Source organism: Sinohyriopsis cumingii, unplaced genomic scaffold (genome assembly GCF_028554795.1).
Source record: "Sinohyriopsis cumingii isolate HCF-2022 unplaced genomic scaffold, ASM2855479v2 utg003732l, whole genome shotgun sequence".
NCBI classification, from domain to species: domain Eukaryota; kingdom Metazoa; phylum Mollusca; class Bivalvia; order Unionida; family Unionidae; genus Sinohyriopsis; species Sinohyriopsis cumingii.
This window is the reverse complement of record NW_028316578.1, coordinates 104153-176241: the sequence shown is the minus strand read 5'-3', so window position 1 is coordinate 176241 and position 72089 is coordinate 104153. Positions and strand designations below refer to the sequence as shown.

Here is a 72089-nt window from a genome sequence, read left to right as displayed (position 1 = left end):
TGCAATATTATCAGCCTATTACAAACCCAGTTTGAAGTGAGACAGAAATGTGACTCGGATTGAATCTTGAAAAGGTAAATAAAAGTCAGACGGAAACTTGCCGAAAACATGGAAGTCAGACGATATTTTTGAATAGTAAATGGAAATCAGACGAAGTCTTGGTAAAGTATGTTTAGGTAGATTTCTGAACACAAGGGAATTCGACTGCTGTATTCCGAATTCAATACCAAGGTATTGTTATATTTATCCGAAAAGTCACAAACGGGTCTAGAACTGGACTATGCCAAGCGAAGTTCGGACAAGTGGCACATTGTTTCAGATTGTTCAAGACAGACTGAGCGTGTTGCCGAGCGGATTTATTTTAATCGAAACACTTTGGCGCAGAAACACTATCCATATTTTAAAGATACAAATGATTTCCTGGAAAAAACTGACCAAACTTACAGCCTCTTAAAACTGTATACTTGGAGAAAGAAAAGTGTGCAACGGCCATAAATTACCATTTTTGTACGTTAGGTGTATTGAGGATAGTTTCCTCGTTTGGACCCATGTGGAGGAAAAATAGTTTCCTGACTGGATAAAACAACCAACATTCATCAATTAAAATTAAAACGAAAAAGAAATGGAATAAGGAGTAGATTTCCTAAATTTGACATTATACAACAGAATAAACTTGCAAACGGGAATAATCGGGACATTAGGATATATTTAAAGGAGATTCATCAATTGTTACGTTAAATACCTTTCCTGTAAGGCATGGGTTCAGGAGCATTGTTAATTCCAAACACATATTTCCCACACGATTTTGCAACATCAACAAGATTTAATGACGCTTGTTCGATGTATTTCGAGAAATAAGTTGAAAAATCAAGCAAGTGGTTAAACAGAGACCTGAAGTTTTAAGAAGAATAAATATTCTCAACAAAACAAAACTAACAATTTCGTTTTTTGTTAGTTATATTCGACGTTCTTAGTTTTTCTCCTTTATATTCCATACAACTTTACAAAACAAAAAATAACAATTACGATCTATGTTGGTTTCAGTCCACGTTCTTTTTTTCTTTTACATTCCTTAAAAGCTTGCAAAACAAATGTAACAAGTACGTTCTTTGTTGGTTAAAGTCGATCTTCTTTTTTTCTTTCTTACATTCTTTACAAGCTTACAAATTAAAACTAACAATTATGTTCTTTTTTGGTTTCAATCGACGTTCCGCATCTGCAAGATGACTTATTGTTGTTACAGCTCTGTGAAGATAACAATTCCAAAATGTTGCACCGTATAATTGTAAATATAACTTTATCAAGCATATTTATTCTTAATAGGGTTGTCAACTTTTGAAAGCTGAGGCTGATTGAAGTCCTGAAGATTGATCTCTGAAAGGTAAAGAAATGCAAGACAGGTTGATCATCTAGCCATCTACAACTACAAATATAACTTCCCAACATATGTCACATACACAACGAGAAAACACCGATATTATTTTCACCGAAAGCATAACTTAGGAAGAAAATTATAATATATTCAATTGAATTCGAATCGCAATTATGCGACTATTTATTTCAATTGAAACCTTTAAAGGGAGGAAATCACTGGCCGCACATGGTGTCTGAAGCCATACACTGCATTATACTCCTCATCAAGAGCAGAAGATTTCTTCCAGGACATGGTGATTATCACAATTTTTGCACGATCAGTTGCGTTCAAAACATTTAAAAGAACGGAAACATGGTACTTATTGGAAATGTAACACGTGCAGTTACATACAAAGCCAGTGAATGAACAGGAGCCGTGGTGATGCATAGTTATAGCAGAAACAGTTGCATTTGAAAATCCGAGAAACAGAATAAACTCTCTAGCCGAAGATGTTACCTACTTATGATATTGATCAAGTGGTAGTCAGTATTTATCACCTTCAGACACACACAATAAGAGAACGGGAGTAAAATGAAATTTGTTGATTTTGAAATAAGGACAGACCAAGTTTCATGAAAATGTCTTACAATTTTAGAGCGAACTAACTGAAGACATTTTATTCTTAATTCTTACTGATTATATGGACAGACATACATTCGCAGAGTAAATGTGAATTTTTTTGAACATCAAAGTTTTCCTAATTTGACTTACTTGTTCATCTTTGAACTGCAACGATAAAACACTTAATTGACCATATGCCTTTTGTATGGTTTCGCTTTCTAATGAACCGAACACTTGATTGAAAATTCAGGCGTGAATATGCTTTGGCGCATCATCTTAAATTAGTATCATATACTTTCTTTAAAACATAATCTGGACACTAGAATAGTTTTAAAGGAGATTCATCAATTGTTACGTAAAATACTTTTCCAATAAGTCGTACGTTCAGGAGCATTGTCAAATTCCCAATACATATCTCCCACACGATTTGTAACAATCAACAACATTTAATGACGTTTGCTTGTTGCTTTTCGTGAAATAGGTTAGAAAATCAAGAAAGTGGGTAAACTGAGACTTGATGTTTTAAGAATAATAAAGATTCTCAACAAGAAAAATCACAACCTACCAATTACGTTCTTTGCTGATCCCCGGTCGAGTCATACCAAAGACTTACAAAATGCTACTAACAGCTGCCTCGCTTCACGCTCAGCATTAAGAGGTTAGTGTTAGGACTGGTCCGCCTGGTGTCAGGATAATATGACTGGGTTGGACATCATGCTACATGTCTGCGGCATGATGCCCCAGTACTAGACATAACTATAATCTGTCGCACTGCGGACATCGTAGCGATATGACTGATAGATTATTAAAGCTACGTTAAAAATCCAAATCACACACACACACACACACACACACACGCAGACGCACACATGTTCTTTGCTGGTTTTAATCGACGTTCTTATTTTTTCTTCTTTCCATTCCTTACAACCTTACACAACAAAAGATAACAATTACGTTATTTGTTAGTTTCAATCGATGTTCAGCATATGAATCAAAGTTTGCAAGAGAATATTTGTGTGAATATTTGTGTGATTTGCAACAACAATTTCCTGATGCGTTTCAAAGTTACACTTTGAATAGAGCTTACAAAGGAAATGAAAATATAAGGAGCATTTTGGGCGAGATCCAGTCTTCCGAGTATCGACAAGCCTGGTTTTTAAAAGTGTAAATCGAATGGTAGTAAGTGGTGAATGTTTCTAATTAATTCAGACCTAGCAATTAACGTTAAAACAAAATCAAAATTGTAAAGTTAAAAATATAGTTCATATGATGCGTAAACCATGTTTTATGTGATGTATTGTTTAAACTGTATAAAGAGAATGCAGAGGAAACCAAAAGGCATTTAATTTATTTACTTTTAATGAACATTCTGCGGGACCATTATGGTACATAGATTCATTCGCATCTATCTGTCTGTCTCTATGTATAACTGTATGTCTGCTTCAATCTCAATCCATTGTAAACCTGTCTGCCTGTTTGTCTGCCTATATGTCTATTGTATTGCCTGTTCAAGTATTTTGAATCTCTTGATGGGTATTTTCCATCGTTGGAATGATGAAATATATATCTATATATCAATCTATCGATTGACCGATAGCTTTATTCCGTCTATATATCTTGATGGGCATGCTCCTTTTTGAGAATGAGTACATTTCATACACAACTAGTAAAGTTTCAAAATCTTAGTCTTTCGTCATCATTAAACTATTCAATTTGCTTCAGAACAAGAAGACAGAATAACTTCAAATTACTTTTGTTTTTACATTCATCGCCAGGCTTTCTTCTCCAGTTACTTGTCGACATTATGTCCAAATAATGAAGATAATGACCCAAATATAAGTCCTTCCTCCAAGGACAAAAAAAAAACTGTCGCAAATGACCAAAGGAAAAACTGATTTTAATGAATTTTAATCATTATTGCATAGGATAAGAAGGAACTTAGTGTCACTATAAAGTGTTTTTTATTTCTCTTAGTTTTCTCTGACGATGGTGTTTTCTGACATATGTAATTGTGGTTAAGATTAGTCTTTCTTGTATACATAAACTGGTTCTCTAAATTCAAGAATGAAACTATGCAATCAAAACTGGCAGAAGTTAAATAATTATTAGCATACATTTTGATAAGGATGTCTAAAACAAACTTTTTCTGTATGGGTGTGGAGGTTAACTTTGTTCAGAGGAAGATAAGAGTGCAATGAAAAACTATGCTAATCCACTGGTCCATACAGTAGTTATATTTGTTCAAGAATTTCAGTACATCCTCTGAAGCTGAAGTCGTAAATGGGGTTCTGGGAAGTTAACTTCCAATTAATTGTACTTGACTAACTATATGAAAACCTATTTCAAGTTTTGGAGAAATGACAATTCACCAGCGTTTCCGAAATGAATCCGTCAAAAGTATTGCATTTACACGAATAATTGAAAATGAAATATTTCACTCATGGCTGTCCCGAGAGATTGCTTCAACCATTTACCAGGATACTACAAAATAAGTATTAACTTTCATTTCCAAAATGGTGGGCTCGTCCGGGATTTGAACCCGGGACCTCTCGCACCCAAAGCGAGAATCATACCCCTAGACCAACGAGCCTCACATGGGAAATAATCGTGCCATTATCCGCCTTTATATTTGTCCTGCATACGAGCCGCTACCTTATCGACAGCTTGATATCAGTGCGCTGCTGTTACTCAGATCCTTGCACATGAAAAGATTATATCATAGATGAAACGTACATATTTCATTTCCTTGTGTACATTTCATGCACAAATAGTATTGTTTCGAAATATCAGTCTTTTGATATCATTTACTATACAGTTTGCTTCAAAGCTAATCTCCCAAATCTATGAGACATACACATATAAGTCCTTCTTCCAAGGAGAAAAAACTGTCGCAAATGACCCATGATCAAACTAAATTTAATGAATTTTAATAATCTTTGCATCATTTAAGACCAGATGATAGGAAGGAACTTAATGTTCTTATAAAGTGTTTTCTTTTTCTCTCTTAGTTTTCTCTGAAGAGGGTGTTTTGTAATATATGTAATTTATGGATGACATTATTCATTGTTGTATACACAGACTGGTTCTCTAAATTCAAGACCGAAACTATGCAATCAAGCTGATTGTTGTTGTGGGTAACAAATGAAAAGTAATTAGTTGACTTTGTTTAGACTAACATGCTTTAAGATAAAGTCGATTTCCGATGACGAAGACATATTTAGAATTAAAATGATATTTTATTTGCATGCTTCTAAATGAAATCCAACTCATCTGAATTTTACTGTTGATAATAATCAAGAGTTTCAGATCTACATAATATTAATTGCTGCCGATAGACCCTTGGACAATTCGTTGATCAAACAGCATTCTCCATTCGCCGGCGTCCCCGTTTGACACTTGCATTATGCATAAAGATGAATGCATGCTGATGTATGTCGATGGAAGCCAAATTTGCCATTCTAGTCGACGGTCATACCATTAATTTGACAGTTGATTTTCACAACAACAAAAAAGATAATTCCAGTAGGTGGATTAGGCAAGGTTCGTTTTAGGTTCTCTCTAAGCAGCACATTCATCTTTCGTTAAAGATATGATAGGAAATCTGTACAAATATTATGAATTCGTCCATCAATATTTTGCTTAAAAACCAATTCCGGATAGACTTTGTTCTATTTACAACCTCCTTGAAAACGAATACCGTTTTCTACTAAAATGCATCTTGTGGATAGATGTGAGATGAAATTCAAGCAGACAAGACCTTTGAAGAGACTAGCAAGTGAGAAATCATGTGGCTGTCTCCAATTTAGAAAGTGCTTCAATCCAAGTAATCTACGCCGTTTCAGAATCAAATAAAGAGATGTGTTGTGTCGGTTTATTCTAACAGCATGCATTGTAACCCCATAGGCAGTCAATCAATAAATCAACGCCTACTGAATTAGATGACACAGACATGTAAATGACATTAGGCAGTTAAGGTAAAGACACGGTGGGGAGATAGGCCCTTACGAAGCAAGGGAATAATGTGCATCGGTGGTTCAGTGGTAGAATGCTCGCCTGCCACGCGGGCGGCCCGGGTTCGATTCCCGGCCGATGCAAATTTTTTTTATATAGTTTTAGAATGTTTGCATAATCCAATATTTGTAATAACTCTTTTTGCCCTAGTCTAATTTTCGCTCACTTTTGTGTTTTATGCCAACTCCACAACTGAAATCGGAACAGTCCTTGAATCAGAAGCTTGGATGTCTCACACTGAGTGTCCCTCGCTTCCCGGAAAAAAACATGGATGTTGGTGCAAAACAGCTTTCCATTACAGTGGGACAGATCCTTATCTTGTCTATAAGGAGTTTCTAATTGGAACTGTAGGAAGAGCGTAATAACCTTCATTTTTCAGTCAGAGGTTAATCTTTAAATCCGGATGACGATGCCTATCGCCCTTAATTATTTTAACACAAGAACATTTCAGTGTACTGAACGTGTTATTATCATTTACTTTATGACACTAGAATACTCTTTTAGAGATGTCTTCAATTTATTTCAACATTTATGTCTGTCTGTAAACCTCGTTTCACGTTTGACCTTCTCCAGCCAACTTTGACTCGAATTTCATTGAACTGATTTCAAATCCAGACTGAAAGGAATGATACTAAGTTCCCATTCACAATGTTTTTGTGTTATTTACAGATTACTGTATCAAACGATCATTGACCTCTCTCTCTCCCTCTCTCTCTCTCCCTCGCACTCTCTCTCTCTCTCTCTCTTTCTCTCTCTCTCTCTCGTTCGTTATCACACAAGAGTTCAAAGTTTATGCCTGGACAATGTCATATGTGGGAAAGTCATCATTGGAGATGTAAATGTTTAGATGATCAACCTGTCATGGGTTTCATTACATTTCAGAGGACAACAAATAGAACTATAATCAGCCTGCAATTTCAAAACTCTACAACGTCATTAAGAATAAATGTACGACATACTGTTATATCTACAATTACACCGTTTGAAAGATAAACTATATCCTCATGCGCAAACATGCACGCACGCAAACATACATATATGTGTAAACAACATACAATCATTTTTTTTAAAAAGGCAAACTGTTATCTATACTGTATTTCTACTGTGTGATTGAAGTTTCTCCTTAATTGCGGGTAGGAGATTGGGCCTATCTGAATAATGTCTTTTTTATCAATAACATATTGAAGGCTTATTGTGTATATGGTTGTAGATTATAAAGTAAGATTATTAATTTTGTATGAAAACATCTTTATTTGGATTTGAGCTCAGATCATTAGTTTTTCCTCAGGAAATCCTGGTGTACCAGATATTTGGCATGTTCTTTACTAAACCTTTAGTATTATACATGATCTTGCTGCCAGCGTTGAATATTATAGTAAACGAAACAAATATATTTGCAGTAGATGCATTAGGCAAAGTTGATTGCAGGTTTTATCTAAGCAATACACCAAACTTTAGGATAGGAAAACTGTACCAATAGTGCGAATTGCGTCCATTAATGTCTTGCTTACAAACTAATTCAGGAGGGATTTTATTTGATTCACAACCTCCTTAGAAATGAACACCATTTCTCTACTTGCATGTGTCTTGTAGAAAGATCTAAGAGCCATATATATACAGACGCTGGCGGCCTTCATTTGATTGCAAGTCGATGAAAGGGTACTTTTACGTTCAGAATGTGTGCATGGTCCTAAATTGTACTAGCGTTTCTCGCTGTAACCTAATTGTCGCTCACTTATGTTTTGTATGCCAACGCCACAACTTAAAGTCTTCCATCAGGAGATGGGGTTTCTCACACAGAATGTCCCTCGTTTGATAGATGCCCCGTGAATCCAAAATCAAAAGCAATTATTTTGTCATTGAGGATGTATTAAACTGCATGCCATAGCATTCATAGAACTGTATGCCTGAGAATGTGCAGAAATGCATTTCTGTCTATCGAAACAAAAGCACACCTGATGTTTCTATCCAGAACTCAAACCTGAGTAAATCATAAAATAGGGAGTTGCAAAATTAATGCTAAAACAGTTCTCTGGCAATCAAGAAGTCTAGTAAAAGTAATGCCACCAATGTCTTTCATCAGTACATTTTGGAATTAGAGCTACAACGAAATGATTTTGCAATATTATCAGCCTATTACAAACCCAGTTTGAAGTGAGACAGAAATGTGACTCGGATTGAATCTTGAAAAGGTAAATAAAAGTCAGACGGAAACTTGCCGAAAACATGGAAGTCAGACGATATTTTTGAATAGTAAATGGAAATCAGACGAAGTCTTGGTAAAGTATGTTTAGGTAGATTTCTGAACACAAGGGAATTCGACTGCTGTATTCCGAATTCAATACCAAGGTATTGTTATATTTATCCGAAAAGTCACAAACGGGTCTAGAACTGGACTATGCCAAGCGAAGTTCGGACAAGTGGCACATTGTTTCAGATTGTTCAAGACAGACTGAGCGTGTTGCCGAGCGGATTTATTTTAATCGAAACACTTTGGCGCAGAAACACTATCCATATTTTAAAGATACAAATGATTTCCTGGAAAAAACTGACCAAACTTACAGCCTCTTAAAACTGTATACTTGGAGAAAGAAAAGTGTGCAACGGCCATAAATTACCATTTTTGTACGTTAGGTGTATTGAGGATAGTTTCCTCGTTTGGACCCATGTGGAGGAAAAATAGTTTCCTGACTGGATAAAACAACCAACATTCATCAATTAAAATTAAAACGAAAAAGAAATGGAATAAGGAGTAGATTTCCTAAATTTGACATTATACAACAGAATAAACTTGCAAACGGGAATAATCGGGACATTAGGATATATTTAAAGGAGATTCATCAATTGTTACGTTAAATACCTTTCCTGTAAGGCATGGGTTCAGGAGCATTGTTAATTCCAAACACATATTTCCCACACGATTTTGCAACATCAACAAGATTTAATGACGCTTGTTCGATGTATTTCGAGAAATAAGTTGAAAAATCAAGCAAGTGGTTAAACAGAGACCTGAAGTTTTAAGAAGAATAAATATTCTCAACAAAACAAAACTAACAATTTCGTTTTTTGTTAGTTATATTCGACGTTCTTAGTTTTTCTCCTTTATATTCCATACAACTTTACAAAACAAAAAATAACAATTACGATCTATGTTGGTTTCAGTCCACGTTCTTTTTTTCTTTTACATTCCTTAAAAGCTTGCAAAACAAATGTAACAAGTACGTTCTTTGTTGGTTAAAGTCGATCTTCTTTTTTTCTTTCTTACATTCTTTACAAGCTTACAAATTAAAACTAACAATTATGTTCTTTTTTGGTTTCAATCGACGTTCCGCATCTGCAAGATGACTTATTGTTGTTACAGCTCTGTGAAGATAACAATTCCAAAATGTTGCACCGTATAATTGTAAATATAACTTTATCAAGCATATTTATTCTTAATAGGGTTGTCAACTTTTGAAAGCTGAGGCTGATTGAAGTCCTGAAGATTGATCTCTGAAAGGTAAAGAAATGCAAGACAGGTTGATCATCTAGCCATCTACAACTACAAATATAACTTCCCAACATATGTCACATACACAACGAGAAAACACCGATATTATTTTCACCGAAAGCATAACTTAGGAAGAAAATTATAATATATTCAATTGAATTCGAATCGCAATTATGCGACTATTTATTTCAATTGAAACCTTTAAAGGGAGGAAATCACTGGCCGCACATGGTGTCTGAAGCCATACACTGCATTATACTCCTCATCAAGAGCAGAAGATTTCTTCCAGGACATGGTGATTATCACAATTTTTGCACGATCAGTTGCGTTCAAAACATTTAAAAGAACGGAAACATGGTACTTATTGGAAATGTAACACGTGCAGTTACATACAAAGCCAGTGAATGAACAGGAGCCGTGGTGATGCATAGTTATAGCAGAAACAGTTGCATTTGAAAATCCGAGAAACAGAATAAACTCTCTAGCCGAAGATGTTACCTACTTATGATATTGATCAAGTGGTAGTCAGTATTTATCACCTTCAGACACACACAATAAGAGAACGGGAGTAAAATGAAATTTGTTGATTTTGAAATAAGGACAGACCAAGTTTCATGAAAATGTCTTACAATTTTAGAGCGAACTAACTGAAGACATTTTATTCTTAATTCTTACTGATTATATGGACAGACATACATTCGCAGAGTAAATGTGAATTTTTTTGAACATCAAAGTTTTCCTAATTTGACTTACTTGTTCATCTTTGAACTGCAACGATAAAACACTTAATTGACCATATGCCTTTTGTATGGTTTCGCTTTCTAATGAACCGAACACTTGATTGAAAATTCAGGCGTGAATATGCTTTGGCGCATCATCTTAAATTAGTATCATATACTTTCTTTAAAACATAATCTGGACACTAGAATAGTTTTAAAGGAGATTCATCAATTGTTACGTAAAATACTTTTCCAATAAGTCGTACGTTCAGGAGCATTGTCAAATTCCCAATACATATCTCCCACACGATTTGTAACAATCAACAACATTTAATGACGTTTGCTTGTTGCTTTTCGTGAAATAGGTTAGAAAATCAAGAAAGTGGGTAAACTGAGACTTGATGTTTTAAGAATAATAAAGATTCTCAACAAGAAAAATCACAACCTACCAATTACGTTCTTTGCTGATCCCCGGTCGAGTCATACCAAAGACTTACAAAATGCTACTAACAGCTGCCTCGCTTCACGCTCAGCATTAAGAGGTTAGTGTTAGGACTGGTCCGCCTGGTGTCAGGATAATATGACTGGGTTGGACATCATGCTACATGTCTGCGGCATGATGCCCCAGTACTAGACATAACTATAATCTGTCGCACTGCGGACATCGTAGCGATATGACTGATAGATTATTAAAGCTACGTTAAAAATCCAAATCACACACACACACACACACACACACACGCAGACGCACACATGTTCTTTGCTGGTTTTAATCGACGTTCTTATTTTTTCTTCTTTCCATTCCTTACAACCTTACACAACAAAAGATAACAATTACGTTATTTGTTAGTTTCAATCGATGTTCAGCATATGAATCAAAGTTTGCAAGAGAATATTTGTGTGAATATTTGTGTGATTTGCAACAACAATTTCCTGATGCGTTTCAAAGTTACACTTTGAATAGAGCTTACAAAGGAAATGAAAATATAAGGAGCATTTTGGGCGAGATCCAGTCTTCCGAGTATCGACAAGCCTGGTTTTTAAAAGTGTAAATCGAATGGTAGTAAGTGGTGAATGTTTCTAATTAATTCAGACCTAGCAATTAACGTTAAAACAAAATCAAAATTGTAAAGTTAAAAATATAGTTCATATGATGCGTAAACCATGTTTTATGTGATGTATTGTTTAAACTGTATAAAGAGAATGCAGAGGAAACCAAAAGGCATTTAATTTATTTACTTTTAATGAACATTCTGCGGGACCATTATGGTACATAGATTCATTCGCATCTATCTGTCTGTCTCTATGTATAACTGTATGTCTGCTTCAATCTCAATCCATTGTAAACCTGTCTGCCTGTTTGTCTGCCTATATGTCTATTGTATTGCCTGTTCAAGTATTTTGAATCTCTTGATGGGTATTTTCCATCGTTGGAATGATGAAATATATATCTATATATCAATCTATCGATTGACCGATAGCTTTATTCCGTCTATATATCTTGATGGGCATGCTCCTTTTTGAGAATGAGTACATTTCATACACAACTAGTAAAGTTTCAAAATCTTAGTCTTTCGTCATCATTAAACTATTCAATTTGCTTCAGAACAAGAAGACAGAATAACTTCAAATTACTTTTGTTTTTACATTCATCGCCAGGCTTTCTTCTCCAGTTACTTGTCGACATTATGTCCAAATAATGAAGATAATGACCCAAATATAAGTCCTTCCTCCAAGGACAAAAAAAAAACTGTCGCAAATGACCAAAGGAAAAACTGATTTTAATGAATTTTAATCATTATTGCATAGGATAAGAAGGAACTTAGTGTCACTATAAAGTGTTTTTTATTTCTCTTAGTTTTCTCTGACGATGGTGTTTTCTGACATATGTAATTGTGGTTAAGATTAGTCTTTCTTGTATACATAAACTGGTTCTCTAAATTCAAGAATGAAACTATGCAATCAAAACTGGCAGAAGTTAAATAATTATTAGCATACATTTTGATAAGGATGTCTAAAACAAACTTTTTCTGTATGGGTGTGGAGGTTAACTTTGTTCAGAGGAAGATAAGAGTGCAATGAAAAACTATGCTAATCCACTGGTCCATACAGTAGTTATATTTGTTCAAGAATTTCAGTACATCCTCTGAAGCTGAAGTCGTAAATGGGGTTCTGGGAAGTTAACTTCCAATTAATTGTACTTGACTAACTATATGAAAACCTATTTCAAGTTTTGGAGAAATGACAATTCACCAGCGTTTCCGAAATGAATCCGTCAAAAGTATTGCATTTACACGAATAATTGAAAATGAAATATTTCACTCATGGCTGTCCCGAGAGATTGCTTCAACCATTTACCAGGATACTACAAAATAAGTATTAACTTTCATTTCCAAAATGGTGGGCTCGTCCGGGATTTGAACCCGGGACCTCTCGCACCCAAAGCGAGAATCATACCCCTAGACCAACGAGCCTCACATGGGAAATAATCGTGCCATTATCCGCCTTTATATTTGTCCTGCATACGAGCCGCTACCTTATCGACAGCTTGATATCAGTGCGCTGCTGTTACTCAGATCCTTGCACATGAAAAGATTATATCATAGATGAAACGTACATATTTCATTTCCTTGTGTACATTTCATGCACAAATAGTATTGTTTCGAAATATCAGTCTTTTGATATCATTTACTATACAGTTTGCTTCAAAGCTAATCTCCCAAATCTATGAGACATACACATATAAGTCCTTCTTCCAAGGAGAAAAAACTGTCGCAAATGACCCATGATCAAACTAAATTTAATGAATTTTAATAATCTTTGCATCATTTAAGACCAGATGATAGGAAGGAACTTAATGTTCTTATAAAGTGTTTTCTTTTTCTCTCTTAGTTTTCTCTGAAGAGGGTGTTTTGTAATATATGTAATTTATGGATGACATTATTCATTGTTGTATACACAGACTGGTTCTCTAAATTCAAGACCGAAACTATGCAATCAAGCTGATTGTTGTTGTGGGTAACAAATGAAAAGTAATTAGTTGACTTTGTTTAGACTAACATGCTTTAAGATAAAGTCGATTTCCGATGACGAAGACATATTTAGAATTAAAATGATATTTTATTTGCATGCTTCTAAATGAAATCCAACTCATCTGAATTTTACTGTTGATAATAATCAAGAGTTTCAGATCTACATAATATTAATTGCTGCCGATAGACCCTTGGACAATTCGTTGATCAAACAGCATTCTCCATTCGCCGGCGTCCCCGTTTGACACTTGCATTATGCATAAAGATGAATGCATGCTGATGTATGTCGATGGAAGCCAAATTTGCCATTCTAGTCGACGGTCATACCATTAATTTGACAGTTGATTTTCACAACAACAAAAAAGATAATTCCAGTAGGTGGATTAGGCAAGGTTCGTTTTAGGTTCTCTCTAAGCAGCACATTCATCTTTCGTTAAAGATATGATAGGAAATCTGTACAAATATTATGAATTCGTCCATCAATATTTTGCTTAAAAACCAATTCCGGATAGACTTTGTTCTATTTACAACCTCCTTGAAAACGAATACCGTTTTCTACTAAAATGCATCTTGTGGATAGATGTGAGATGAAATTCAAGCAGACAAGACCTTTGAAGAGACTAGCAAGTGAGAAATCATGTGGCTGTCTCCAATTTAGAAAGGGCTTCAATCCAAGTAATCTACGCCGTTTCAGAATCAAATAAAGAGATGTGTTGTGTCGGTTTATTCTAACAGCATGCATTGTAACCCCATAGGCAGTCAATCAATAAATCAACGCCTACTGAATTAGATGACACAGACATGTAAATGACATTAGGCAGTTAAGGTAAAGACACGGTGGGGAGATAGGCCCTTACGAAGCAAGGGAATAATGTGCATCGGTGGTTCAGTGGTAGAATGCTCGCCTGCCACGCGGGCGGCCCGGGTTCGATTCCCGGCCGATGCAAATTTTTTTTATATAGTTTTAGAATGTTTGCATAATCCAATATTTGTAATAACTCTTTTTGCCCTAGTCTAATTTTCGCTCACTTTTGTGTTTTATGCCAACTCCACAACTGAAATCGGAACAGTCCTTGAATCAGAAGCTTGGATGTCTCACACTGAGTGTCCCTCGCTTCCCGGAAAAAAACATGGATGTTGGTGCAAAACAGCTTTCCATTACAGTGGGACAGATCCTTATCTTGTCTATAAGGAGTTTCTAATTGGAACTGTAGGAAGAGCGTAATAACCTTCATTTTTCAGTCAGAGGTTAATCTTTAAATCCGGATGACGATGCCTATCGCCCTTAATTATTTTAACACAAGAACATTTCAGTGTACTGAACGTGTTATTATCATTTACTTTATGACACTAGAATACTCTTTTAGAGATGTCTTCAATTTATTTCAACATTTATGTCTGTCTGTAAACCTCGTTTCACGTTTGACCTTCTCCAGCCAACTTTGACTCGAATTTCATTGAACTGATTTCAAATCCAGACTGAAAGGAATGATACTAAGTTCCCATTCACAATGTTTTTGTGTTATTTACAGATTACTGTATCAAACGATCATTGACCTCTCTCTCTCCCTCTCTCTCTCTCCCTCGCACTCTCTCTCTCTCTCTCTCTTTCTCTCTCTCTCTCTCGTTCGTTATCACACAAGAGTTCAAAGTTTATGCCTGCACAATGTCATATGTGGGAAAGTCATCATTGGAGATGTAAATGTTTAGATGATCAACCTGTCATGGGTTTCATTACATTTCAGAGGACAACAAATAGAACTATAATCAGCCTGCAATTTCAAAACTCTACAACGTCATTAAGAATAAATGTACGACATACTGTTATATCTACAATTACACCGTTTGAAAGATAAACTATATCCTCATGCGCAAACATGCACGCACGCAAACATACATATATGTGTAAACAACATACAATCATTTTTTTTAAAAAGGCAAACTGTTATCTATACTGTATTTCTACTGTGTGATTGAAGTTTCTCCTTAATTGCGGGTAGGAGATTGGGCCTATCTGAATAATGTCTTTTTTATCAATAACATATTGAAGGCTTATTGTGTATATGGTTGTAGATTATAAAGTAAGATTATTAATTTTGTATGAAAACATCTTTATTTGGATTTGAGCTCAGATCATTAGTTTTTCCTCAGGAAATCCTGGTGTACCAGATATTTGGCATGTTCTTTACTAAACCTTTAGTATTATACATGATCTTGCTGCCAGCGTTGAATATTATAGTAAACGAAACAAATATATTTGCAGTAGATGCATTAGGCAAAGTTGATTGCAGGTTTTATCTAAGCAATACACCAAACTTTAGGATAGGAAAACTGTACCAATAGTGCGAATTGCGTCCATTAATGTCTTGCTTACAAACTAATTCAGGAGGGATTTTATTTGATTCACAACCTCCTTAGAAATGAACACCATTTCTCTACTTGCATGTGTCTTGTAGAAAGATCTAAGAGCCATATATATACAGACGCTGGCGGCCTTCATTTGATTGCAAGTCGATGAAAGGGTACTTTTACGTTCAGAATGTGTGCATGGTCCTAAATTGTACTAGCGTTTCTCGCTGTAACCTAATTGTCGCTCACTTATGTTTTGTATGCCAACGCCACAACTTAAAGTCTTCCATCAGGAGATGGGGTTTCTCACACAGAATGTCCCTCGTTTGATAGATGCCCCGTGAATCCAAAATCAAAAGCAATTATTTTGTCATTGAGGATGTATTAAACTGCATGCCATAGCATTCATAGAACTGTATGCCTGAGAATGTGCAGAAATGCATTTCTGTCTATCGAAACAAAAGCACACCTGATGTTTCTATCCAGAACTCAAACCTGAGTAAATCATAAAATAGGGAGTTGCAAAATTAATGCTAAAACAGTTCTCTGGCAATCAAGAAGTCTAGTAAAAGTAATGCCACCAATGTCTTTCATCAGTACATTTTGGAATTAGAGCTACAATGAAATGATTTTGCAATATTATCAGCCTATTACAAACCCAGTTTGAAGTGAGACAGAAATGTGACTCGGATTGAATCTTGAAAAGGTAAATAAAAGTCAGACGGAAACTTGCCGAAAACATGGAAGTCAGACGATATTTTTGAATAGTAAATGGAAATCAGACGAAGTCTTGGTAAAGTATGTTTAGGTAGATTTCTGAACACAAGGGAATTCGACTGCTGTATTCCGAATTCAATACCAAGGTATTGTTATATTTATCCGAAAAGTCACAAACGGGTCTAGAACTGGACTATGCCAAGCGAAGTTCGGACAAGTGGCACATTGTTTCAGATTGTTCAAGACAGACTGAGCGTGTTGCCGAGCGGATTTATTTTAATCGAAACACTTTGGCGCAGAAACACTATCCATATTTTAAAGATACAAATGATTTCCTGGAAAAAACTGACCAAACTTACAGCCTCTTAAAACTGTATACTTGGAGAAAGAAAAGTGTGCAACGGCCATAAATTACCATTTTTGTACGTTAGGTGTATTGAGGATAGTTTCCTCGTTTGGACCCATGTGGAGGAAAAATAGTTTCCTGACTGGATAAAACAACCAACATTCATCAATTAAAATTAAAACGAAAAAGAAATGGAATAAGGAGTAGATTTCCTAAATTTGACATTATACAACAGAATAAACTTGCAAACGGGAATAATCGGGACATTAGGATATATTTAAAGGAGATTCATCAATTGTTACGTTAAATACCTTTCCTGTAAAGCATGGGTTCAGGAGCATTGTTAATTCCAAACACATATTTCCCACACGATTTTGCAACATCAACAAGATTTAATGACGCTTGTTCGATGTATTTCGAGAAATAAGTTGAAAAATCAAGCAAGTGGTTAAACAGAGACCTGAAGTTTTAAGAAGAATAAATATTCTCAACAAAACAAAACTAACAATTTCGTTTTTTGTTAGTTATATTCGACGTTCTTAGTTTTTCTCCTTTATATTCCATACAACTTTACAAAACAAAAAATAACAATTACGATCTATGTTGGTTTCAGTCCACGTTCTTTTTTTCTTTTACATTCCTTAAAAGCTTGCAAAACAAATGTAACAAGTACGTTCTTTGTTGGTTAAAGTCGATCTTCTTTTTTTCTTTCTTACATTCTTTACAAGCTTACAAATTAAAACTAACAATTATGTTCTTTTTTGGTTTCAATCGACGTTCCGCATCTGCAAGATGACTTATTGTTGTTACAGCTCTGTGAAGATAACAATTCCAAAATGTTGCACCGTATAATTGTAAATATAACTTTATCAAGCATATTTATTCTTAATAGGGTTGTCAACTTTTGAAAGCTGAGGCTGATTGAAGTCCTGAAGATTGATCTCTGAAAGGTAAAGAAATGCAAGACAGGTTGATCATCTAGCCATCTACAACTACAAATATAACTTCCCAACATATGTCACATACACAACGAGAAAACACCGATATTATTTTCACCGAAAGCATAACTTAGGAAGAAAATTATAATATATTCAATTGAATTCGAATCGCAATTATGCGACTATTTATTTCAATTGAAACCTTTAAAGGGAGGAAATCACTGGCCGCACATGGTGTCTGAAGCCATACACTGCATTATACTCCTCATCAAGAGCAGAAGATTTCTTCCAGGACATGGTGATTATCACAATTTTTGCACGATCAGTTGCGTTCAAAACATTTAAAAGAACGGAAACATGGTACTTATTGGAAATGTAACACGTGCAGTTACATACGAAGCCAGTGAATGAACAGGAGCCGTGGTGATGCATAGTTATAGCAGAAACAGTTGCATTTGAAAATCCGAGAAACAGAATAAACTCTCTAGCCGAAGATGTTACCTACTTATGATATTGATCAAGTGGTAGTCAGTATTTATCACCTTCAGACACACACAATAAGAGAACGGGAGTAAAATGAAATTTGTTGATTTTGAAATAAGGACAGACCAAGTTTCATGAAAATGTCTTACAATTTTAGAGCGAACTAACTGAAGACATTTTATTCTTAATTCTTACTGATTATATGGACAGACATACATTCGCAGAGTAAATGTGAATTTTTTTGAACATCAAAGTTTTCCTAATTTGACTTACTTGTTCATCTTTGAACTGCAACGATAAAACACTTAATTGACCATATGCCTTTTGTATGGTTTCGCTTTCTAATGAACCGAACACTTGATTGAAAATTCAGGCGTGAATATGCTTTGGCGCATCATCTTAAATTAGTATCATATACTTTCTTTAAAACATAATCTGGACACTAGAATAGTTTTAAAGGAGATTCATCAATTGTTACGTAAAATACTTTTCCAATAAGTCGTACGTTCAGGAGCATTGTCAAATTCCCAATACATATCTCCCACACGATTTGTAACAATCAACAACATTTAATGACGTTTGCTTGTTGCTTTTCGTGAAATAGGTTAGAAAATCAAGAAAGTGGGTAAACTGAGACTTGATGTTTTAAGAATAATAAAGATTCTCAACAAGAAAAATCACAACCTACCAATTACGTTCTTTGCTGATCCCCGGTCGAGTCATACCAAAGACTTACAAAATGCTACTAACAGCTGCCTCGCTTCACGCTCAGCATTAAGAGGTTAGTGTTAGGACTGGTCCGCCTGGTGTCAGGATAATATGACTGGGTTGGACATCATGCTACATGTCTGCGGCATGATGCCCCAGTACTAGACATAACTATAATCTGTCGCACTGCGGACATCGTAGCGATATGACTGATAGATTATTAAAGCTACGTTAAAAATCCAAATCACACACACACACACACACACACACGCAGACGCACACATGTTCTTTGCTGGTTTTAATCGACGTTCTTATTTTTTCTTCTTTCCATTCCTTACAACCTTACACAACAAAAGATAACAATTACGTTATTTGTTAGTTTCAATCGATGTTCAGCATATGAATCAAAGTTTGCAAGAGAATATTTGTGTGAATATTTGTGTGATTTGCAACAACAATTTCCTGATGCGTTTCAAAGTTACACTTTGAATAGAGCTTACAAAGGAAATGAAAATATAAGGAGCATTTTGGGCGAGATCCAGTCTTCCGAGTATCGACAAGCCTGGTTTTTAAAAGTGTAAATCGAATGGTAGTAAGTGGTGAATGTTTCTAATTAATTCAGACCTAGCAATTAACGTTAAAACAAAATCAAAATTGTAAAGTTAAAAATATAGTTCATATGATGCGTAAACCATGTTTTATGTGATGTATTGTTTAAACTGTATAAAGAGAATGCAGAGGAAACCAAAAGGCATTTAATTTATTTACTTTTAATGAACATTCTGCGGGACCATTATGGTACATAGATTCATTCGCATCTATCTGTCTGTCTCTATGTATAACTGTATGTCTGCTTCAATCTCAATCCATTGTAAACCTGTCTGCCTGTTTGTCTGCCTATATGTCTATTGTATTGCCTGTTCAAGTATTTTGATTCTCTTGATGGGTATTTTCCATCGTTGGAATGATGAAATATATATCTATATATCAATCTATCGATTGACCGATAGCTTTATTCCGTCTATATATCTTGATGGGCATGCTCCTTTTTGAGAATGAGTACATTTCATACACAACTAGTAAAGTTTCAAAATCTTAGTCTTTCGTCATCATTAAACTATTCAATTTGCTTCAGAACAAGAAGACAGAATAACTTCAAATTACTTTTGTTTTTACATTCATCGCCAGGCTTTCTTCTCCAGTTACTTGTCGACATTATGTCCAAATAATGAAGATAATGACCCAAATATAAGTCCTTCCTCCAAGGACAAAAAAAAAACTGTCGCAAATGACCAAAGGAAAAACTGATTTTAATGAATTTTAATCATTATTGCATAGGATAAGAAGGAACTTAGTGTCACTATAAAGTGTTTTTTATTTCTCTTAGTTTTCTCTGACGATGGTGTTTTCTGACATATGTAATTGTGGTTAAGATTAGTCTTTCTTGTATACATAAACTGGTTCTCTAAATTCAAGAATGAAACTATGCAATCAAAACTGGCAGAAGTTAAATAATTATTAGCATACATTTTGATAAGGATGTCTAAAACAAACTTTTTCTGTATGGGTGTGGAGGTTAACTTTGTTCAGAGGAAGATAAGAGTGCAATGAAAAACTATGCTAATCCACTGGTCCATACAGTAGTTATATTTGTTCAAGAATTTCAGTACATCCTCTGAAGCTGAAGTCGTAAATGGGGTTCTGGGAAGTTAACTTCCAATTAATTGTACTTGACTAACTATATGAAAACCTATTTCAAGTTTTGGAGAAATGACAATTCACCAGCGTTTCCGAAATGAATCCGTCAAAAGTATTGCATTTACACGAATAATTGAAAATGAAATATTTCACTCATGGCTGTCCCGAGAGATTGCTTCAACCATTTACCAGGATACTACAAAATGAGTATTAACTTTCATTTCCAAAATGGTGGGCTCGTCCGGGATTTGAACCCGGGACCTCTCGCACCCAAAGCGAGAATCATACCCCTAGACCAACGAGCCTCACATGGGAAATAATCGTGCCATTATCCGCCTTTATATTTGTCCTGCATACGAGCCGCTACCTTATCGACAGCTTGATATCAGTGCGCTGCTGTTACTCAGATCCTTGCACATGAAAAGATTATATCATAGATGAAACGTACATATTTCATTTCCTTGTGTACATTTCATGCACAAATAGTATTGTTTCGAAATATCAGTCTTTTGATATCATTTACTATACAGTTTGCTTCAAAGCTAATCTCCCAAATCTATGAGACATACACATATAAGTCCTTCTTCCAAGGAGAAAAAACTGTCGCAAATGACCCATGATCAAACTAAATTTAATGAATTTTAATAATCTTTGCATCATTTAAGACCAGATGATAGGAAGGAACTTAATGTTCTTATAAAGTGTTTTCTTTTTCTCTCTTAGTTTTCTCTGAAGAGGGTGTTTTGTAATATATATAATTTATGGATGACATTATTCATTGTTGTATACACAGACTGGTTCTCTAAATTCAAGACCGAAACTATGCAATCAAGCTGATTGTTGTTGTGGGTAACAAATGAAAAGTAATTAGTTGACTTTGTTTAGACTAACATGCTTTAAGATAAAGTCGATTTCCGATGACGAAGACATATTTAGAATTAAAATGATATTTTATTTGCATGCTTCTAAATGAAATCCAACTCATCTGAATTTTACTGTTGATAATAATCAAGAGTTTCAGATCTACATAATATTAATTGCTGCCGATAGACCCTTGGACAATTCGTTGATCAAACAGCATTCTCCATTCGCCGGCGTCCCCGTTTGACACTTGCATTATGCATAAAGATGAATGCATGCTGATGTATGTCGATGGAAGCCAAATTTGCCATTCTAGTCGACGGTCATACCATTAATTTGACAGTTGATTTTCACAACAACAAAAAAGATAATTCCAGTAGGTGGATTAGGCAAGGTTCGTTTTAGGTTCTCTCTAAGCAGCACATTCATCTTTCGTTAAAGATATGATAGGAAATCTGTACAAATATTATGAATTCGTCCATCAATATTTTGCTTAAAAACCAATTCCGGATAGACTTTGTTCTATTTACAACCTCCTTGAAAACGAATACCGTTTTCTACTAAAATGCATCTTGTGGATAGATGTGAGATGAAATTCAAGCAGACAAGACCTTTGAAGAGACTAGCAAGTGAGAAATCATGTGGCTGTCTCCAATTTAGAAAGGGCTTCAATCCAAGTAATCTACGCCGTTTCAGAATCAAATAAAGAGATGTGTTGTGTCGGTTTATTCTAACAGCATGCATTGTAACCCCATAGGCAGTCAATCAATAAATCAACGCCTACTGAATTAGATGACACAGACATGTAAATGACATTAGGCAGTTAAGGTAAAGACACGGTGGGGAGATAGGCCCTTACGAAGCAAGGGAATAATGTGCATCGGTGGTTCAGTGGTAGAATGCTCGCCTGCCACGCGGGCGGCCCGGGTTCGATTCCCGGCCGATGCAAATTTTTTTTATATAGTTTTAGAATGTTTGCATAATCCAATATTTGTAATAACTCTTTTTGCCCTAGTCTAATTTTCGCTCACTTTTGTGTTTTATGCCAACTCCACAACTGAAATCGGAACAGTCCTTGAATCAGAAGCTTGGATGTCTCACACTGAGTGTCCCTCGCTTCCCGGAAAAAAACATGGATGTTGGTGCAAAACAGCTTTCCATTACAGTGGGACAGATCCTTATCTTGTCTATAAGGAGTTTCTAATTGGAACTGTAGGAAGAGCGTAATAACCTTCATTTTTCAGTCAGAGGTTAATCTTTAAATCCGGATGACGATGCCTATCGCCCTTAATTATTTTAACACAAGAACATTTCAGTGTACTGAACGTGTTATTATCATTTACTTTATGACACTAGAATACTCTTTTAGAGATGTCTTCAATTTATTTCAACATTTATGTCTGTCTGTAAACCTCGTTTCACGTTTGACCTTCTCCAGCCAACTTTGACTCGAATTTCATTGAACTGATTTCAAATCCAGACTGAAAGGAATGATACTAAGTTCCCATTCACAATGTTTTTGTGTTATTTACAGATTACTGTATCAAACGATCATTGACCTCTCTCTCTCCCTCTCTCTCTCTCCCTCTCTCTCCCTCGCACTCTCTCTCTCTCTCTCTCTCTCTCTCTCTCTCTCTCTCTCTCGTTCGTTATCACACAAGAGTTCAAAGTTTATGCCTGCACAATGTCATATGTAGGAAAGTCATCATTGGAGATGTAAATGTTTAGATGATCAACCTGTCATGGGTTTCATTACATTTCAGAGGACAACAAATAGAACTATAATCAGCCTGCAATTTCAAAACTCTACAACGTCATTAAGAATAAATGTACGACATACTGTTATATCTACAATTACACCGTTTGAAAGATAAACTATATCCTCATGCGCAAACATGCACGCACGCAAACATACATATATGTGTAAACAACATACAATCATTTTTTTAAAAAGGCAAACTGTTATCTATACTGTATTTCTACTGTGTGATTGAAGTTTCTCCTTAATTGCGGGTAGGAGATTGGGCCTATCTGAATAATGTCTTTTTTATCAATAACATATTGAAGGCTTATTGTGTATATGGTTGTAGATTATAAAGTAAGATTATTAATTTTGTATGAAAACATCTTTATTTGGATTTGAGCTCAGATCATTAGTTTTTCCTCAGGAAATCCTGGTGTACCAGATATTTGGCATGTTGTTTACTAAACCTTTAGTATTATACGTGATCTTGCTGCCAGCGTTGAATATTATAGTAAACGAAACAAATATATTTGCAGTAGATGCATTAGGCAAAGTTGATTGCAGGTTTTATCTAAGCAATACACCAAACTTTAGGATAGGAAAACTGTACCAATAGTGCGAATTGCGTCCATTAATGTCTTGCTTACAAACTAATTCAGGAGGGATTTTATTTGATTCACAACCTCCTTAGAAATGAACACCATTTCTCTACTTGCATGTGTCATGTAGAAAGATCTAAGAGCCATATATATACAGACGCTGGCGGCCTTCATTTGATTCCAAGTCGATGAAAGGATACTTTTACATTCAGAATGTGTGCATGGTCCTAAATTGTACTAGCGTTTTTCGCTGTAACCTAATTGTCGCTCACTTATGTTTTGTATGCCAACGCCACAACTTAAAGTCTTCCATCAGGAGATGGGGTTTCTCACACAGAATGTCCCTCGTTTGATAGATGCCCCGTGAATCCAAAATCAAAAGCAATTATTTTGTCATTGAGGATGTATTAAACTGCATGCCATAGCATTCATAGAACTGTATGCCTGAGAATGTGCAGAAATGCATTTCTGTCTATCGAAACAAAAGCACACCTGATGTTTCTATCCAGAACTCAAACCTGAGTAAATCATAAAATAGGGAGTTGCAAAATTAATGCTAAAACAGTTCTCTGGCAATCAAGAAGTCTAGTAAAAGTAATGCCACCAATGTCTTTCATCAGTACATTTTGGAATTAGAGCTACAACGAAATGATTTTGCAATATTATCAGCCTATTACAAACCCAGTTTGAAGTGAGACAGAAATGTGACTCGGATTGAATCTTGAAAAGGTAAATAAAAGTCAGACGGAAACTTGCCGAAAACATGGAAGTCAGACGATATTTTTGAATAGTAAATGGAAATCAGACGAAGTCTTGGTAAAGTATGTTTAGGTAGATTTCTGAACACAAGGGAATTCGACTGCTGTATTCCGAATTCAATACCAAGGTATTGTTATATTTATCCGAAAAGTCACAAACGGGTCTAGAACTGGACTATGCCAAGCGAAGTTCGGACAAGTGGCACATTGTTTCAGATTGTTCAAGACAGACTGAGCGTGTTGCCGAGCGGATTTATTTTAATCGAAACACTTTGGCGCAGAAACACTATCCATATTTTAAAGATACAAATGATTTCCTGGAAAAAACTGACCAAACTTACAGCCTCTTAAAACTGTATACTTGGAGAAAGAAAAGTGTGCAACGGCCATAAATTACCATTTTTGTACGTTAGGTGTATTGAGGATAGTTTCCTCGTTTGGACCCATGTGGAGGAAAAATAGTTTCCTGACTGGATAAAACAACCAACATTCATCAATTAAAATTAAAACGAAAAAGAAATGGAATAAGGAGTAGATTTCCTAAATTTGACATTATACAACAGAATAAACTTGCAAACGGGAATAATCGGGACATTAGGATATATTTAAAGGAGATTCATCAATTGTTACGTTAAATACCTTTCCTGTAAGGCATGGGTTCAGGAGCATTGTTAATTCCAAACACATATTTCCCACACGATTTTGCAACATCAACAAGATTTAATGACGCTTGTTCGATGTATTTCGAGAAATAAGTTGAAAAATCAAGCAAGTGGTTAAACAGAGACCTGAAGTTTTAAGAAGAATAAATATTCTCAACAAAACAAAACTAACAATTTCGTTTTTTGTTAGTTATATTCGACGTTCTTAGTTTTTCTCCTTTATATTCCATACAACTTTACAAAACAAAAAATAACAATTACGATCTATGTTGGTTTCAGTCCACGTTCTTTTTTTCTTTTACATTCCTTAAAAGCTTGCAAAACAAATGTAACAAGTACGTTCTTTGTTGGTTAAAGTCGATCTTCTTTTTTTCTTTCTTACATTCTTTACAAGCTTACAAATTAAAACTAACAATTATGTTCTTTTTTGGTTTCAATCGACGTTCCGCATCTGCAAGATGACTTATTGTTGTTACAGCTCTGTGAAGATAACAATTCCAAAATGTTGCACCGTATAATTGTAAATATAACTTTATCAAGCATATTTATTCTTAATAGGGTTGTCAACTTTTGAAAGCTGAGGCTGATTGAAGTCCTGAAGATTGATCTCTGAAAGGTAAAGAAATGCAAGACAGGTTGATCATCTAGCCATCTACAACTACAAATATAACTTCCCAACATATGTCACATACACAACGAGAAAACACCGATATTATTTTCACCGAAAGCATAACTTAGGAAGAAAATTATAATATATTCAATTGAATTCGAATCGCAATTATGCGACTATTTATTTCAATTGAAACCTTTAAAGGGAGGAAATCACTGGCCGCACATGGTGTCTGAAGCCATACACTGCATTATACTCCTCATCAAGAGCAGAAGACTTCTTCCAGGACATGGTGATTATCACAATTTTTGCACGATCAGTTGCGTTCAAAACATTTAAAAGAACGGAAACATGGTACTTATTGGAAATGTAACACGTGCAGTTACATACAAAGCCAGTGAATGAACAGGAGCCGTGGTGATGCATAGTTATAGCAGAAACAGTTGCATTTGAAAATCCGAGAAACAGAATAAACTCTCTAGCCGAAGATGTTACCTACTTATGATATTGATCAAGTGGTAGTCAGTATTTATCACCTTCAGACACACACAATAAGAGAACGGGAGTAAAATGAAATTTGTTGATTTTGAAATAAGGACAGACCAAGTTTCATGAAAATGTCTTACAATTTTAGAGCGAACTAACTGAAGACATTTTATTCTTAATTCTTACTGATTATATGGACAGACATACATTCGCAGAGTAAATGTGAATTTTTTTGAACATCAAAGTTTTCCTAATTTGACTTACTTGTTCATCTTTGAACTGCAACGATAAAACACTTAATTGACCATATGCCTTTTGTATGGTTTCGCTTTCTAATGAACCGAACACTTGATTGAAAATTCAGGCGTGAATATGCTTTGGCGCATCATCTTAAATTAGTATCATATACTTTCTTTAAAACATAATCTGGACACTAGAATAGTTTTAAAGGAGATTCATCAATTGTTACGTAAAATACTTTTCCAATAAGTCGTACGTTCAGGAGCATTGTCAAATTCCCAATACATATCTCCCACACGATTTGTAACAATCAACAACATTTAATGACGTTTGCTTGTTGCTTTTCGTGAAATAGGTTAGAAAATCAAGAAAGTGGGTAAACTGAGACTTGATGTTTTAAGAATAATAAAGATTCTCAACAAGAAAAATCACAACCTACCAATTACGTTCTTTGCTGATCCCCGGTCGAGTCATACCAAAGACTTACAAAATGCTACTAACAGCTGCCTCGCTTCACGCTCAGCATTAAGAGGTTAGTGTTAGGACTGGTCCGCCTGGTGTCAGGATAATATGACTGGGTTGGACATCATGCTACATGTCTGCGGCATGATGCCCCAGTACTAGACATAACTATAATCTGTCGCACTGCGGACATCGTAGCGATATGACTGATAGATTATTAAAGCTACGTTAAAAATCCAAATCACACACACACACACACACACACACACGCAGACGCACACATGTTCTTTGCTGGTTTTAATCGACGTTCTTATTTTTTCTTCTTTCCATTCCTTACAACCTTACACAACAAAAGATAACAATTACGTTATTTGTTAGTTTCAATCGATGTTCAGCATATGAATCAAAGTTTGCAAGAGAATATTTGTGTGAATATTTGTGTGATTTGCAACAACAATTTCCTGATGCGTTTCAAAGTTACACTTTGAATAGAGCTTACAAAGGAAATGAAAATATAAGGAGCATTTTGGGCGAGATCCAGTCTTCCGAGTATCGACAAGCCTGGTTTTTAAAAGTGTAAATCGAATGGTAGTAAGTGGTGAATGTTTCTAATTAATTCAGACCTAGCAATTAACGTTAAAACAAAATCAAAATTGTAAAGTTAAAAATATAGTTCATATGATGCGTAAACCATGTTTTATGTGATGTATTGTTTAAACTGTATAAAGAGAATGCAGAGGAAACCAAAAGGCATTTAATTTATTTACTTTTAATGAACATTCTGCGGGACCATTATGGTACATAGATTCATTCGCATCTATCTGTCTGTCTCTATGTATAACTGTATGTCTGCTTCAATCTCAATCCATTGTAAACCTGTCTGCCTGTTTGTCTGCCTATATGTCTATTGTATTGCCTGTTCAAGTATTTTGATTCTCTTGATGGGTATCTTCCTTCGTTGGAATGATGAAATATATATCTATATATCAATCTATCGATTGACCGATAGCTTTATTCCGTCTATATATCTTGATGGGCATGCTCCTTTTTGAGAATGAGTACATTTCATACACAACTAGTAAAGTTTCAAAATCTTAGTCTTTCGTCATCATTAAACTATTCAATTTGCTTCAGAACAAGAAGACAGAATAACTTCAAATTACTTTTGTTTTTACATTCATCGCCAGGCTTTCTTCTCCAGTTACTTGTCGACATTATGTCCAAATAATGAAGATAATGACCCAAATATAAGTCCTTCCTCCAAGGACAAAAAAAGCTGTCGCAAATGACCAAAGGAAAAACTGATTTTAATGAATTTTAATCATTATTGCATAGGATAAGAAGGAACTTAGTGTCACTATAAAGTGTTTTTTATTTCTCTTAGTTTTCTCTGACGATGGTGTTTTCTGACATATGTAATTGTGGTTAAGATTAGTCTTTCTTGTATACATAAACTGGTTCTCTAAATTCAAGAATGAAACTATGCAATCAAAACTGGCAGAAGTTAAATAATTATTAGCATACATTTTGATAAGGATGTCTAAAACAAACTTTTTCTGTATGGGTGTGGAGGTTAATTTTGTTCAGAGGAAGATAGGAGTGCAATGAAAAACTATGCTAATCCACTGGTCCATACAGTAGTTATATTTGTTCAAGAATTTCAGTACATCCTCTGAAGCTGAAGTTGTAAATGGGGTTCTGGGAAGTTAACTTCCAATTAATTGTACTTGACTAACTATATGAAAACCTATTTCAAGTTTTGGAGAAATGACAATTCACCAGCGTTTCCGAAATGAATCCGTCAAAAGTATTGCATTTACACGAATAATTGAAAATGAAATATTTCACTCATGGCTGTCCCGAGAGATTGCTTCAACCATTTACCAGGATACTACAAAATGAGTATTAACTTTCATTTCCAAAATGGTGGGCTCGTCCGGGATTTGAACCCGGGACCTCTCGCACCCAAAGCGAGAATCATACCCCTAGACCAACGAGCCTCACATGGGAAATAATCGTGCCATTATCCGCCTTTATATTTGTCCTGCATACGAGCCGCTACCTTATCGACAGCTTGATATCAGTGCGCTGCTGTTACTCAGATCCTTGCACATGAAAAGATTATATCATAGATGAAACGTACATATTTCATTTCCTTGTGTACATTTCATGCACAAATAGTATTGTTTCGAAATATCAGTCTTTTGATATCATTTACTATTCAGTTTGCTTCAAAGCTAATCTCCCAAATCTATGAGACATACACATATAAGTCCTTCTTCCAAGGAGAAAAAACTGTCGCAAATGACCCATGATCAAACTAAATTTAATGAATTTTAATAATCTTTGCATCATTTAAGACCAGATGATAGGAAGGAACTTAATGTTCCTATAAAGTGTTTTCTTTTTCTCTCTTAGTTTTCTCTGAAGAGGGTGTTTTGTAATATATGTAATTTATGGATGACATTATTCATTGTTGTATACACAGACTGGTTCTCTAAATTCAAGACCGAAACTATGCAATCAAGCTGATTGTTGTTGTGGGTAACACATGAAAAGTAATTAGTTGACTTTGGTTAGACTAACATGCTTTAAGATAAAGTCGATTTCCGATGACGAAGACATATTTAGAATTAAAATGATATTTATTTGCATGCTTCTAAATGAAATCCAACTCATCTGAATTTTACTGTTGATAATAATCAAGAGTTTCAGATCTACATAATATTAATTGCTGCCGATAGACCCTTGGACAATCCGTTGATCAAACAGCATTCTCCATTCGCCGGCGTCCCCGTTTGACACTTGCATTATGCATGAAGATGAATGCATGCTGATGTATGTCGATGGAAGCCAAATTTGCCATTCTAGTCGACGGTCATACCATTAATTTGACAGTTGATTTTCACAACAACAAAAAAGATAATTCCAGTAGGCGGATTAGGCAAGGTTCGTTTTAGGTTCTCTCTAAGCAGCACATTCATCTTTCGTTAAAGATATGATAGGAAATCTGTACAAATATTATGAATTCGTCCATCAATATTTTGCTTAAAAACCAATTCCGGATAGACTTTGTTCTATTTACAACCTCCTTGAAAACGAATACCGTTTTCTACTAAAATGCATCTTGTGGATAGATGTGAGATGAAATTCAAGCAGACAAGACCTTTGAAGAGACTAGCAAGTGAGAAATCATGTGGCTGTCTCCAATTTAGAAAGGGCTTCAATCCAAGTAATCTACGCCGTTTCAGAATCAAATAAAGAGATGTGTTGTGTCGGTTTATTCTAACAGCATGCATTGTAACCCCATAGGCAGTCAATCAATAAATCAACGCCTACTGAATTAGATGACACAGACATGTAAATGACATTAGGCAGTTAAGGTAAAGACACGGTGGGGAGATAGGCCCTTACGAAGCAAGGGAATAATGTGCATCGGTGGTTCAGTGGTAGAATGCTCGCCTGCCACGCGGGCGGCCCGGGTTCGATTCCCGGCCGATGCAAATTTTTTTTATATAGTTTTAGAATGTTTGCATAATCCAATATTTGTAATAACTCTTTTTGCCCTAGTCTAATTTTCGCTCACTTTTGTGTTTTATGCCAACTCCACAACTGAAATCGGAACAGTCCTTGAATCAGAAGCTTGGATGTCTCACACTGAGTGTCCCTCGCTTCCCGGAAAAAAAACATGGATGTTGGTGCAAAACAGCTTTCCATTACAGTGGGACAGATCCTTATCTTGTCTATAAGGAGTTTCTAATTGGAACTGTAGGAAGAGCGTAATAAAGTTCATTTTTCAGTCAGAGGTTAATCTTTAAATCCGGATGACGATGCCTATCGCCCTTAATTATTTTAACACAAGAACATTTCAGTGTACTGAACGTGTTATTATCATTTACTTTATGACACTAGAATACTCTTTTAGAGATGTCTTCAATTTATTTCAACATTTATGTCTGTCTGTAAACCTCGTTTCACGTTTGACCTTCTCCAGCCAACTTTGACTCGAATTTCATTGAACTGATTTCAAATCCAGACTGAAAGGAATGATACTAAGTTCCTATTCACAATGTTTTTGTGTTATTTACAGATTACTGTATCAAACGATCATTGACCTCTCTCTCTCCCTCTCTCTCTCTCCCTCGCACTCTCTCTCTCTCTCTCTTTCTCTCTCTCTCTCTCGTTCGTTATCACACAAGAGTTCAAAGTTTATGCCTGCACAATGTCATATGTGGGAAAGTCATCATTGGAGATGTAAATGTTTAGATGATCAACCTGTCATGGGTTTCATTACATTTCAGAGGACAACAAATAGAACTATAATCAGCCTGCAATTTCAAAACTCTACAACGTCATTAAGAATAAATGTACGACATACTGTTATATCTACAATTACACCGTTTGAAAGATAAACTATATCCTCATGCGCAAACATGCACGCACGCAAACATACATATATGTGTAAACAACATACAATCATTTTTTTTAAAAAGGCAAACTGTTATCTATACTGTATTTCTACTGTGTGATTGAAGTTTCTCCTTAATTGCGGGTAGGAGATTGGGCCTATCTGAATAATGTCTTTTTTATCAATAACATATTGAAGGCTTATTGTGTATATGGTTGTAGATTATAAAGTAAGATTATTAATTTTGTATGAAAACATCTTTATTTGGATTTGAGCTCAGATCATTAGTTTTTCCTCAGGAAATCCTGGTGTACCAGATATTTGGCATGTTCTTTACTAAACCTTTAGTATTATACATGATCTTGCTGCCAGCGTTGAATATTATAGTAAACGAAACAAATATATTTGCAGTAGATGCATTAGGCAAAGTTGATTGCAGGTTTTATCTAAGCAATACACCAAACTTTAGGATAGGAAAACTGTACCAATAGTGCGAATTGCGTCCATTAATGTCTTGCTTACAAACTAATTCAGGAGGGCTTTTATTTGATTCACAACCTCCTTAGAAATGAACACCATTTCTCTACTTGCATGTGTCTTGTAGAAAGATCTAAGAGCCATATATATACAGACGCTGGCGGCCTTCATTTGATTGCAAGTCGATGAAAGGGTACTTTTACGTTCAGAATGTGTGCATGGTCCTAAATTGTACTAGCGTTTCTCGCTGTAACCTAATTGTCGCTCACTTATGTTTTGTATGCCAACGCCACAACTTAAAGTCTTCCATCAGGAGATGGGGTTTCTCACACAGAATGTCCCTCGTTTGATAGATGCCCCGTGAATCCAAAATCAAAAGCAATTATTTTGTCATTGAGGATGTATTAAACTGCATGCCATAGCATTCATAGAACTGTATGCCTGAGAATGTGCAGAAATGCATTTCTGTCTATCGAAACAAAAGCACACCTGATGTTTCTATCCAGAACTCAAACCTGAGTAAATCATAAAATAGGGAGTTGCAAAATTAATGCTAAAACAGTTCTCTGGCAATCAAGAAGTCTAGTAAAAGTAATGCCACCAATGTCTTTCATCAGTACATTTTGGAATTAGAGCTACAATGAAATGATTTTGCAATATTATCAGCCTATTACAAACCCAGTTTGAAGTGAGACAGAAATGTGACTCGGATTGAATCTTGAAAAGGTAAATAAAAGTCAGACGGAAACTTGCCGAAAACATGGAAGTCAGACGATATTTTTGAATAGTAAATGGAAATCAGACGAAGTCTTGGTAAAGTATGTTTAGGTAGATTTCTGAACACAAGGGAATTCGACTGCTGTATTCCGAATTCAATACCAAGGTATTGTTATATTTATCCGAAAAGTCACAAACGGGTCTAGAACTGGACTATGCCAAGCGAAGTTCGGACAAGTGGCACATTGTTTCAGATTGTTCAAGACAGACTGAGCGTGTTGCCGAGCGGATTTATTTTAATCGAAACACTTTGGCGCAGAAACACTATCCATATTTTAAAGATACAAATTATTTCCTGGAAAAAACTGACCAAACTTACAGCCTCTTAAAACTGTATACTTGGAGAAAGAAAAGTGTGCAACGGCCATAAATTACCATTTTTGTACGTTAGGTGTATTGAGGATAGTTTCCTCGTTTGGACCCATGTGGAGGAAAAATAGTTTCCTGACTGGATAAAACAACCAACATTCATCAATTAAAATTAAAACGAAAAAGAAATGGAATAAGGAGTAGATTTCCTAAATTTGACATTATACAACAGAATAAACTTGCAAACGGGAATAATCGGGACATTAGGATATATTTAAAGGAGATTCATCAATTGTTACGTTAAATACCTTTCCTGTAAAGCATGGGTTCAGGAGCATTGTTAATTCCAAACACATATTTCCCACACGATTTTGCAACATCAACAAGATTTAATGACGCTTGTTCGATGTATTTCGAGAAATAAGTTGAAAAATCAAGCAAGTGGTTAAACAGAGACCTGAAGTTTTAAGAAGAATAAATATTCTCAACAAAACAAAACTAACAATTTCGTTTTTTGTTAGTTATATTCGACGTTCTTAGTTTTTCTCCTTTATATTCCATACAACTTTACAAAACAAAAAATAACAATTACGATCTATGTTGGTTTCAGTCCACGTTCTTTTTTTCTTTTACATTCCTTAAAAGCTTGCAAAACAAATGTAACAAGTACGTTCTTTGTTGGTTAAAGTCGATCTTCTTTTTTTCTTTCTTACATTCTTTACAAGCTTACAAATTAAAACTAACAATTATGTTCTTTTTTGGTTTCAATCGACGTTCCGCATCTGCAAGATGACTTATTGTTGTTACAGCTCTGTGAAGATAACAATTCCAAAATGTTGCACCGTATAATTGTAAATATAACTTTATCAAGCATATTTATTCTTAATAGGGTTGTCAACTTTTGAAAGCTGAGGCTGATTGAAGTCCTGAAGATTGATCTCTGAAAGGTAAAGAAATGCAAGACAGGTTGATCATCTAGCCATCTACAACTACAAATATAACTTCCCAACATATGTCACATACACAACGAGAAAACACCGATATTATTTTCACCGAAAGCATAATTTAGGAAGAAAATTATAATATATTCAATTGAATTCGAATCGCAATTATGCGACTATTTATTTCAATTGAAACCTTTAAAGGGAGGAAATCACTGGCCGCACATGGTGTCTGAAGCCATACACTGCATTATACTCCTCATCAAGAGCAGAAGATTTCTTCCAGGACATGGTGATTATCACAATTTTTGCACGATCAGTTGCGTTCAAAACATTTAAAAGAACGGAAACATGGTACTTATTGGAAATGTAACACGTGCAGTTACATACAAAGCCAGTGAATGAACAGGAGCCGTGGTGATGCATAGTTATAGCAGAAACAGTTGCATTTGAAAATCCGAGAAACAGAATAAACTCTCTAGCCGAAGATGTTACCTACTTATGATATTGATCAAGTGGTAGTCAGTATTTATCACCTTCAGACACACACAATAAGAGAACGGGAGTAAAATGAAATTTGTTGATTTTGAAATAAGGACAGACCAAGTTTCATGAAAATGTCTTACAATTTTAGAGCGAACTAACTGAAGACATTTTATTCTTAATTCTTACTGATTATATGGACAGACATACATTCGCAGAGTAAATGTGAATTTTTTTGAACATCAAAGTTTTCCTAATTTGACTTACTTGTTCATCTTTGAACTGCAACGATAAAACACTTAATTGACCATATGCCTTTTGTATGGTTTCGCTTTCTAATGAACCGAACACTTGATTGAAAATTCAGGCGTGAATATGCTTTGGCGCATCATCTTAAATTAGTATCATATACTTTCTTTAAAACATAATCTGGACACTAGAATAGTTTTAAAGGAGATTCATCAATTGTTACGTAAAATACTTTTCCAATAAGTCGTACGTTCAGGAGCATTGTCAAATTCCCAATACATATCTCCCACACGATTTGTAACAATCAACAACATTTAATGACGTTTGCTTGTTGCTTTTCGTGAAATAGGTTAGAAAATCAAGAAAGTGGGTAAACTGAGACTTGATGTTTTAAGAATAATAAAGATTCTCAACAAGAAAAATCACAACCTACCAATTACGTTCTTTGCTGATCCCCGGTCGAGTCATACCAAAGACTTACAAAATGCTACTAACAGCTGCCTCGCTTCACGCTCAGCATTAAGAGGTTAGTGTTAGGACTGGTCCGCCTGGTGTCAGGATAATATGACTGGGTTGGACATCATGCTACATGTCTGCGGCATGATGCCCCAGTACTAGACATAACTATAATCTGTCGCACTGCGGACATCGTAGCGATATGACTGATAGATTATTAAAGCTACGTTAAAAATCCAAATCACACACACACACACACACACACACACGCAGACGCACACATGTTCTTTGCTGGTTTTAATCGACGTTCTTATTTTTTCTTCTTTCCATTCCTTACAACCTTACACAACAAAAGATAACAATTACGTTATTTGTTAGTTTCAATCGATGTTCAGCATATGAATCAAAGTTTGCAAGAGAATATTTGTGTGAATATTTGTGTGATTTGCAACAACAATTTCCTGATGCGTTTCAAAGTTACACTTTGAATAGAGCTTACAAAGGAAATGAAAATATAAGGAGCATTTTGGGCGAGATCCAGTCTTCCGAGTATCGACAAGCCTGGTTTTTAAAAGTGTAAATCGAATGGTAGTAAGTGGTGAATGTTTCTAATTAATTCAGACCTAGCAATTAACGTTAAAACAAAATCAAAATTGTAAAGTTAAAAATATAGTTCATATGATGCGTAAACCATGTTTTATGTGATGTATTGTTTAAACTGTATAAAGAGAATGCAGAGGAAACCAAAAGGCATTTAATTTATTTACTTTTAATGAACATTCTGCGGGACCATTATGGTACATAGATTCATTCGCATCTATCTGTCTGTCTCTATGTATAACTGTATGTCTGCTTCAATCTCAATCCATTGTAAACCTGTCTGCCTGTTTGTCTGCCTATATGTCTATTGTATTGCCTGTTCAAGTATTTTGATTCTCTTGATGGGTATTTTCCATCGTTGGAATGATGAAATATATATCTATATATCAATCTATCGATTGACCGATAGCTTTATTCCGTCTATATATCTTGATGGGCATGCTCCTTTTTGAGAATGAGTACATTTCATACACAACTAGTAAAGTTTCAAAATCTTAGTCTTTCGTCATCATTAAACTATTCAATTTGCTTCAGAACAAGAAGACAGAATAACTTCAAATTACTTTTGTTTTTACATTCATCGCCAGGCTTTCTTCTCCAGTTACTTGTCGACATTATGTCCAAATAATGAAGATAATGACCCAAATATAAGTCCTTCCTCCAAGGACAAAAAAAAAACTGTCGCAAATGACCAAAGGAAAAACTGATTTTAATGAATTTTAATCATTATTGCATAGGATAAGAAGGAACTTAGTGTCACTATAAAGTGTTTTTTATTTCTCTTAGTTTTCTCTGACGATGGTGTTTTCTGACATATGTAATTGTGGTTAAGATTAGTCTTTCTTGTATACATAAACTGGTTCTCTAAATTCAAGAATGAAACTATGCAATCAAAACTGGCAGAAGTTAAATAATTATTAGCATACATTTTGATAAGGATGTCTAAAACAAACTTTTTCTGTATGGGTGTGGAGGTTAATTTTGTTCAGAGGAAGATAAGAGTGCAATGAAAAACTATGCTAATCCACTGGTCCATACAGTAGTTATATTTGTTCAAGAATTTCAGTACATCCTCTGAAGCTGAAGTCGTAAATGGGGTTCTGGGAAGTTAACTTCCAATTAATTGTACTTGACTAACTATATGAAAACCTATTTCAAGTTTTGGAGAAATGACAATTCACCAGCGTTTCCGAAATGAATCCGTCAAAAGTATTGCATTTACACGAATAATTGAAAATGAAATATTTCACTCATGGCTGTCCCGAGAGATTGCTTCAACCATTTACCAGGATACTACAAAATGAGTATTAACTTTCATTTCCAAAATGGTGGGCTCGTCCGGGATTTGAACCCGGGACCTCTCGCACCCAAAGCGAGAATCATACCCCTAGACCAACGAGCCTCACATGGGAAATAATCGTGCCATTATCCGCCTTTATATTTGTCCTGCATACGAGCCGCTACCTTATCGACAGCTTGATATCAGTGCGCTGCTGTTACTCAGATCCTTGCACATGAAAAGATTATATCATAGATGAAACGTACATATTTCATTTCCTTGTGTACATTTCATGCACAAATAGTATTGTTTCGAAATATCAGTCTTTTGATATCATTTACTATACAGTTTGCTTCAAAGCTAATCTCCCAAATCTATGAGACATACACATATAAGTCCTTCTTCCAAGGAGAAAAAACTGTCGCAAATGACCCATGATCAAACTAAATTTAATGAATTTTAATAATCTTTGCATCATTTAAGACCAGATGATAGGAAGGAACTTAATGTTCTTATAAAGTGTTTTCTTTTTCTCTCTTAGTTTTCTCTGAAGAGGGTGTTTTGTAATATATGTAATTTATGGATGACATTATTCATTGTTGTATACACAGACTGGTTCTCTAAATTCAAGACCGAAACTATGCAATCAAGCTGATTGTTGTTGTGGGTAACAAATGAAAAGTAATTAGTTGACTTTGTTTAGACTAACATGCTTTAAGATAAAGTCGATTTCCGATGACGAAGACATATTTAGAATTAAAATGATATTTTATTTGCATGCTTCTAAATGAAATCCAACTCATCTGAATTTTACTGTTGATAATAATCAAGAGTTTCAGATCTACATAATATTAATTGCTGCCGATAGACCCTTGGACAATTCGTTGATCAAACAGCATTCTCCATTCGCCGGCGTCCCCGTTTGACACTTGCATTATGCATAAAGATGAATGCATGCTGATGTATGTCGATGGAAGCCAAATTTGCCATTCTAGTCGACGGTCATACCATTAATTTGACAGTTGATTTTCACAACAACAAAAAAGATAATTCCAGTAGGTGGATTAGGCAAGGTTCGTTTTAGGTTCTCTCTAAGCAGCACATTCATCTTTCGTTAAAGATATGATAGGAAATCTGTACAAATATTATGAATTCGTCCATCAATATTTTGCTTAAAAACCAATTCCGGATAGACTTTGTTCTATTTACAACCTCCTTGAAAACGAATACCGTTTTCTACTAAAATGCATCTTGTGGATAGATGTGAGATGAAATTCAAGCAGACAAGACCTTTGAAGAGACTAGCAAGTGAGAAATCATGTGGCTGTCTCCAATTTAGAAAGTGCTTCAATCCAAGTAATCTACGCCGTTTCAGAATCAAATAAAGAGATGTGTTGTGTCGGTTTATTCTAACAGCATGCATTGTAACCCCATAGGCAGTCAATCAATAAATCAACGCCTACTGAATTAGATGACACAGACATGTAAATGACATTAGGCAGTTAAGGTAAAGACACGGTGGGGAGATAGGCCCTTACGAAGCAAGGGAATAATGTGCATCGGTGGTTCAGTGGTAGAATGCTCGCCTGCCACGCGGGCGGCCCGGGTTCGATTCCCGGCCGATGCAAATTTTTTTTATATAGTTTTAGAATGTTTGCATAATCCAATATTTGTAATAACTCTTTTTGCCCTAGTCTAATTTTCGCTCACTTTTGTGTTTTATGCCAACTCCACAACTGAAATCGGAACAGTCCTTGAATCAGAAGCTTGGATGTCTCACACTGAGTGTCCCTCGCTTCCCGGAAAAAAACATGGATGTTGGTGCAAAACAGCTTTCCATTACAGTGGGACAGATCCTTATCTTGTCTATAAGGAGTTTCTAATTGGAACTGTAGGAAGAGCGTAATAACCTTCATTTTTCAGTCAGAGGTTAATCTTTAAATCCGGATGACGATGCCTATCGCCCTTAATTATTTTAACACAAGAACATTTCAGTGTACTGAACGTGTTATTATCATTTACTTTATGACACTAGAATACTCTTTTAGAGATGTCTTCAATTTATTTCAACATTTATGTCTGTCTGTAAACCTCGTTTCACGTTTGACCTTCTCCAGCCAACTTTGACTCGAATTTCATTGAACTGATTTCAAATCCAGACTGAAAGGAATGATACTAAGTTCCCATTCACAATGTTTTTGTGTTATTTACAGATTACTGTATCAAACGATCATTGACCTCTCTCTCTCCCTCTCTCTCTCTCCCTCTCTCTCACTCGCACTCTCTCTCTCTCTCTCTCTCTCTCTCTCTCTCTCTCTCTCGTTCGTTATCACACAAGAGTTCAAAGTTTATGCCTGCACAATGTCATATGTAGGAAAGTCATCATTGGAGATGTAAATGTTTAGATGATCAACCTGTCATGGGTTTCATTACATTTCAGAGGACAACAAATAGAACTATAATCAGCCTGCAATTTCAAAACTCCACAACGTCATTAAGAATAAATGTACGACATACTGTTATATCTACAATTACACCGTTTGAAAGATAAACTATATCCTCATGCGCAAACATGCACGCACGCAAACATACATATATGTGTAAACAACATACAATCATTTTTTTTAAAAAGGCAAACTGTTATCTATACTGTATTTCTACTGTGTGATTGAAGTTTCTCCTTAATTGCGGGTAGGAGATTGGGCCTATCTGAATAATGTCTTTTTTATCAATAACATATTGAAGGCTTATTGTGTATATGGTTGTAGATTATAAAGTAAGATTATTAATTTTGTATGAAAACATCTTTATTTGGATTTGAGCTCAGATCATTAGTTTTTCCTCAGGAAATCCTGGTGTACCAGATATTTGGCATGTTCTTTACTAAACCTTTAGTATTATACATGATCTTGCTGCCAGCGTTGAATATTATAGTAAACGAAACAAATATATTTGCAGTAGATGCATTAGGCAAATTTGATTGCAGGTTTTATCTAAGCAATACACCAAACTTTAGGATAGGAAAACTGTACCAATAGTGCGAATTGCGTCCATTAATGTCTTGCTTACAAACTAATTCAGGAGGGATTTTATTTGATTCACAACCTCCTTAGAAATGAACACCATTTCTCTACTTGCATGTGTCTTGTAGAAAGATCTAAGAGCCATATATATACAGACGCTGGCGGCCTTCATTTGATTGCAAGTCGATGAAAGGGTACTTTTACGTTCAGAATGTGTGCATGGTCCTAAATTGTACTAGCGTTTCTCGCTGTAACCTAATTGTCGCTCACTTATGTTTTGTATGCCAACGCCACAACTTAAAGTCTTCCATCAGGAGATGGGGTTTCTCACACAGAATGTCCCTCGTTTGATAGATGCCCCGTGAATCCAAAATCAAAAGCAATTATTTTGTCATTGAGGATGTATTAAACTGCATGCCATAGCATTCATAGAACTGTATGCCTGAGAATGTGCAGAAATGCATTTCTGTCTATCGAAACAAAAGCACACCTGATGTTTCTATCCAGAACTCAAACCTGAGTAAATCATAAAATAGGGAGTTGCAAAATTAATGCTAAAACAGTTCTCTGGCAATCAAGAAGTCTAGTAAAGGTAATGCCACCAATGTCTTTCATCAGTACATTTTGGAATTAGAGCTACAATGAAATGATTTTGCAATATTATCAGCCTATTACAAACCCAGTTTGAAGTGAGACAGAAATGTGACTCGGATTGAATCTTGAAAAGGTAAATAAAAGTCAGACGGAAACTTGCCGAAAACATGGAAGTCAGACGATATTTTTGAATAGTAAATGGAAATCAGACGAAGTCTTGGTAAAGTATGTTTAGGTAGATTTCTGAACACAAGGGAATTCGACTGCTGTATTCCGAATTCAATACCAAGGTATTGTTATATTTATCCGAAAAGTCACAAACGGGTCTAGAACTGGACTATGCCAAGCGAAGTTCGGACAAGTGGCACATTGTTTCAGATTGTTCAAGACAGACTGAGCGTGTTGCCGAGCGGATTTATTTTAATCGAAACACTTTGGCGCAGAAACACTATCCATATTTTAAAGATACAAATGATTTCCTGGAAAAAACTGACCAAACTTACAGCCTCTTAAAACTGTATACTTGGAGAAAGAAAAGTGTGCAACGGCCATAAATTACCATTTTTGTACGTTAGGTGTATTGAGGATAGTTTCCTCGTTTGGACCCATGTGGAGGAAAAATAGTTTCCTGACTGGATAAAACAACCAACATTCATCAATTAAAATTAAAACGAAAAAGAAATGGAATAAGGAGTAGATTTCCTAAATTTGACATTATACAACAGAATAAACTTGCAAACGGGAATAATCGGGACATTAGGATATATTTAAAGGAGATTCATCAATTGTTACGTTAAATACCTTTCCTGTAAGGCATGGGTTCAGGAGCATTGTTAATTCCAAACACATATTTCCCACACGATTTTGCAACATCAACAAGATTTAATGACGCTTGTTCGATGTATTTCGAGAAATAAGTTGAAAAATCAAGCAAGTGGTTAAACAGAGACCTGAAGTTTTAAGAAGAATAAATATTCTCAACAAAACAAAACTAACAATTTCGTTTTTTGTTAGTTATATTCGACGTTCTTAGTTTTTCTCCTTTATATTCCATACAACTTTACAAAACAAAAAATAACAATTACGATCTATGTTGGTTTCAGTCCACGTTCTTTTTTTCTTTTACATTCCTTAAAAGCTTGCAAAACAAATGTAACAAGTACGTTCTTTGTTGGTTAAAGTCGATCTTCTTTTTTTCTTTCTTACATTCTTTACAAGCTTACAAATTAAAACTAACAATTATGTTCTTTTTTGGTTTCAATCGACGTTCCGCATCTGCAAGATGACTTATTGTTGTTACAGCTCTGTGAAGATAACAATTCCAAAATGTTGCACCGTATAATTGTAAATATAACTTTATCAAGCATATTTATTCTTAATAGGGTTGTCAACTTTTGAAAGCTGAGGCTGATTGAAGTCCTGAAGATTGATCTCTGAAAGGTAAAGAAATGCAAGACAGGTTGATCATCTAGCCATCTACAACTACAAATATAACTTCCCAACATATGTCACATACACAACGAGAAAACACCGATATTATTTTCACCGAAAGCATAACTTAGGAAGAAAATTATAATATATTCAATTGAATTCGAATCGCAATTATGCGACTATTTATTTCAATTGAAACCTTTAAAGGGAGGAAATCACTGGCCGCACATGGTGTCTGAAGCCATACACTGCATTATACTCCTCATCAAGAGCAGAAGACTTCTTCCAGGACATGGTGATTATCACAATTTTTGCACGATCAGTTGCGTTCAAAACATTTAAAAGAACGGAAACATGGTACTTATTGGAAATGTAACACGTGCAGTTACATACAAAGCCAGTGAATGAACAGGAGCCGTGGTGATGCATAGTTATAGCAGAAACAGTTGCATTTGAAAATCCGAGAAACAGAATAAACTCTCTAGCCGAAGATGTTACCTACTTATGATATTGATCAAGTGGTAGTCAGTATTTATCACCTTCAGACACACACAATAAGAGAACGGGAGTAAAATGAAATTTGTTGATTTTGAAATAAGGACAGACCAAGTTTCATGAAAATGTCTTACAATTTTAGAGCGAACTAACTGAAGACATTTTATTCTTAATTCTTACTGATTATATGGACAGACATACATTCGCAGAGTAAATGTGAATTTTTTTGAACATCAAAGTTTTCCTAATTTGACTTACTTGTTCATCTTTGAACTGCAACGATAAAACACTTAATTGACCATATGCCTTTTGTATGGTTTCGCTTTCTAATGAACCGAACACTTGATTGAAAATTCAGGCGTGAATATGCTTTGGCGCATCATCTTAAATTAGTATCATATACTTTCTTTAAAACATAATCTGGACACTAGAATAGTTTTAAAGGAGATTCATCAATTGTTACGTAAAATACTTTTCCAATAAGTCGTACGTTCAGGAGCATTGTCAAATTCCCAATACATATCTCCCACACGATTTGTAACAATCAACAACATTTAATGACGTTTGCTTGTTGCTTTTCGTGAAATAGGTTAGAAAATCAAGAAAGTGGGTAAACTGAGACTTGATGTTTTAAGAAGAATAAAGATTCTCAACAAGAAAAATCACAACCTACCAATTACGTTCTTTGCTGATCCCCGGTCGAGTCATACCAAAGACTTACAAAATGCTACTAACAGCTGCCTCGCTTCACGCTCAGCATTAAGAGGTTAGTGTTAGGACTGGTCCGCCTGGTGTCAGGATAATATGACTGGGTTGGACATCATGCTACATGTCTGCGGCATGATGCCCCAGTACTAGACATAACTATAATCTGTCGCACTGCGGACATCGTAGCGATATGACTGATAGATTATTAAAGCTACGTTAAAAATCCAAATCACACACACACACACACACACACACACGCAGACGCACACATGTTCTTTGCTGGTTTTAATCGACGTTCTTATTTTTTCTTCTTTCCATTCCTTACAACCTTACACAACAAAAGATAACAATTACGTTATTTGTTAGTTTCAATCGATGTTCAGCATATGAATCAAAGTTTGCAAGAGAATATTTGTGTGAATATTTGTGTGATTTGCAACAACAATTTCCTGATGCGTTTCAAAGTTACACTTTGAATAGAGCTTACAAAGGAAATGAAAATATAAGGAGCATTTTGGGCGAGATCCAGTCTTCCGAGTATCGACAAGCCTGGTTTTTAAAAGTGTAAATCGAATGGTAGTAAGTGGTGAATGTTTCTAATTAATTCAGACCTAGCAATTAACGTTAAAACAAAATCAAAATTGTAAAGTTAAAAATATAGTTCATATGATGCGTAAACCATGTTTTATGTGATGTATTGTTTAAACTGTATAAAGAGAATGCAGAGGAAACCAAAAGGCATTTAATTTATTTACTTTTAATGAACATTCTGCGGGACCATTATGGTACATAGATTCATTCGCATCTATCTGTCTGTCTCTATGTATAACTGTATGTCTGCTTCAATCTCAATCCATTGTAAACCTGTCTGCCTGTTTGTCTGCCTATATGTCTATTGTATTGCCTGTTCAAGTATTTTGATTCTCTTGATGGGTATCTTCCTTCGTTGGAATGATGAAATATATATCTATATATCAATCTATCGATTGACCGATAGCTTTATTCCGTCTATATATCTTGATGGGCATGCTCCTTTTTGAGAATGAGTACATTTCATACACAACTAGTAAAGTTTCAAAATCTTAGTCTTTCGTCATCATTAAACTATTCAATTTGCTTCAGAACAAGAAGACAGAATAACTTCAAATTACTTTTGTTTTTACATTCATCGCCAGGCTTTCTTCTCCAGTTACTTGTCGACATTATGTCCAAATAATGAAGATAATGACCCAAATATAAGTCCTTCCTCCAAGGACAAAAAAAGCTGTCGCAAATGACCAAAGGAAAAACTGATTTTAATGAATTTTAATCATTATTGCATAGGATAAGAAGGAACTTAGTGTCACTATAAAGTGTTTTTTATTTCTCTTAGTTTTCTCTGACGATGGTGTTTTCTGACATATGTAATTGTGGTTAAGATTAGTCTTTCTTGTATACATAAACTGGTTCTCTAAATTCAAGAATGAAACTATGCAATCAAAACTGGCAGAAGTTAAATAATTATTAGCATACATTTTGATAAGGATGTCTAAAACAAACTTTTTCTGTATGGGTGTGGAGGTTAATTTTGTTCAGAGGAAGATAAGAGTGCAATGAAAAACTATGCTAATCCACTGGTCCATACAGTAGTTATATTTGTTCAAGAATTTCAGTACATCCTCTGAAGCTGAAGTTGTAAATGGGGTTCTGGGAAGTTAACTTCCAATTAATTGTACTTGACTAACTATATGAAAACCTATTTCAAGTTTTGGAGAAATGACAATTCACCAGCGTTTCCGAAATGAATCCGTCAAAAGTATTGCATTTACACGAATAATTGAAAATGAAATATTTCACTCATGGCTGTCCCGAGAGATTGCTTCAACCATTTACCAGGATACTACAAAATGAGTATTAACTTTGATTTCCAAAATGGTGGGCTCGTCCGGGATTTGAACCCGGGACCTCTCGCACCCAAAGCGAGAATCATACCCCTAGACCAACGAGCCTCACATGGGAAATAATCGTGCCATTATCCGCCTTTATATTTGTCCTGCATACGAGCCGCTACCTTATCGACAGCTTGATATCAGTGCGCTGCTGTTACTCAGATCCTTGCACATGAAAAGATTATATCATAGATGAAACGTACATATTTCATTTCCTTGTGTACATTTCATGCACAAATAGTATTGTTTCGAAATATCAGTCTTTTGATATCATTTACTATTCAGTTTGCTTCAAAGCTAATCTCCCAAATCTATGAGACATACACATATAAGTCCTTCTTCCAAGGAGAAAAAACTGTCGCAAATGACCCATGATCAAACTAAATTTAATGAATTTTAATAATCTTTGCATCATTTAAGACCAGATGATAGGAAGGAACTTAATGTTCCTATAAAGTGTTTTCTTTTTCTCTCTTAGTTTTCTCTGAAGAGGGTGTTTTGTAATATATGTAATTTATGGATGACATTATTCATTGTTGTATACACAGACTGGTTCTCTAAATTCAAGACCGAAACTATGCAATCAAGCTGATTGTTGTTGTGGGTAACACATGAAAAGTAATTAGTTGACTTTGTTTAGACTAACATGCTTTAAGATAAAGTCGATTTCCGATGACGAAGACATATTTAGAATTAAAATGATATTTATTTGCATGCTTCTAAATGAAATCCAACTCATCTGAATTTTACTGTTGATAATAATCAAGAGTTTCAGATCTACATAATATTAATTGCTGCCGATAGACCCTTGGACAATCCGTTGATCAAACAGCATTCTCCATTCGCCGGCGTCCCCGTTTGACACTTGCATTATGCATGAAGATGAATGCATGCTGATGTATGTCGATGGAAGCCAAATTTGCCATTCTAGTCGACGGTCATACCATTAATTTGACAGTTGATTTTCACAACAACAAAAAAGATAATTCCAGTAGGCGGATTAGGCAAGGTTCGTTTTAGGTTCTCTCTAAGCAGCACATTCATCTTTCGTTAAAGATATGATAGGAAATCTGTACAAATATTATGAATTCGTCCATCAATATTTTGCTTAAAAACCAATTCCGGATAGACTTTGTTCTATTTACAACCTCCTTGAAAACGAATACCGTTTTCTACTAAAATGCATCTTGTGGATAGATGTGAGATGAAATTCAAGCAGACAAGACCTTTGAAGAGACTAGCAAGTGAGAAATCATGTGGCTGTCTCCAATTTAGAAAGTGCTTCAATCCAAGTAATCTACGCCGTTTCAGAATCAAATAAAGAGATGTGTTGTGTCGGTTTATTCTAACAGCATGCATTGTAACCCCATAGGCAGTCAATCAATAAATCAACGCCTACTGAATTAGATGACACAGACATGTAAATGACATTAGGCAGTTAAGGTAAAGACACGGTGGGGAGATAGGCCCTTACGAAGCAAGGGAATAATGTGCATCGGTGGTTCAGTGGTAGAATGCTCGCCTGCCACGCGGGCGGCCCGGGTTCGATTCCCGGCCGATGCAAATTTTTTTTATATAGTTTTAGAATGTTTGCATAATCCAATATTTGTAATAACTCTTTTTGCCCTAGTCTAATTTTCGCTCACTTTTGTGTTTTATGCCAACTCCACAACTGAAATCGGAACAGTCCTTGAATCAGAAGCTTGGATGTCTCACACTGAGTGTCCCTCGCTTCCCGGAAAAAAACATGGATGTTGGTGCAAAACAGCTTTCCATTACAGTGGGACAGATCCTTATCTTGTCTATAAGGAGTTTCTAATTGGAACTGTAGGAAGAGCGTAATAACCTTCATTTTTCAGTCAGAGGTTAATCTTTAAATCCGGATGACGATGCCTATCGCCCTTAATTATTTTAACACAAGAACATTTCAGTGTACTGAACGTGTTATTATCATTTACTTTATGACACTAGAATACTCTTTTAGAGATGTCTTCAATTTATTTCAACATTTATGTCTGTCTGTAAACCTCGTTTCACGTTTGACCTTCTCCAGCCAACTTTGACTCGAATTTCATTGAACTGATTTCAAATCCAGACTGAAAGGAATGATACTAAGTTCCTATTCACAATGTTTTTGTGTTATTTACAGATTACTGTATCAAACGATCATTGACCTCTCTCTCTCCCTCTCTCTCTCTCCCTCGCACTCTCTCTCTCTCTCTCTTTCTCTCTCTCTCTCTCGTTCGTTATCACACAAGAGTTCAAAGTTTATGCCTGCACAATGTCATATGTGGGAAAGTCATCATTGGAGATGTAAATGTTTAGATGATCAACCTGTCATGGGTTTCATTACATTTCAGAGGACAACAAATAGAACTATAATCAGCCTGCAATTTCAAAACTCTACAACGTCATTAAGAATAAATGTACGACATACTGTTATATCTACAATTACACCGTTTGAAAGATAAACTATATCCTCATGCGCAAACATGCACGCACGCAAACATACATATATGTGTAAACAACATACAATCATTTTTTTTAAAAAGGCAAACTGTTATCTATACTGTATTTCTACTGTGTGATTGAAGTTTCTCCTTAATTGCGGGTAGGAGATTGGGCCTATCTGAATAATGTCTTTTTTATCAATAACATATTGAAGGCTTATTGTGTATATGGTTGTAGATTATAAAGTAAGATTATTAATTTTGTATGAAAACATCTTTATTTGGATTTGAGCTCAGATCATTAGTTTTTCCTCAGGAAATCCTGGTGTACCAGATATTTGGCATGTTCTTTACTAAACCTTTAGTATTATACATGATCTTGCTGCCAGCGTTGAATATTATAGTAAACGAAACAAATATATTTGCAGTAGATGCATTAGGCAAAGTTGATTGCAGGTTTTATCTAAGCAATACACCAAACTTTAGGATAGGAAAACTGTACCAATAGTGCGAATTGCGTCCATTAATGTCTTGCTTACAAACTAATTCAGGAGGGATTTTATTTGATTCACAACCTCCTTAGAAATGAACACCATTTCTCTACTTGCATGTGTCTTGTAGAAAGATCTAAGAGCCATATATATACAGACGCTGGCGGCCTTCATTTGATTGCAAGTCGATGAAAGGGTACTTTTACGTTCAGAATGTGTGCATGGTCCTAAATTGTACTAGCGTTTCTCGCTGTAACCTAATTGTCGCTCACTTATGTTTTGTATGCCAACGCCACAACTTAAAGTCTTCCATCAGGAGATGGGGTTTCTCACACAGAATGTCCCTCGTTTGATAGATGCCCCGTGAATCCAAAATCAAAAGCAATTATTTTGTCATTGAGGATGTATTAAACTGCATGCCATAGCATTCATAGAACTGTATGCCTGAGAATGTGCAGAAATGCATTTCTGTCTATCGAAACAAAAGCACACCTGATGTTTCTATCCAGAACTCAAACCTGAGTAAATCATAAAATAGGGAGTTGCAAAATTAATGCTAAAACAGTTCTCTGGCAATCAAGAAGTCTAGTAAAAGTAATGCCACCAATGTCTTTCATCAGTACATTTTGGAATTAGAGCTACAATGAAATGATTTTGCAATATTATCAGCCTATTACAAACCCAGTTTGAAGTGAGACAGAAATGTGACTCGGATTGAATCTTGAAAAGGTAAATAAAAGTCAGACGGAAACTTGCCGAAAACATGGAAGTCAGACGATATTTTTGAATAGTAAATGGAAATCAGACGAAGTCTTGGTAAAGTATGTTTAGGTAGATTTCTGAACACAAGGGAATTCGACTGCTGTATTCCGAATTCAATACCAAGGTATTGTTATATTTATCCGAAAAGTCACAAACGGGTCTAGAACTGGACTATGCCAAGCGAAGTTCGGACAAGTGGCACATTGTTTCAGATTGTTCAAGACAGACTGAGCGTGTTGCCGAGCGGATTTATTTTAATCGAAACACTTTGGCGCAGAAACACTATCCATATTTTAAAGATACAAATGATTTCCTGGAAAAAACTGACCAAACTTACAGCCTCTTAAAACTGTATACTTGGAGAAAGAAAAGTGTGCAACGGCCATAAATTACCATTTTTGTACGTTAGGTGTATTGAGGATAGTTTCCTCGTTTGGACCCATGTGGAGGAAAAATAGTTTCCTGACTGGATAAAACAACCAACATTCATCAATTAAAATTAAAACGAAAAAGAAATGGAATAAGGAGTAGATTTCCTAAATTTGACATTATACAACAGAATAAACTTGCAAACGGGAATAATCGGGACATTAGGATATATTTAAAGGAGATTCATCAATTGTTACGTTAAATACCTTTCCTGTAAGGCATGGGTTCAGGAGCATTGTTAATTCCAAACACATATTTCCCACACGATTTTGCAACATCAACAAGATTTAATGACGCTTGTTCGATGTATTTCGAGAAATAAGTTGAAAAATCAAGCAAGTGGTTAAACAGAGACCTGAAGTTTTAAGAAGAATAAATATTCTCAACAAAACAAAACTAACAATTTCGTTTTTTGTTAGTTATATTCGACGTTCTTAGTTTTTCTCCTTTATATTCCATACAACTTTACAAAACAAAAAATAACAATTACGATCTATGTTGGTTTCAGTCCACGTTCTTTTTTTCTTTTACATTCCTTAAAAGCTTGCAAAACAAATGTAACAAGTACGTTCTTTGTTGGTTAAAGTCGATCTTCTTTTTTTCTTTCTTACATTCTTTACAAGCTTACAAATTAAAACTAACAATTATGTTCTTTTTTGGTTTCAATCGACGTTCCGCATCTGCAAGATGACTTATTGTTGTTACAGCTCTGTGAAGATAACAATTCCAAAATGTTGCACCGTATAATTGTAAATATAACTTTATCAAGCATATTTATTCTTAATAGGGTTGTCAACTTTTGAAAGCTGAGGCTGATTGAAGTCCTGAAGATTGATCTCTGAAAGGTAAAGAAATGCAAGACAGGTTGATCATCTAGCCATCTACAACTACAAATATAACTTCCCAACATATGTCACATACACAACGAGAAAACACCGATATTATTTTCACCGAAAGCATAACTTAGGAAGAAAATTATAATATATTCAATTGAATTCGAATCGCAATTATGCGACTATTTATTTCAATTGAAACCTTTAAAGGGAGGAAATCACTGGCCGCACATGGTGTCTGAAGCCATACACTGCATTATACTCCTCATCAAGAGCAGAAGACTTCTTCCAGGACATGGTGATTATCACAATTTTTGCACGATCAGTTGCGTTCAAAACATTTAAAAGAACGGAAACATGGTACTTATTGGAAATGTAACACGTGCAGTTACATACAAAGCCAGTGAATGAACAGGAGCCGTGGTGATGCATAGTTATAGCAGAAACAGTTGCATTTGAAAATCCGAGAAACAGAATAAACTCTCTAGCCGAAGATGTTACCTACTTATGATATTGATCAAGTGGTAGTCAGTATTTATCACCTTCAGACACACACAATAAGAGAACGGGAGTAAAATGAAATTTGTTGATTTTGAAATAAGGACAGACCAAGTTTCATGAAAATGTCTTACAATTTTAGAGCGAACTAACTGAAGACATTTTATTCTTAATTCTTACTGATTATATGGACAGACATACATTCGCAGAGTAAATGTGAATTTTTTTGAACATCAAAGTTTTCCTAATTTGACTTACTTGTTCATCTTTGAACTGCAACGATAAAACACTTAATTGACCATATGCCTTTTGTATGGTTTCGCTTTCTAATGAACCGAACACTTGATTGAAAATTCAGGCGTGAATATGCTTTGGCGCATCATCTTAAATTAGTATCATATACTTTCTTTAAAACATAATCTGGACACTAGAATAGTTTTAAAGGAGATTCATCAATTGTTACGTAAAATACTTTTCCAATAAGTCGTACGTTCAGGAGCATTGTCAAATTCCCAATACATATCTCCCACACGATTTGTAACAATCAACAACATTTAATGACGTTTGCTTGTTGCTTTTCGTGAAATAGGTTAGAAAATCAAGAAAGTGGGTAAACTGAGACTTGATGTTTTAAGAATAATAAAGATTCTCAACAAGAAAAATCACAACCTACCAATTACGTTCTTTGCTGATCCCCGGTCGAGTCATACCAAAGACTTACAAAATGCTACTAACAGCTGCCTCGCTTCACGCTCAGCATTAAGAGGTTAGTGTTAGGACTGGTCCGCCTGGTGTCAGGATAATATGACTGGGTTGGACATCATGCTACATGTCTGCGGCATGATGCCCCAGTACTAGACATAACTATAATCTGTCGCACTGCGGACATCGTAGCGATATGACTGATAGATTATTAAAGCTACGTTAAAAATCCAAATCACACACACACACACACACACACACACACGCAGACGCACACATGTTCTTTGCTGGTTTTAATCGACGTTCTTATTTTTTCTTCTTTCCATTCCTTACAACCTTACACAACAAAAGATAACAATTACGTTATTTGTTAGTTTCAATCGATGTTCAGCATATGAATCAAAGTTTGCAAGAGAAAATTTGTGTGAATATTTGTGTGATTTGCAACAACAATTTCCTGATGCGTTTCAAAGTTACACTTTGAATAGAGCTTACAAAGGAAATGAAAATATAAGGAGCATTTTGGGCGAGATCCAGTCTTCCGAGTATCGACAAGCCTGGTTTTTAAAAGTGTAAATCGAATGGTAGTAAGTGGTGAATGTTTCTAATTAATTCAGACCTAGCAATTAACGTTAAAACAAAATCAAAATTGTAAAGTTAAAAATATAGTTCATATGATGCGTAAACCATGTTTTATGTGATGTATTGTTTAAACTGTATAAAGAGAATGCAGAGGAAACCAAAAGGCATTTAATTTATTTACTTTTAATGAACATTCTGCGGGACCATTATGGTACATAGATTCATTCGCATCTATCTGTCTGTCTCTATGTATAACTGTATGTCTGCTTCAATCTCAATCCATTGTAAACCTGTCTGCCTGTTTGTCTGCCTATATGTCTATTGTATTGCCTGTTCAAGTATTTTGATTCTCTTGATGGGTATCTTCCTTCGTTGGAATGATGAAATATATATCTATATATCAATCTATCGATTGACCGATAGCTTTATTCCGTCTATATATCTTGATGGGCATGCTCCTTTTTGAGAATGAGTACATTTCATACACAACTAGTAAAGTTTCAAAATCTTAGTCTTTCGTCATCATTAAACTATTCAATTTGCTTCAGAACAAGAAGACAGAATAACTTCAAATTACTTTTGTTTTTACATTCATCGCCAGGCTTTCTTCTCCAGTTACTTGTCGACATTATGTCCAAATAATGAAGATAATGACCCAAATATAAGTCCTTCCTCCAAGGACAAAAAAAGCTGTCGCAAATGACCAAAGGAAAAACTGATTTTAATGAATTTTAATCATTATTGCATAGGATAAGAAGGAACTTAGTGTCACTATAAAGTGTTTTTTATTTCTCTTAGTTTTCTCTGACGATGGTGTTTTCTGACATATGTAATTGTGGTTAAGATTAGTCTTTCTTGTATACATAAACTGGTTCTCTAAATTCAAGAATGAAACTATGCAATCAAAACTGGCAGAAGTTAAATAATTATTAGCATACATTTTGATAAGGATGTCTAAAACAAACTTTTTCTGTATGGGTGTGGAGGTTAATTTTGTTCAGAGGAAGATAAGAGTGCAATGAAAAACTATGCTAATCCACTGGTCCATACAGTAGTTATATTTGTTCAAGAATTTCAGTACATCCTCTGAAGCTGAAGTTGTAAATGGGGTTCTGGGAAGTTAACTTCCAATTAATTGTACTTGACTAACTATATGAAAACCTATTTCAAGTTTTGGAGAAATGACAATTCACCAGCGTTTCCGAAATGAATCCGTCAAAAGTATTGCATTTACACGAATAATTGAAAATGAAATATTTCACTCATGGCTGTCCCGAGAGATTGCTTCAACCATTTACCAGGATACTACAAAATGAGTATTAACTTTCATTTCCAAAATGGTGGGCTCGTCCGGGATTTGAACCCGGGACCTCTCGCACCCAAAGCGAGAATCATACCCCTAGACCAACGAGCCTCACATGGGAAATAATCGTGCCATTATCCGCCTTTATATTTGTCCTGCATACGAGCCGCTACCTTATCGACAGCTTGATATCAGTGCGCTGCTGTTACTCAGATCCTTGCACATGAAAAGATTATATCATAGATGAAACGTACATATTTCATTTCCTTGTGTACATTTCATGCACAAATAGTATTGTTTCGAAATATCAGTCTTTTGATATCATTTACTATTCAGTTTGCTTCAAAGCTAATCTCCCAAATCTATGAGACATACACATATAAGTCCTTCTTCCAAGGAGAAAAAACTGTCGCAAATGACCCATGATCAAACTAAATTTAATGAATTTTAATAATCTTTGCATCATTTAAGACCAGATGATAGGAAGGAACTTAATGTTCCTATAAAGTGTTTTCTTTTTCTCTCTTAGTTTTCTCTGAAGAGGGTGTTTTGTAATATATGTAATTTATGGATGACATTATTCATTGTTGTATACACAGACTGGTTCTCTAAATTCAAGACCGAAACTATGCAATCAAGCTGATTGTTGTTGTGGGTAACACATGAAAAGTAATTAGTTGACTTTGTTTAGACTAACATGCTTTAAGATAAAGTCGATTTCCGATGACGAAGACATATTTAGAATTAAAATGATATTTATTTGCATGCTTCTAAATGAAATCCAACTCATCTGAATTTTACTGTTGATAATAATCAAGAGTTTCAGATCTACATAATATTAATTGCTGCCGATAGACCCTTGGACAATCCGTTGATCAAACAGCATTCTCCATTCGCCGGCGTCCCCGTTTGACACTTGCATTATGCATGAAGATGAATGCATGCTGATGTATGTCGATGGAAGCCAAATTTGCCATTCTAGTCGACGGTCATACCATTAATTTGACAGTTGATTTTCACAACAACAAAAAAGATAATTCCAGTAGGCGGATTAGGCAAGGTTCGTTTTAGGTTCTCTCTAAGCAGCACATTCATCTTTCGTTAAAGATATGATAGGAAATCTGTACAAATATTATGAATTCGTCCATCAATATTTTGCTTAAAAACCAATTCCGGATAGACTTTGTTCTATTTACAACCTCCTTGAAAACGAATACCGTTTTCTACTAAAATGCATCTTGTGGATAGATGTGAGATGAAATTCAAGCAGACAAGACCTTTGAAGAGACTAGCAAGTGAGAAATCATGTGGCTGTCTCCAATTTAGAAAGTGCTTCAATCCAAGTAATCTACGCCGTTTCAGAATCAAATAAAGAGATGTGTTGTGTCGGTTTATTCTAACAGCATGCATTGTAACCCCATAGGCAGTCAATCAATAAATCAACGCCTACTGAATTAGATGACACAGACATGTAAATGACATTAGGCAGTTAAGGTAAAGACACGGTGGGGAGATAGGCCCTTACGAAGCAAGGGAATAATGTGCATCGGTGGTTCAGTGGTAGAATGCTCGCCTGCCACGCGGGCGGCCCGGGTTCGATTCCCGGCCGATGCAAATTTTTTTTATATAGTTTTAGAATCTTTGCATAATCCAATATTTGTAATAACTCTTTTTGCCCTAGTCTAATTTTCGCTCACTTTTGTGTTTTATGCCAACTCCACAACTGAAATCGGAACAGTCCTTGAATCAGAAGCTTGGATGTCTCACACTGAGTGTCCCTCGCTTCCCGGAAAAAAACATGGATGTTGGTGCAAAACAGCTTTCCATTACAGTGGGACAGATCCTTATCTTGTCTATAAGGAGTTTCTAATTGGAACTGTAGGAAGAGCGTAATAACCTTCATTTTTCAGTCAGAGGTTAATCTTTAAATCCGGATGACGATGCCTATCGCCCTTAATTATTTTAACACAAGAACATTTCAGTGTACTGAACGTGTTATTATCATTTACTTTATGACACTAGAATACTCTTTTAGAGATGTCTTCAATTTATTTCAACATTTATGTCTGTCTGTAAACCTCGTTTCACGTTTGACCTTCTCCAGCCAACTTTGACTCGAATTTCATTGAACTGATTTCAAATCCAGACTGAAAGGAATGATACTAAGTTCCTATTCACAATGTTTTTGTGTTATTTACAGATTACTGTATCAAACGATCATTGACCTCTCTCTCTCCCTCTCTCTCTCTCCCTCGCACTCTCTCTCTCTCTCTCTTTCTCTCTCTCTCTCTCGTTCGTTATCACACAAGAGTTCAAAGTTTATGCCTGCACAATGTCATATGTGGGAAAGTCATCATTGGAGATGTAAATGTTTAGATGATCAACCTGTCATGGGTTTCATTACATTTCAGAGGACAACAAATAGAACTATAATCAGCCTGCAATTTCAAAACTCTACAACGTCATTAAGAATAAATGTACGACATACTGTTATATCTACAATTACACCGTTTGAAAGATAAACTATATCCTCATGCGCAAACATGCACGCACGCAAACATACATATATGTGTAAACAACATACAATCATTTTTTTTAAAAAGGCAAACTGTTATCTATACTGTATTTCTACTGTGTGATTGAAGTTTCTCCTTAATTGCGGGTAGGAGATTGGGCCTATCTGAATAATGTCTTTTTTATCAATAACATATTGAAGGCTTATTGTGTATATGGTTGTAGATTATAAAGTAAGATTATTAATTTTGTATGAAAACATCTTTATTTGGATTTGAGCTCAGATCATTAGTTTTTCCTCAGGAAATCCTGGTGTACCAGATATTTGGCATGTTCTTTACTAAACCTTTAGTATTATACATGATCTTGCTGCCAGCGTTGAATATTATAGTAAACGAAACAAATATATTTGCAGTAGATGCATTAGGCAAAGTTGATTGCAGGTTTTATCTAAGCAATACACCAAACTTTAGGATAGGAAAACTGTACCAATAGTGCGAATTGCGTCCATTAATGTCTTGCTTACAAACTAATTCAGGAGGGATTTTATTTGATTCACAACCTCCTTAGAAATGAACACCATTTCTCTACTTGCATGTGTCTTGTAGAAAGATCTAAGAGCCATATATATACAGACGCTGGCGGCCTTCATTTGATTGCAAGTCGATGAAAGGGTACTTTTACGTTCAGAATGTGTGCATGGTCCTAAATTGTACTAGCGTTTCTCGCTGTAACCTAATTGTCGCTCACTTATGTTTTGTATGCCAACGCCACAACTTAAAGTCTTCCATCAGGAGATGGGGTTTCTCACACAGAATGTCCCTCGTTTGATAGATGCCCCGTGAATCCAAAATCAAAAGCAATTATTTTGTCATTGAGGATGTATTAAACTGCATGCCATAGCATTCATAGAACTGTATGCCTGAGAATGTGCAGAAATGCATTTCTGTCTATCGAAACAAAAGCACACCTGATGTTTCTATCCAGAACTCAAACCTGAGTAAATCATAAAATAGGGAGTTGCAAAATTAATGCTAAAACAGTTCTCTGGCAATCAAGAAGTCTAGTAAAAGTAATGCCACCAATGTCTTTCATCAGTACATTTTGGAATTAGAGCTACAATGAAATGATTTTGCAATATTATCAGCCTATTACAAACCCAGTTTGAAGTGAGACAGAAATGTGACTCGGATTGAATCTTGAAAAGGTAAATAAAAGTCAGACGGAAACTTGCCGAAAACATGGAAGTCAGACGATATTTTTGAATAGTAAATGGAAATCAGACGAAGTCTTGGTAAAGTATGTTTAGGTAGATTTCTGAACACAAGGGAATTCGACTGCTGTATTCCGAATTCAATACCAAGGTATTGTTATATTTATCCGAAAAGTCACAAACGGGTCTAGAACTGGACTATGCCAAGCGAAGTTCGGACAAGTGGCACATTGTTTCAGATTGTTCAAGACAGACTGAGCGTGTTGCCGAGCGGATTTATTTTAATCGAAACACTTTGGCGCAGAAACACTATCCATATTTTAAAGATACAAATGATTTCCTGGAAAAAACTGACCAAACTTACAGCCTCTTAAAACTGTATACTTGGAGAAAGAAAAGTGTGCAACGGCCATAAATTACCATTTTTGTACGTTAGGTGTATTGAGGATAGTTTCCTCGTTTGGACCCATGTGGAGGAAAAATAGTTTCCTGACTGGATAAAACAACCAACATTCATCAATTAAAATTAAAACGAAAAAGAAATGGAATAAGGAGTAGATTTCCTAAATTTGACATTATACAACAGAATAAACTTGCAAACGGGAATAATCGGGACATTAGGATATATTTAAAGGAGATTCATCAATTGTTACGTTAAATACCTTTCCTGTAAGGCATGGGTTCAGGAGCATTGTTAATTCCAAACACATATTTCCCACACGATTTTGCAACATCAACAAGATTTAATGACGCTTGTTCGATGTATTTCGAGAAATAAGTTGAAAAATCAAGCAAGTGGTTAAACAGAGACCTGAAGTTTTAAGAAGAATAAATATTCTCAACAAAAGAAAACTAACAATTTCGTTTTTTGTTAGTTATATTCGACGTTCTTAGTTTTTCTCCTTTATATTCCATACAACTTTACAAAACAAAAAATAACAATTACGATCTATGTTGGTTTCAGTCCACGTTCTTTTTTTCTTTTACATTCCTTAAAAGCTTGCAAAACAAATGTAACAAGTACGTTCTTTGTTGGTTAAAGTCGATCTTCTTTTTTTCTTTCTTACATTCTTTACAAGCTTACAAATTAAAACTAACAATTATGTTCTTTTTTGGTTTCAATCGACGTTCCGCATCTGCAAGATGACTTATTGTTGTTACAGCTCTGTGAAGATAACAATTCCAAAATGTTGCACCGTATAATTGTAAATATAACTTTATCAAGCATATTTATTCTTAATAGGGTTGTCAACTTTTGAAAGCTGAGGCTGATTGAAGTCCTGAAGATTGATCTCTGAAAGGTAAAGAAATGCAAGACAGGTTGATCATCTAGCCATCTACAACTACAAATATAACTTCCCAACATATGTCACATACACAACGAGAAAACACCGATATTATTTTCACCGAAAGCATAACTTAGGAAGAAAATTATAATATATTCAATTGAATTCGAATCGCAATTATGCGACTATTTATTTCAATTGAAACCTTTAAAGGGAGGAAATCACTGGCCGCACATGGTGTCTGAAGCCATACACTGCATTATACTCCTCATCAAGAGCAGAAGACTTCTTCCAGGACATGGTGATTATCACAATTTTTGCACGATCAGTTGCGTTCAAAACATTTAAAAGAACGGAAACATGGTACTTATTGGAAATGTAACACGTGCAGTTACATACAAAGCCAGTGAATGAACAGGAGCCGTGGTGATGCATAGTTATAGCAGAAACAGTTGCATTTGAAAATCCGAGAAACAGAATAAACTCTCTAGCCGAAGATGTTACCTACTTATGATATTGATCAAGTGGTAGTCAGTATTTATCACCTTCAGACACACACAATAAGAGAACGGGAGTAAAATGAAATTTGTTGATTTTGAAATAAGGACAGACCAAGTTTCATGAAAATGTCTTACAATTTTAGAGCGAACTAACTGAAGACATTTTATTCTTAATTCTTACTGATTATATGGACAGACATACATTCGCAGAGTAAATGTGAATTTTTTTGAACATCAAAGTTTTCCTAATTTGACTTACTTGTTCATCTTTGAACTGCAACGATAAAACACTTAATTGACCATATGCCTTTTGTATGGTTTCGCTTTCTAATGAACCGAACACTTGATTGAAAATTCAGGCGTGAATATGCTTTGGCGCATCATCTTAAATTAGTATCATATACTTTCTTTAAAACATAATCTGGACACTAGAATAGTTTTAAAGGAGATTCATCAATTGTTACGTAAAATACTTTTCCAATAAGTCGTACGTTCAGGAGCATTGTCAAATTCCCAATACATATCTCCCACACGATTTGTAACAATCAACAACATTTAATGACGTTTGCTTGTTGCTTTTCGTGAAATAGGTTAGAAAATCAAGAAAGTGGGTAAACTGAGACTTGATGTTTTAAGAATAATAAAGATTCTCAACAAGAAAAATCACAACCTACCAATTACGTTCTTTGCTGATCCCCGGTCGAGTCATACCAAAGACTTACAAAATGCTACTAACAGCTGCCTCGCTTCACGCTCAGCATTAAGAGGTTAGTGTTAGGACTGGTCCGCCTGGTGTCAGGATAATATGACTGGGTTGGACATCATGCTACATGTCTGCGGCATGATGCCCCAGTACTAGACATAACTATAATCTGTCGCACTGCGGACATCGTAGCGATATGACTGATAGATTATTAAAGCTACGTTAAAAATCCAAATCACACACACACACACGCAGACGCACACATGTTCTTTGCTGGTTTTAATCGACGTTCTTATTTTTTCTTCTTTCCATTCCTTACAACCTTACACAACAAAAGATAACAATTACGTTATTTGTTAGTTTCAATCGATGTTCAGCATATGAATCAAAGTTTGCAAGAGAATATTTGTGTGAATATTTGTGTGATTTGCAACAACAATTTCCTGATGCGTTTCAAAGTTACACTTTGAATAGAGCTTACAAAGGAAATGAAAATATAAGGAGCATTTTGGGCGAGATCCAGTCTTCCGAGTATCGACAAGCCTGGTTTTTAAAAGTGTAAATCGAATGGTAGTAAGTGGTGAATGTTTCTAATTAATTCAGACCTAGCAATTAACGTTAAAACAAAATCAAAATTGTAAAGTTAAAAATATAGTTCATATGATGCGTAAACCATGTTTTATGTGATGTATTGTTTAAACTGTATAAAGAGAATGCAGAGGAAACCAAAAGGCATTTAATTTATTTACTTTTAATGAACATTCTGCGGGACCATTATGGTACATAGATTCATTCGCATCTATCTGTCTGTCTCTATGTATAACTGTATGTCTGCTTCAATCTCAATCCATTGTAAACCTGTCTGCCTGTTTGTCTGCCTATATGTCTATTGTATTGCCTGTTCAAGTATTTTGATTCTCTTGATGGGTATTTTCCATCGTTGGAATGATGAAATATATATCTATATATCAATCTATCGATTGACCGATAGCTTTATTCCGTCTATATATCTTGATGGGCATGCTCCTTTTTGAGAATGAGTACATTTCATACACAACTAGTAAAGTTTCAAAATCTTAGTCTTTCGTCATCATTAAACTATTCAATTTGCTTCAGAACAAGAAGACAGAATAACTTCAAATTACTTTTGTTTTTACATTCATCGCCAGGCTTTCTTCTCCAGTTACTTGTCGACATTATGTCCAAATAATGAAGATAATGACCCAAATATAAGTCCTTCCTCCAAGGACAAAAAAAAAACTGTCGCAAATGACCAAAGGAAAAACTGATTTTAATGAATTTTAATCATTATTGCATAGGATAAGAAGGAACTTAGTGTCACTATAAAGTGTTTTTTATTTCTCTTAGTTTTCTCTGACGATGGTGTTTTCTGACATATGTAATTGTGGTTAAGATTAGTCTTTCTTGTATACATAAACTGGTTCTCTAAATTCAAGAATGAAACTATGCAATCAAAACTGGCAGAAGTTAAATAATTATTAGCATACATTTTGATAAGGATGTCTAAAACAAACTTTTTCTGTATGGGTGTGGAGGTTAACTTTGTTCAGAGGAAGATAAGAGTGCAATGAAAAACTATGCTAATCCACTGGTCCATACAGTAGTTATATTTGTTCAAGAATTTCAGTACATCCTCTGAAGCTGAAGTCGTAAATGGGGTTCTGGGAAGTTAACTTCCAATTAATTGTACTTGACTAACTATATGAAAACCTATTTCAAGTTTTGGAGAAATGACAATTCACCAGCGTTTCCGAAATGAATCCGTCAAAAGTATTGCATTTACACGAATAATTGAAAATGAAATATTTCACTCATGGCTGTCCCGAGAGATTGCTTCAACCATTTACCAGGATACTACAAAATGAGTATTAACTTTCATTTCCAAAATGGTGGGCTCGTCCGGGATTTGAACCCGGGACCTCTCGCACCCAAAGCGAGAATCATACCCCTAGACCAACGAGCCTCACATGGGAAATAATCGTGCCATTATCCGCCTTTATATTTGTCCTGCATACGAGCCGCTACCTTATCGACAGCTTGATATCAGTGCGCTGCTGTTACTCAGATCCTTGCACATGAAAAGATTATATCATAGATGAAACGTACATATTTCATTTCCTTGTGTACATTTCATGCACAAATAGTATTGTTTCGAAATATCAGTCTTTTGATATCATTTACTATACAGTTTGCTTCAAAGCTAATCTCCCAAATCTATGAGACATACACATATAAGTCCTTCTTCCAAGGAGAAAAAACTGTCGCAAATGACCCATGATCAAACTAAATTTAATGAATTTTAATAATCTTTGCATCATTTAAGACCAGATGATAGGAAGGAACTTAATGTTCTTATAAAGTGTTTTCTTTTTCTCTCTTAGTTTTCTCTGAAGAGGGTGTTTTGTAATATATGTAATTTATGGATGACATTATTCATTGTTGTATACACAGACTGGTTCTCTAAATTCAAGACCGAAACTATGCAATCAAGCTGATTGTTGTTGTGGGTAACAAATGAAAAGTAATTAGTTGACTTTGTTTAGACTAACATGCTTTAAGATAAAGTCGATTTCCGATGACGAAGACATATTTAGAATTAAAATGATATTTTATTTGCATGCTTCTAAATGAAATCCAACTCATCTGAATTTTACTGTTGATAATAATCAAGAGTTTCAGATCTACATAATATTAATTGCTGCCGATAGACCCTTGGACAATTCGTTGATCAAACAGCATTCTCCATTCGCCGGCGTCCCCGTTTGACACTTGCATTATGCATAAAGATGAATGCATGCTGATGTATGTCGATGGAAGCCAAATTTGCCATTCTAGTCGACGGTCATACCATTAATTTGACAGTTGATTTTCACAACAACAAAAAAGATAATTCCAGTAGGTGGATTAGGCAAGGTTCGTTTTAGGTTCTCTCTAAGCAGCACATTCATCTTTCGTTAAAGATATGATAGGAAATCTGTACAAATATTATGAATTCGTCCATCAATATTTTGCTTAAAAACCAATTCCGGATAGACTTTGTTCTATTTACAACCTCCTTGAAAACGAATACCGTTTTCTACTAAAATGCATCTTGTGGATAGATGTGAGATGAAATTCAAGCAGACAAGACCTTTGAAGAGACTAGCAAGTGAGAAATCATGTGGCTGTCTCCAATTTAGAAAGTGCTTCAATCCAAGTAATCTACGCCGTTTCAGAATCAAATAAAGAGATGTGTTGTGTCGGTTTATTCTAACAGCATGCATTGTAACCCCATAGGCAGTCAATCAATAAATCAACGCCTACTGAATTAGATGACACAGACATGTAAATGACATTAGGCAGTTAAGGTAAAGACACGGTGGGGAGATAGGCCCTTACGAAGCAAGGGAATAATGTGCATCGGTGGTTCAGTGGTAGAATGCTCGCCTGCCACGCGGGCGGCCCGGGTTCGATTCCCGGCCGATGCAAATTTTTTTATATAGTTTTAGAATGTTTGCATAATCCAATATTTGTAATAACTCTTTTTGCCCTAGTCTAATTTTCGCTCACTTTTGTGTTTTATGCCAACTCCACAACTGAAATCGGAACAGTCCTTGAATCAGAAGCTTGGATGTCTCACACTGAGTGTCCCTCGCTTCCCGGAAAAAAACATGGATGTTGGTGCAAAACAGCTTTCCATTACAGTGGGACAGATCCTTATCTTGTCTATAAGGAGTTTCTAATTGGAACTGTAGGAAGAGCGTAATAACCTTCATTTTTCAGTCAGAGGTTAATCTTTAAATCCGGATGACGATGCCTATCGCCCTTAATTATTTTAACACAAGAACATTTCAGTGTACTGAACGTGTTATTATCATTTACTTTATGACACTAGAATACTCTTTTAGAGATGTCTTCAATTTATTTCAACATTTATGTCTGTCTGTAAACCTCGTTTCACGTTTGACCTTCTCCAGCCAACTCTGACTCGAATTTCATTGAACTGATTTCAAATCCAGACTGAAAGGAATGATACTAAGTTCCCATTCACAATGTTTTTGTGTTATTTACAGATTACTGTATCAAACGATCATTGACCTCTCTCTTTCCCTCTCTCTCTCTCCCTCTCACTCCCTCGCACTCTCTCTCTCTCTCTCTCTCTCTCTCTCTCTCTCTCTCTCGTTCGTTATCACACAAGAGTTCAAAGTTTATGCCTGCACAATGTCATATGTAGGAAAGTCATCATTGGAGATGTAAATGTTTAGATGATCAACCTGTCATGGGTTTCATTACATTTCAGAGGACAACAAATAGAACTATAATCAGCCTGCAATTTCAAAACTCTACAACGTCATTAAGAATAAATGTACGACATACTGTTATATCTACAATTACACCGTTTGAAAGATAAACTATATCCTCATGCGCAAACATGCACGCACGCAAACATACATATATGTGTAAACAACATACAATCATTTTTTTTAAAAAGGCAAACTGTTATCTATACTGTATTTCTACTGTGTGATTGAAGTTTCTCCTTAATTGCGGGTAGGAGATTGGGCCTATCTGAATAATGTCTTTTTTATCAATAACATATTGAAGGCTTATTGTGTATATGGTTGTAGATTATAAAGTAAGATTATTAATTTTGTATGAAAACATCTTTATTTGGATTTGAGCTCAGATCATTAGTTTTTCCTCAGGAAATCCTGGTGTACCAGATATTTGGCATGTTCTTTACTAAACCTTTAGTATTATACATGATCTTGCTGCCAGCGTTGAATATTATAGTAAACGAAACAAATATATTTGCAGTAGATGCATTAGGCAAAGTTGATTGCAGGTTTTATCTAAGCAATACACCAAACTTTAGGATAGGAAAACTGTACCAATAGTGCGAATTGCGTCCATTAATGTCTTGCTTACAAACTAATTCAGGAGGGATTTTATTTGATTCACAACCTCCTTAGAAATGAACACCATTTCTCTACTTGCATGTGTCTTGTAGAAAGATCTAAGAGCCATATATATACAGACGCTGGCGGCCTTCATTTGATTGCAAGTCGATGAAAGGGTACTTTTACGTTCAGAATGTGTGCATGGTCCTAAATTGTACTAGCGTTTCTCGCTGTAACCTAATTGTCGCTCACTTATGTTTTGTATGCCAACGCCACAACTTAAAGTCTTCCATCAGGAGATGGGGTTTCTCACACAGAATGTCCCTCGTTTGATAGATGCCCCGTGAATCCAAAATCAAAAGCAATTATTTTGTCATTGAGGATGTATTAAACTGCATGCCATAGCATTCATAGAACTGTATGCCTGAGAATGTGCAGAAATGCATTTCTGTCTATCGAAACAAAAGCACACCTGATGTTTCTATCCAGAACTCAAACCTGAGTAAATCATAAAATAGGGAGTTGCAAAATTAATGCTAAAACAGTTCTCTGGCAATCAAGAAGTCTAGTAAAAGTAATGCCACCAATGTCTTTCATCAGTACATTTTGGAATTAGAGCTACAATGAAATGATTTTGCAATATTATCAGCCTATTACAAACCCAGTTTGAAGTGAGACAGAAATGTGACTCGGATTGAATCTTGAAAAGGTAAATAAAAGTCAGACGGAAACTTGCCGAAAACATGGAAGTCAGACGATATTTTTGAATAGTAAATGGAAATCAGACGAAGTCTTGGTAAAGTATGTTTAGGTAGATTTCTGAACACAAGGGAATTCGACTGCTGTATTCCGAATTCAATACCAAGGTATTGTTATATTTATCCGAAAAGTCACAAACGGGTCTAGAACTGGACTATGCCAAGCGAAGTTCGGACAAGTGGCACATTGTTTCAGATTGTTCAAGACAGACTGAGCGTGTTGCCGAGCGGATTTATTTTAATCGAAACACTTTGGCGCAGAAACACTATCCATATTTTAAAGATACAAATGATTTCCTGGAAAAAACTGACCAAACTTACAGCCTCTTAAAACTGTATACTTGGAGAAAGAAAAGTGTGCAACGGCCATAAATTACCATTTTTGTACGTTAGGTGTATTGAGGATAGTTTCCTCGTTTGGACCCATGTGGAGGAAAAATAGTTTCCTGACTGGATAAAACAACCAACATTCATCAATTAAAATTAAAACGAAAAAGAAATGGAATAAGGAGTAGATTTCCTAAATTTGACATTATACAACAGAATAAACTTGCAAACGGGAATAATCGGGACATTAGGATATATTTAAAGGAGATTCATCAATTGTTACGTTAAATACCTTTCCTGTAAGGCATGGGTTCAGGAGCATTGTTAATTCCAAACACATATTTCCCACACGATTTTGCAACATCAACAAGATTTAATGACGCTTGTTCGATGTATTTCGAGAAATAAGTTGAAAAATCAAGCAAGTGGTTAAACAGAGACCTGAAGTTTTAAGAAGAATAAATATTCTCAACAAAACAAAACTAACAATTTCGTTTTTTGTTAGTTATATTCGACGTTCTTAGTTTTTCTCCTTTATATTCCATACAACTTTACAAAACAAAAAATAACAATTACGATCTATGTTGGTTTCAGTCCACGTTCTTTTTTTCTTTTACATTCCTTAAAAGCTTGCAAAACAAATGTAACAAGTACGTTCTTTGTTGGTTAAAGTCGATCTTCTTTTTTTCTTTCTTACATTCTTTACAAGCTTACAAATTAAAACTAACAATTATGTTCTTTTTTGGTTTCAATCGACGTTCCGCATCTGCAAGATGACTTATTGTTGTTACAGCTCTGTGAAGATAACAATTCCAAAATGTTGCACCGTATAATTGTAAATATAACTTTATCAAGCATATTTATTCTTAATAGGGTTGTCAACTTTTGAAAGCTGAGGCTGATTGAAGTCCTGAAGATTGATCTCTGAAAGGTAAAGAAATGCAAGACAGGTTGATCATCTAGCCATCTACAACTACAAATATAACTTCCCAACATATGTCACATACACAACGAGAAAACACCGATATTATTTTCACCGAAAGCATAACTTAGGAAGAAAATTATAATATATTCAATTGAATTCGAATCGCAATTATGCGACTATTTATTTCAATTGAAACCTTTAAAGGGAGGAAATCACTGGCCGCACATGGTGTCTGAAGCCATACACTGCATTATACTCCTCATCAAGAGCAGAAGATTTCTTCCAGGACATGGTGATTATCACAATTTTTGCACGATCAGTTGCGTTCAAAACATTTAAAAGAACGGAAACATGGTACTTATTGGAAATGTAACACGTGCAGTTACATACGAAGCCAGTGAATGAACAGGAGCCGTGGTGATGCATAGTTATAGCAGAAACAGTTGCATTTGAAAATCCGAGAAACAGAATAAACTCTCTAGCCGAAGATGTTACCTACTTATGATATTGATCAAGTGGTAGTCAGTATTTATCACCTTCAGACACACACAATAAGAGAACGGGAGTAAAATGAAATTTGTTGATTTTGAAATAAGGACAGACCAAGTTTCATGAAAATGTCTTACAATTTTAGAGCGAACTAACTGAAGACATTTTATTCTTAATTCTTACTGATTATATGGACAGACATACATTCGCAGAGTAAATGTGAATTTTTTTGAACATCAAAGTTTTCCTAATTTGACTTACTTGTTCATCTTTGAACTGCAACGATAAAACACTTAATTGACCATATGCCTTTTGTATGGTTTCGCTTTCTAATGAACCGAACACTTGATTGAAAATTCAGGCGTGAATATGCTTTGGCGCATCATCTTAAATTAGTATCATATACTTTCTTTAAAACATAATCTGGACACTAGAATAGTTTTAAAGGAGATTCATCAATTGTTACGTAAAATACTTTTCCAATAAGTCGTACGTTCAGGAGCATTGTCAAATTCCCAATACATATCTCCCACACGATTTGTAACAATCAACAACATTTAATGACGTTTGCTTGTTGCTTTTCGTGAAATAGGTTAGAAAATCAAGAAAGTGGGTAAACTGAGACTTGATGTTTTAAGAAGAATAAAGATTCTCAACAAGAAAAATCACAACCTACCAATTACGTTCTTTGCTGATCCCCGGTCGAGTCATACCAAAGACTTACAAAATGCTACTAACAGCTGCCTCGCTTCACGCTCAGCATTAAGAGGTTAGTGTTAGGACTGGTCCGCCTGGTGTCAGGATAATATGACTGGGTTGGACATCATGCTACATGTCTGCGGCATGATGCCCCAGTACTAGACATAACTATAATCTGTCGCACTGCGGACATCGTAGCGATATGACTGATAGATTATTAAAGCTACGTTAAAAATCCAAATCACACACACACACACGCAGACGCACACATGTTCTTTGCTGGTTTTAATCGACGTTCTTATTTTTTCTTCTTTCCATTCCTTACAACCTTACACAACAAAAGATAACAATTACGTTATTTGTTAGTTTCAATCGATGTTCAGCATATGAATCAAAGTTTGCAAGAGAATATTTGTGTGAATATTTGTGTGATTTGCAACAACAATTTCCTGATGCGTTTCAAAGTTACACTTTGAATAGAGCTTACAAAGGAAATGAAAATATAAGGAGCATTTTGGGCGAGATCCAGTCTTCCGAGTATCGACAAGCCTGGTTTTTAAAAGTGTAAATCGAATGGTAGTAAGTGGTGAATGTTTCTAATTAATTCAGACCTAGCAATTAACGTTAAAACAAAATCAAAATTGTAAAGTTAAAAATATAGTTCATATGATGCGTAAACCATGTTTTATGTGATGTATTGTTTAAACTGTATAAAGAGAATGCAGAGGAAACCAAAAGGCATTTAATTTATTTACTTTTAATGAACATTCTGCGGGACCATTATGGTACATAGATTCATTCGCATCTATCTGTCTGTCTCTATGTATAACTGTATGTCTGCTTCAATCTCAATCCATTGTAAACCTGTCTGCCTGTTTGTCTGCCTATATGTCTATTGTATTGCCTGTTCAAGTATTTTGATTCTCTTGATGGGTATTTTCCATCGTTGGAATGATGAAATATATATCTATATATCAATCTATCGATTGACCGATAGCTTTATTCCGTCTATATATCTTGATGGGCATGCTCCTTTTTGAGAATGAGTACATTTCATACACAACTAGTAAAGTTTCAAAATCTTAGTCTTTCGTCATCATTAAACTATTCAATTTGCTTCAGAACAAGAAGACAGAATAACTTCAAATTACTTTTGTTTTTACATTCATCGCCAGGCTTTCTTCTCCAGTTACTTGTCGACATTATGTCCAAATAATGAAGATAATGACCCAAATATAAGTCCTTCCTCCAAGGACAAAAAAAAAACTGTCGCAAATGACCAAAGGAAAAACTGATTTTAATGAATTTTAATCATTATTGCATAGGATAAGAAGGAACTTAGTGTCACTATAAAGTGTTTTTTATTTCTCTTAGTTTTCTCTGACGATGGTGTTTTCTGACATATGTAATTGTGGTTAAGATTAGTCTTTCTTGTATACATAAACTGGTTCTCTAAATTCAAGAATGAAACTATGCAATCAAAACTGGCAGAAGTTAAATAATTATTAGCATACATTTTGATAAGGATGTCTAAAACAAACTTTTTCTGTATGGGTGTGGAGGTTAACTTTGTTCAGAGGAAGATAAGAGTGCAATGAAAAACTATGCTAATCCACTGGTCCATACAGTAGTTATATTTGTTCAAGAATTTCAGTACATCCTCTGAAGCTGAAGTCGTAAATGGGGTTCTGGGAAGTTAACTTCCAATTAATTGTACTTGACTAACTATATGAAAACCTATTTCAAGTTTTGGAGAAATGACAATTCACCAGCGTTTCCGAAATGAATCCGTCAAAAGTATTGCATTTACACGAATAATTGAAAATGAAATATTTCACTCATGGCTGTCCCGAGAGATTGCTTCAACCATTTACCAGGATACTACAAAATGAGTATTAACTTTCATTTCCAAAATGGTGGGCTCGTCCGGGATTTGAACCCGGGACCTCTCGCACCCAAAGCGAGAATCATACCCCTAGACCAACGAGCCTCACATGGGAAATAATCGTGCCATTATCCGCCTTTATATTTGTCCTGCATACGAGCCGCTACCTTATCGACAGCTTGATATCAGTGCGCTGCTGTTACTCAGATCCTTGCACATGAAAAGATTATATCATAGATGAAACGTACATATTTCATTTCCTTGTGTACATTTCATGCACAAATAGTATTGTTTCGAAATATCAGTCTTTTGATATCATTTACTATACAGTTTGCTTCAAAGCTAATCTCCCAAATCTATGAGACATACACATATAAGTCCTTCTTCCAAGGAGAAAAAACTGTCGCAAATGACCCATGATCAAACTAAATTTAATGAATTTTAATAATCTTTGCATCATTTAAGACCAGATGATAGGAAGGAACTTAATGTTCTTATAAAGTGTTTTCTTTTTCTCTCTTAGTTTTCTCTGAAGAGGGTGTTTTGTAATATATGTAATTTATGGATGACATTATTCATTGTTGTATACACAGACTGGTTCTCTAAATTCAAGACCGAAACTATGCAATCAAGCTGATTGTTGTTGTGGGTAACAAATGAAAAGTAATTAGTTGACTTTGTTTAGACTAACATGCTTTAAGATAAAGTCGATTTCCGATGACGAAGACATATTTAGAATTAAAATGATATTTTATTTGCATGCTTCTAAATGAAATCCAACTCATCTGAATTTTACTGTTGATAATAATCAAGAGTTTCAGATCTACATAATATTAATTGCTGCCGATAGACCCTTGGACAATTCGTTGATCAAACAGCATTCTCCATTCGCCGGCGTCCCCGTTTGACACTTGCATTATGCATAAAGATGAATGCATGCTGATGTATGTCGATGGAAGCCAAATTTGCCATTCTAGTCGACGGTCATACCATTAATTTGACAGTTGATTTTCACAACAACAAAAAAGATAATTCCAGTAGGTGGATTAGGCAAGGTTCGTTTTAGGTTCTCTCTAAGCAGCACATTCATCTTTCGTTAAAGATATGATAGGAAATCTGTACAAATATTATGAATTCGTCCATCAATATTTTGCTTAAAAACCAATTCCGGATAGACTTTGTTCTATTTACAACCTCCTTGAAAACGAATACCGTTTTCTACTAAAATGCATCTTGTGGATAGATGTGAGATGAAATTCAAGCAGACAAGACCTTTGAAGAGACTAGCAAGTGAGAAATCATGTGGCTGTCTCCAATTTAGAAAGTGCTTCAATCCAAGTAATCTACGCCGTTTCAGAATCAAATAAAGAGATGTGTTGTGTCGGTTTATTCTAACAGCATGCATTGTAACCCCATAGGCAGTCAATCAATAAATCAACGCCTACTGAATTAGATGACACAGACATGTAAATGACATTAGGCAGTTAAGGTAAAGACACGGTGGGGAGATAGGCCCTTACGAAGCAAGGGAATAATGTGCATCGGTGGTTCAGTGGTAGAATGCTCGCCTGCCACGCGGGCGGCCCGGGTTCGATTCCCGGCCGATGCAAATTTTTTTATATAGTTTTAGAATGTTTGCATAATCCAATATTTGTAATAACTCTTTTTGCCCTAGTCTAATTTTCGCTCACTTTTGTGTTTTATGCCAACTCCACAACTGAAATCGGAACAGTCCTTGAATCAGAAGCTTGGATGTCTCACACTGAGTGTCCCTCGCTTCCCGGAAAAAAACATGGATGTTGGTGCAAAACAGCTTTCCATTACAGTGGGACAGATCCTTATCTTGTCTATAAGGAGTTTCTAATTGGAACTGTAGGAAGAGCGTAATAACCTTCATTTTTCAGTCAGAGGTTAATCTTTAAATCCGGATGACGATGCCTATCGCCCTTAATTATTTTAACACAAGAACATTTCAGTGTACTGAACGTGTTATTATCATTTACTTTATGACACTAGAATACTCTTTTAGAGATGTCTTCAATTTATTTCAACATTTATGTCTGTCTGTAAACCTCGTTTCACGTTTGACCTTCTCCAGCCAACTTTGACTCGAATTTCATTGAACTGATTTCAAATCCAGACTGAAAGGAATGATACTAAGTTCCCATTCACAATGTTTTTGTGTTATTTACAGATTACTGTATCAAACCATCATTGACCTTTCTCTCTCCCTCTCTCTCTCTCGCTCTCTCTCCCTCGCACTCTCTCTCTCTCTCTCTCTCTCTCTCTCTCTCTCTCTCTCTCTCTCTCTCTCTCTCTCGTTCGTTATCACACAAGAGTTCAAAGTTTATGCCTGCACAATGTCATATGTAGGAAAGTCATCATTGGAGATGTAAATGTTTAGATGATCAACCTGTCATGGGTTTCATTACATTTCAGAGGACAACAAATAGAACTATAATCAGCCTGCAATTTCAAAACTCTACAACGTCATTAAGAATAAATGTACGACATACTGTTATATCTACAATTACACCGTTTGAAAGATAAACTATATCCTCATGCGCAAACATGCACGCACGCAAACATACATATATGTGTAAACAACATACAATCATTTTTTTTAAAAAGGCAAACTGTTATCTATACTGTATTTCTACTGTGTGATTGAAGTTTCTCCTTAATTGCGGGTAGGAGATTGGGCCTATCTGAATAATGTCTTTTTTATCAATAACATATTGAAGGCTTATTGTGTATATGGTTGTAGATTATAAAGTAAGATTATTAATTTTG

At 35.3% G+C, this 72089-nt stretch overlaps 18 non-coding genes across 18 annotated transcripts; 9 read left to right on the top strand and 9 right to left on the bottom strand.

Annotated features, from left to right (window-relative positions):
• Window positions 1–4493: 4493 nt before the first annotated feature.
• Trnap-ugg (transfer RNA proline (anticodon UGG)) lies at window positions 4494–4565 on the bottom strand. The gene has a single exon. It is a non-coding gene; the product is annotated as a tRNA-Pro (tRNA).
• A 1433-nt stretch (window positions 4566–5998) lies between these two features.
• Window positions 5999–6069, top strand: Trnag-gcc (transfer RNA glycine (anticodon GCC)). Its single transcript has one exon. It is a non-coding gene; the product is annotated as a tRNA-Gly (tRNA).
• Window positions 6070–12597: 6528 nt separating this feature from the next.
• Trnap-ugg (transfer RNA proline (anticodon UGG)) lies at window positions 12598–12669 on the bottom strand. The gene has a single exon. It is a non-coding gene; the product is annotated as a tRNA-Pro (tRNA).
• A 1433-nt stretch (window positions 12670–14102) lies between these two features.
• On the top strand, window positions 14103–14173 carry Trnag-gcc (transfer RNA glycine (anticodon GCC)). The gene has a single exon. It is a non-coding gene; the product is annotated as a tRNA-Gly (tRNA).
• A 6526-nt stretch (window positions 14174–20699) lies between these two features.
• On the bottom strand, window positions 20700–20771 carry Trnap-ugg (transfer RNA proline (anticodon UGG)). The gene has a single exon. It is a non-coding gene; the product is annotated as a tRNA-Pro (tRNA).
• Window positions 20772–22204: 1433 nt separating this feature from the next.
• Trnag-gcc (transfer RNA glycine (anticodon GCC)) lies at window positions 22205–22275 on the top strand. The gene has a single exon. It is a non-coding gene; the product is annotated as a tRNA-Gly (tRNA).
• Window positions 22276–28816: 6541 nt separating this feature from the next.
• Window positions 28817–28888, bottom strand: Trnap-ugg (transfer RNA proline (anticodon UGG)). The gene has a single exon. It is a non-coding gene; the product is annotated as a tRNA-Pro (tRNA).
• A 1432-nt stretch (window positions 28889–30320) lies between these two features.
• On the top strand, window positions 30321–30391 carry Trnag-gcc (transfer RNA glycine (anticodon GCC)). Its single transcript has one exon. It is a non-coding gene; the product is annotated as a tRNA-Gly (tRNA).
• Window positions 30392–36918: 6527 nt separating this feature from the next.
• On the bottom strand, window positions 36919–36990 carry Trnap-ugg (transfer RNA proline (anticodon UGG)). The gene has a single exon. It is a non-coding gene; the product is annotated as a tRNA-Pro (tRNA).
• A 1433-nt stretch (window positions 36991–38423) lies between these two features.
• On the top strand, window positions 38424–38494 carry Trnag-gcc (transfer RNA glycine (anticodon GCC)). The gene has a single exon. It is a non-coding gene; the product is annotated as a tRNA-Gly (tRNA).
• A 6540-nt stretch (window positions 38495–45034) lies between these two features.
• Window positions 45035–45106, bottom strand: Trnap-ugg (transfer RNA proline (anticodon UGG)). Its single transcript has one exon. It is a non-coding gene; the product is annotated as a tRNA-Pro (tRNA).
• A 1432-nt stretch (window positions 45107–46538) lies between these two features.
• Trnag-gcc (transfer RNA glycine (anticodon GCC)) lies at window positions 46539–46609 on the top strand. Its single transcript has one exon. It is a non-coding gene; the product is annotated as a tRNA-Gly (tRNA).
• A 6526-nt stretch (window positions 46610–53135) lies between these two features.
• On the bottom strand, window positions 53136–53207 carry Trnap-ugg (transfer RNA proline (anticodon UGG)). The gene has a single exon. It is a non-coding gene; the product is annotated as a tRNA-Pro (tRNA).
• A 1432-nt stretch (window positions 53208–54639) lies between these two features.
• Trnag-gcc (transfer RNA glycine (anticodon GCC)) lies at window positions 54640–54710 on the top strand. The gene has a single exon. It is a non-coding gene; the product is annotated as a tRNA-Gly (tRNA).
• Window positions 54711–61224: 6514 nt separating this feature from the next.
• Trnap-ugg (transfer RNA proline (anticodon UGG)) lies at window positions 61225–61296 on the bottom strand. The gene has a single exon. It is a non-coding gene; the product is annotated as a tRNA-Pro (tRNA).
• A 1433-nt stretch (window positions 61297–62729) lies between these two features.
• Trnag-gcc (transfer RNA glycine (anticodon GCC)) lies at window positions 62730–62800 on the top strand. Its single transcript has one exon. It is a non-coding gene; the product is annotated as a tRNA-Gly (tRNA).
• Window positions 62801–69329: 6529 nt separating this feature from the next.
• Window positions 69330–69401, bottom strand: Trnap-ugg (transfer RNA proline (anticodon UGG)). The gene has a single exon. It is a non-coding gene; the product is annotated as a tRNA-Pro (tRNA).
• A 1433-nt stretch (window positions 69402–70834) lies between these two features.
• Trnag-gcc (transfer RNA glycine (anticodon GCC)) lies at window positions 70835–70905 on the top strand. Its single transcript has one exon. It is a non-coding gene; the product is annotated as a tRNA-Gly (tRNA).
• The last annotated feature ends 1184 nt before the right edge of the window (window positions 70906–72089 follow it).